This window comes from Serinus canaria, chromosome 2 (assembly GCF_022539315.1).
Source record: "Serinus canaria isolate serCan28SL12 chromosome 2, serCan2020, whole genome shotgun sequence".
NCBI lineage: Eukaryota > Metazoa > Chordata > Aves > Passeriformes > Fringillidae > Serinus > Serinus canaria.
In genome coordinates, this window is record NC_066315.1 from 114,831,535 (window position 1) to 114,903,623 (window position 72,089).

At 39.4% G+C, this 72,089-nt stretch overlaps 1 protein-coding gene across 1 annotated transcript; it reads right to left on the bottom strand.

The window, feature by feature from the left end:
* Window positions 1–1,066: 1,066 nt before the first annotated feature.
* Window positions 1,067–51,894, bottom strand: CA8 (carbonic anhydrase 8). Its single transcript, XM_030238071.2, has 9 exons — window positions 51,771–51,894; window positions 51,273–51,464; window positions 47,432–47,556; window positions 28,384–28,479; window positions 25,899–25,961; window positions 24,509–24,557; window positions 21,802–21,914; window positions 14,679–14,848; window positions 1,067–3,499 (listed from the first exon to the last, which is right to left on the bottom strand). Exons 1-8 carry the CDS (start codon window positions 51,847–51,849, stop codon window positions 14,714–14,716), a joined length of 852 nt encoding a protein of 283 aa, XP_030093931.1. The 5' UTR covers window positions 51,850–51,894; the 3' UTR covers window positions 1,067–3,499; window positions 14,679–14,713.
* Window positions 51,895–72,089: the final 20,195 nt, after the last annotated feature.

A 72,089-nucleotide genomic window follows, 5' to 3' on the forward strand; every position in this document is an offset into this window, starting at 1 on the left:
CACACTTGCTAGTGTAATGTCTGGGATCAAGCGTATCCTTTAACCCACACCAATTTATTCCTGTTTACCTCCCAGGTATATTTGGGGATCAAGCCTAGAATTTACTGGTTTACCTACCTATGACTTAATTTTCACACAAAGAAAAGGTGGGAGGCAAGGCAAAAGGCAGCATTAGGGAGGAACAGTGCTTTCTAAAAAGCTCCTCCAATAAGTGGAAGCCCAGAAACACAGCCCAAAGTGCAAAGCACATCATACCGTGGTTAGAAGACAAACTAAGAGTTTAAAGACTCTAAATTTTTCTGAGAGCTCCAGAAAACTACAGAGGAAACTGAAATACACATCACCTGCAGATGGATGATCAGCGACAGCAAGCATCTGCCCCAATTCACCCTCCTTCTCTCAAGAGCTGGATTTCCTCCTATTCCCAATGCCTTCCTACAGTTTATCAGAAGCTTGTGGAGCCAGCTTTGGCCTGATGAAGCACAAAGTTGCTTTTAAGTATCATGTCATGGTTTTTGTGACCAGCAAGTGTGCAACTGCTCAACATCTCTTGGAAACTTACAATTAACATTTCTAATAAGTCTCTAGAATTATGTGAAGCATTATGTCCATTAACATTTACCTTTAAAAGTGCTTCCAGAGAGCAAACTAATTCAAAATTTTAGTAGCTGTAGGCTTGAAGAGGAAATTTCCTCAGAATGCCCTTATCATTTTTTATGATTTTTTAAAAATATTAATACAAAGGTAGGCATGTGGAATTCAAACTGGAGAGCAGCAGATCCTTTCCACACTCAATAGAACCTCTGATGGGTGCAGTGTAACTGAAATAATACACCAAGATCGCTTCCTGAACATTCCTTCATGTGGATTCCTACCAAAACTAAAAAGACTGATTTAACTTTTCTCAACCCACAACAAACGTGGGTTCACCAATCTGTAATGGGTGTGCTTTGTGAATGAATTTGTTGTTATAATTAAATCCAGTTCTTAAGACACAAAACTGCTAAAAGTAATTTTACCAGTGGATTTTATTTTTCTTTCAAAGCCAAGTCTAGGAAAAAATGTCTGACAAGTGTTGAGACAAATTTACTAACTTCAATTCCTCAGTAGCAGTATTTATAAGACTAGAATTTCACTGCACAAGGCAATGATTGAAAGAACAGCAAACACAGGAAGGGAGCACAGGAAAGGGAAATAATGAACTTTTTGGTGGAGACATTACATCATTTGCTTTGCAATGTATCTGTATTTCAGAGCCACAAGAATATCAGCCAGCTCCAAGATAAGGAACATGTTTATTTAGAGAATAAATCTAGTTCAGATTTCATCATAATGTCAGTATTTGCCATTTTACTACTACAGTTCCTGTCAGTTAACACTCAGTAGTTAATAGTGTGTTGTATGCAAAGGGAGAAGATGTGAATGAGTTGTGCATATAACCTGACAACTGTCAGGTTAGCAGCATGGATCACTCCACTCTTGGAGCGTTCATTTCTTGCTGGGTGCCAGGAGACAAGAACAGACCTTCACCTGGCAGAAAACAGCTGACTTCCACCTCACAGGTTTTTGTTTTATTTTCCCAAGACTTTAGTACTAAACCTGACAACAAAGACAAATTATCAGGCTCCTGTCAAAAACTACAGACAGTCCAGCTAAGCCATTGCAGCAGAGACTTCTCCTGCCCTGTGGTATGATGCAGATCAGTGGGAAGCCAGGGTCTGGTAATCAGGTGTTGGGGTTGGTCTCTGTCTGCAGCTGCTTGGGAGTAACTGCTGAAGGAAGGGGGCAGCAGCCAGTGAAGCTGCTACACACACATGTTGCAGACACTGCAGGTGGAAAGTGTGGTTTTGGTCAGCAGTGAAGTCTTGAACCCATTGTATAGATAATGGGGTTATGCTTCATTAAATGTGGGCAGGAGATGGAGATAACCCTAAGAAATACAACTTTCTCTAAGCCCAAAGAACCAAATGCTGATTCTTACTCTGCTAAGCCCAAATGAACAAATGACTCCATGGTGGGCTGGTTGCTTTGCATTTTCTGTGTATTTATTGCAATGCACAAAGACTTACCTCCAAAGGAAGCACGTGTTTCTGCAGAACACCCAGTTACAAACACTTCAAGGGGTCAGCAGTATCTGGTCCCCCTAACCCAGCTCACATGCACTGTGTTGGTTTGCCCTGTTGGTTCTGCTGCCCCTAATTTACACATAAATTACTCAGAGAGCTTGTAACTCATCCTTCAGCAGTAGCTCTCCCCATAACCCTTGACAAGGTGCATTAAGGATGCCTTCTGACTCTGCATTTACCATTGCCTGGGAATGACTTTGTGAGTGGTGATTGATCTGCTCCAAGGGAGTGGCCTCACCTTTGCGAGCCCTCAGTTTGCCTCCTCACGGTGCCCCAGACTGGAAGTTGCCATCTGTGCCTCTGTGGTTCTTCCACTGACACAGATCTCTGCAATGCCTCTCCTGCTAAGACAGGGGACCTCTCTAATTGCTACAGTGATCAAAGGTATTGCCTCCCACATTAGTGACTCTGTCCTTCAGACCTTGGTGTTTTCTTGGTGTTTCAGGAATTAGAAGCTATGAGGTTGACTAGCTGGTTCAGACTACCCTTGCCTTATCTTCTCTGCCAGAGAAGTCATGTGTGGCCCAGCGTGGCAATGCCCCTGCTGAGCAGTGAGCTCAGGACATGCAGAGTAACTCCCCAGACCATCATCCTCAGCAATGTACAAAACAAATAGAATTGTCATAATTCACAGGAGAACAAAGACTGAAAATTTTCTGCCTGAACTGAACACTATATCGCAAAGTTCCATGGCTCACCAAGTAGAAAATAATCCAGACAATTCTGTTTATTGTTATATTGGTTAATTTTACTCATTTCCAAACTGTCTTTCTTCTCAGTAAGGTTCCTAGTAATGCAAATATCATTCAGCTTTATTCAGATAAATAATGTCAAGTGCATATGTCTAGCAGAGAAGTGCTCCTTTCTGCCAAAAAATTAATTCTGAATTTGTATAATACTCTTTGTGGACAAACAGTGTTTTCATTACCTTTGTAGAATTCATCTCCCCTCTACAGAAAATATGGCTACTGACAGCACAAGAGATGATATGGAATAAAAGCAAATCTAACATTCAAAACAATAATGGGTATTTCTACATATTTGCATTCATACCATGCTTAAAATCAGTACTATTTGGATCACAGATGACTATTGAATGCTATGCCAAAGTAGCTATAAAAGCAACGATAATGACAATTTAAAAATAGTTAACAGTGTGAATTGGAAGATTTAATATGTTTTCTTCTTTTAATGTACAGCTCATTCCCAGAATTTCCCTGGACCATGTGGACAGACCAACTGTCACAGCTGTCTATCAAGGCTGAATTAGATGAAGACAAACAATACAGGCTTTGTGGTTCAACTGAAGCAGCAGTCTCAAAAGTTTCCATTTCTCATCTGCGGGCACTGTGGGAGCATTGTCTTCCCCCTCTCTGAAAAGAGAATGGAACAATTATGTTACTGAAATTCCTCTGCAGTGGCTCTGAAAGACTGTTTATATCCAGCCAGGAAGACAGGGAAAACTAAAAGCTGGGATTTCATGACAGCAGGTGGGAGCAGTTTCAGGGTATATACTTCAGTGACATAATGGTACTAATTCTTCTCTTTTAGGGTAAAGCCAGTGCTGCAAGATTTACTAGCAATGGAGGAAATGGCAGTAAAAATGCAAAGTTAAATGCAGTGGTAAAATTATTCATTTGAAACAAAGTTTTAAAACTGGCTTTCTGAATCAGTCTGGTAATTGATTACAACCTGGTGCCCGTGGTAGTAAACTAGAAAGAAAAATATACTGGACACAGAGAACTTTTTACCATTTACTATTTTAGGGGTCTTACTAAGTGAAGTGCTGAGTGCCAGCTCTCATGGGAGTCAGGTGGGCTCAAAGGATAGAAAGAAATCACTCAGTTTCTCCTAACAGCAGTAATATTCATTGGCAGCATTAATCAATACTTGATTTAATGCAAACACATATTCATGTGCTTTGGCATAACCTTAAGAATCCAGGTGCTCAGGTTGCCCCAGTGCTCTCAGTTCAGAAGCAGTGGGTATGAGAGTGTCTGACTGCTTCATTCTGTTGTAATAATAATTTCCTTTTTTTCCCCTGAGGTTATTATAGTGCTAACAATAGCTCAGTGTGTACACACAAACAATCTGAAAGTGCTCATGTGCAAATGGTCACCTGGGGCTACAACTGCTTGCAGGAAGAGTCAACTCATTCCAGAGAATTCCCACTCTGGTCCTGACAGGGACAGGGGTTGTAGAGGTTGTCAGTGACCAGCAGTGCTGCCAAGAAGTCAGTGCCTACCCACAAGACAATCTGTGTTGTGATTCCCACATACTCCCCTGGTTATCACTCAATACCCCCCAAAGCCACGTCGTCTGGCAGCAGCACCATTTGATGGTCCCCTTGAAGAGCTTTCTACCAGCTGCCTCCTAAGGCAGGCTGGAGGCAGTGAAAGGGTTTTACACTCCACATAACAGCACAGAGGATTCCCAGCTCTTCCTGGGGCTTGGTATAGAGGTGTAGTATAAAAAAACCCAAAACAACAACCAAGTAATAGGTATTCTCCATCTCTGGAAAAAGTCTTGGCATGTTTTTCAGTTGGCTACTGATACAAGGGTGCAGAGACCAACCAACCCCCTCCCTAAATTGAACAGAAAGTTTCCATTTTTGTGGCCAGAAGTACTGGATCAGTGAATAAAACTGAACAATCCGAGTGAGAAAATTCAAAAGAAGCCAAAACCTTTGTGGTCTTAAGGTTCCACTTAGGTAAACTAAGGATGTGACACAGTGACACTCCCTCAATCTCAATTAGTGCTTAAACTAATTAAGAAAATTGTTTTACACACTGCTGTGAGTAGAACCTCTCTTCTTTCTTGGATAATCCCTAGTGTGATGTAAGGGTGATTGAGTATCTAAGTACTCTTTAATTGAATGCACATTTTGTACATTTTTAGCTAGTTCAAACTTAATGCTTTTAGTCCAAAAGTCAGTGAAATTAAGTTGAACTGGGATTTGGCACCTATTGTATTAACAAATTACTTTTTGAAGGGAGCCTAATTATGAGCCAGTCTGAAGATTTCAACTGTGCTTGTTACAGAAATACTTAATGTATTGTCTGACAAAAGACTGATTGTACATATTGGTAATGTTATTATCCATGTTTGCCCTTGTTTATTCTTGTTTAACAATACCTTTCCTACTTTCTGGTGAAGTCCTCTACAGATCAAATAATATTCCCAAAGAAAACCTTCCAAGATCATTGCCATAAAGAGTAAATACCTGCAAAATCTGAGAGTTCTACACAATACCCATAGTTAGAAAAAAAAGTATTAACAAGTTTAATCAAAGCTTAGAATTCAACATCAGAATATTAAAAAATAATTATTTTTCAAAGAAGATTTATATCTAATTCTTTCATATACAAAATTTTATGCACCTATATTCTTCACAGAGAAAGTTTTCTTGTACAAAACTGGGACAAATGGAATGCTATACATTTTATCTCAGAAACAAGGAGCAGAAGAAGGAGCCAAGATAAGGAGCAAAGCTAGTATATTTTCAAGAACCAAAGGTCCCAATGTTCCTATGCAATAGAGAGAAAATATTTAAAAGAGAAGATATGAGAAAACTTCAGTGAAAAGGATTATTTTTCAAAGTCTTCCAAAAGTGTTGAGAAAGTGCAAATAAAGAGAGTATGGAGAAATGAGATAGGATGTCCACAACAATCTGTCTTTCCATCTGATAAGGAGGAAGTAAGATGTCCCACTGCAGCAGCTTTAGGTCAAGATCAATAGACAAGATCAAAACCTTTATTCTGCTGCTTGAAAGTAGCCAATCTCTTTCCTGGAGAGCTTTTCCACTTCTTTTGTCTTACCCTTCTCCTTACCCCCATTGTTTCACACAATGCCCTATCTTTTTCTTTATAGAAGGATCTTACCTTCTCCCCCTTAACACTAGGATAAATCAAAAAGTTTAAGAGTTTAAAAAAAAGCAAAAGACATAGGTGGCAAAACTAGAATAATACTGACAAAACATTACCTTTATCCTACACCTTCCTAAAAACAGCACCTGAAAGTACAGCCAGGTGTGGATTCAGAGTGTCTCAGAAGAGAGAACTGAGTACCTTATCAAACCTTATCATTCTTGAAACAAACACTGCATTCCTTCCATGAAAAGGTTACAATTTATTGAATCAACATCAAATCCTCAGAGCATTTAGCTGCCTCTAGCTAACTAAAATACACCTTGTTTGTCTTGAGCTATGGGGATGCATCAATGTTTTTAAAGAAACTCTTGTTGTGTAGCACTGCTCAGTCATAAACTCTGGTCTTATCCATAAAACATTGCTAACAACAGTGAGTGCTGACATTCTGTTTCTTAAGTGGCAAGTATCAGTTGCAAAAGCATTTTCAGTAATCCAAATAACTTGAAAGTTTTCATTTGCTATTTATTTACAAAACATGTTGTTTGCTTAGCAAGAGTTTACATATATTTCATGGCATTGCCTTTATCCATACAAAATAATCAGAATTAAAAATTTCCAATAGGAGTAAGGATCTGGACTGACCTGGATCTTCAGTTTCAATGGAGTAATAATGTTCTGCTTAAATCTGAGTGATTTCATCCAGGTAAAACAGAGTACACTTCCATAGCATTGGGGAAGGAGGAAAACACACTGCAGGCTTTCTTCTCTGTATTGTAGAGACATATCTACCTGAGTGTCCTTCTAGTATCTTTGATAATTGAGAGTCTATTACATTATGTTTTATATGCATCACTCTTTTTTCTTTAAGTGGGTATAGCTTTATCAGTGATGATTTAAGCTTCCCACTATTTTGTCTCCCCACCAATTTGCAGCATTTTCCCCATCAGTGAAAACACCATGGCAAAGTTTCAGTGCATGCTCAGACTCTAACTTGGGTGTTGTGATTGTTAACACTTTGTGAGGGTGTTTTGTAGGACAGGCACTCTGGGCTCCTGGCTACATTATCAGTTCCCAAGCAGCAGTATACAACCCACACCTGGTTTATGGTAAGCTTCTGGGAATTGTACTCTCAAAACTGTTTTTATGAAAAGCTGATGATAACAGTGAATTATGACTCTGAAAGACTGTATGGTGCTGGCAGAAACTCACAGGTCACAAAATTTAGGAGCACTTGTCAGCATGCAGTACCTTATTTGAAGCATAAGTAGGGATCTGATTCCTAGACTACCTTGTAATGTTTTTAGCTTTGAAAAGGAAGCACAGTAATCTTTTCTCCTTGCTTCTGCACATGCTAGGGGATTTTGAACATTTTCCATTCCTCCACAACTCATCTGTTTCTAACAAGAGCTCAGTAAAGAATTGAACAAGCACAATTCCAATATGATACTAACTCTGAAAACTCAAAATGGTTTTCTTTCTCATTTAGGGCTTGATCACCTGCTATATTGATGCTCTAGCCTGAACACATAAATACCACAACAAGGACATGAATACCTACCACAACGAACTCTTGGTTGCCTCTGCTACCAAGTCCCCACGTTCTGGCCCCCATGTCAGAGCTATGTCACATAAGTAACAAAAGAGTTTTTCTAGTCACTTGTCTGAATCATCAACAGGAAAAAAAAAATAATCCTGATATTATAGGGTTCACTTGCAATCTCAGTGCACAGCCTACCCCCTGCTATTACAACGAAATAGTGGAAAACAGCCTCAAAAGGCATCCTTTTTCAGCCATTCCTGGAGGTTTTGGTTGCCTGAAGGCTCCAAAAGTTTTGTTTCCGGGAGGCCTCTGATTATGGTGTGTGGCTCACAAGCCAAATGTGTCTGGCCCTCTGTCCTACAGTCATGCACTCAATTGTAAGCACATTCTCAAGAACCCTGAAGTGGCAGCAGAGGGCTGGGCACTGGACATTAGACATTAAATACAGAATAACAAGAGTCAGTTTTGGTGCAACGTGAAGTTCAGTTTCTTTAAAAGACTGAAACTTAACAATTAAACCAATCACCTTTTAAGCATAAATTCTAAATTCACAGAGACAAACAATGACCAATAAATAAATCACTCACTTAGAAGCATAAATACTTATATTTCAACAAATCTAGGAAATTGGTGTTTGCATTTCTTAAGAACTAGTGTTGATAATCTTTGTGTTAGGTTGATTCAGGTTTTTTCAAACAGGAAAATGATAAGAACAGTTGTAGTAGCCTAATGATGCATGGCTGCTGACAGCTTATTCCAGCTCTGGACCTACACAACAGGAAAGGATAAAATCCCCAAGTTAGAACTTCTGCAGAGCAGCTTCTTTGTGAACTTCACGAATTGCAAAAGCTGCTAGTAAACTGAGAGTAAAAGCATGTGGATTGCTAATGTAAATGTCCATTAAAATATAAATTTCACTGAGATCTGTTTAAACACAGAAATACAGTCCATAGCATTGCATCAGCCTCCCCATTTCTAAAAGGCAAGGTGCAGCTCCATGGCTCACTCTGGATTTGAATGTTCTTTCATATTCTACAATCTATCATCATATAATTCACAACTCCATAAAGAGGAGAGTGCACCACCACCTGTTCAGTACTAGCTCATTCCCACTGGCAACACCAGATCCCATATTTATTATCCTGGGGAAAGGCCAACATAGTTTTGTAGCCACAGGAGTTGCTCAGCAGCTTCAAAAGCAAGGAATTTGTGCTTTCCAGTCACAAAACACACCAGATAGTCACCACATCACCCTCTCTCACTGCTATGAAACTAATGCTGTGCCAGCTTCTCCTTGCCTGCTCAGACCTCTCAGTATCACGCAGAGAGTGTCTGCAGCATCAGAAATGCAGTCTCTGTTCCTCCCACCCTAAATTACACCTTCCTGTTCCTCAGGCCTAGCAAAACCTTGCTATTTTAATGATGTCACTTAATTGTTTTCTCTAATGTTGAATTTACAACTAGGAAAATAGTAATTATATTGAGCATATTTTTAATCTGAATTAATTTCTGCTATCATAATTTATAGAACATTGGATAAACTTGCAGTCTGAGCCTACCACAGATGTATGTGTATGTATGAGTTTGTATATGCACTTGTGCATATAAAAATTGATCCTTTCTCAGGAATTTCTGCATCAGTCACAAATGAAAAAATATTTAGGAGAACTTGAGTAATATATGTATGTAGATGGAGTAGGTATAAGACATCATCACACTTGGAGGATAATTGTTTATGAATACAAAATAAATTGTGTCTGAGATGGGGAGTTTTGAGACAACACGCTGGAGATCAAACTCCATTTTATTAATTATTCTCAGAGGAAATTAAGTTTATCACTCTAAAAAGAAAATATTATTTTAGAAAATTGTTTTTTAGAACAAGCTCTTACAGTCTTCTATTAAAAGAGTCTTGTGGATTTCAATGACCTCTATAACAGGCACCTATTTGACCTCCTCTTAGTAAACAGGAGCAATGCCATTTACCTACTCTATGCATGGAATCATGTGCATACACCCTGGTGTATAAAGGGATGAAAAACATACTGAGTTCACTATCATTACAAATTCAAGTTGATACTCAAGTGTTTGAAATCAGAAGTCTTGCCCATTGACAGATAAAGCTGTTCCACTGATGTAAAAGAGAGGACAGGCATGTCTATCAAATCAGCTACCCATAAAGCAACACGAATTAAAGAGGGGGTGATAAATCCATTGGAAACCAAAAATAATGCTGTCTTCAATGAAGAACACAGTACTGGAAAAGTACTTAGCCATTAGAAAAGGTGGCAAACCTTCTGGAATAGTCACAATTCACATCTTGAGAAATAGTGTGTCAAGCCCACAACTGTCAAATGGAAGATGACATGGAAGATGTAAGATTTTTGTTTTTTGATTTCTAAGAGCGGTAGCATTTGTTTTCCTCACTGTTAGGCTTTGCTGTATAACAATAGAAACTATAAATCTTATTTCAAGATCATCTGAAATTATCAAGATATAGCTTAATGCCCACAGCAAGGGTTCTGAGTTACCCAGAAAGTTCCTTACCCAGGAAGTAAAAATGAAACTAGCATTAACACTGAGGAAGCCACAATGTTATCACTTCTCTTTCCCTTCAGAAAAGGACTCCAGAATCCTGGTAAACATCAAGTTCAAGCTAAGTCAGTAATGCACCCAAGGCAACAATGAAGTTCTGCAGCTTCCTAGGCTGCACCAGGAAAAGCACTGCCAGCAGGTGGAGGGAAATGCTTCTACTCAACACTGGCAGAACATCTGGAGCACTGGGCCCAGTCCTGGGTTCCCCAGCTCAGAAGAAACACAGACACACTGGAGAGCAGCAACAGGCTACAAGCATGATAAAGGATTGGAGCACCTGCCATTAAAGGATGGCTGAGAGAGCTGAAACTGCCCAGCCTCTAGAAAAGATGTTTCAAGAGGGATTTTATCAATGTGTATAAACACTTTATCAGAACTAGTAGAGATCACACCAGACTGCATACACTGAAAGAAGAAGAGTCAATGGGTACCAACTGAAATACAGGAAATTTCATTTAAAATTAAGAAAAACCTTTTTCCCTGCAGGTGTGCACAGGTACAATTTGCTTAGAGAGGTTAAGGAGTCCTCATCCTTATGATATTCAAAACCCAGCTGGACATGGCTCTGAGCAACCCACTCTTTAAGTGTTAGGCTCAGTGTTAAGCAGTTAACACTGCTTTGAGCAGAGGATCAAACTAATAGATCTCCAGAGGCACCTTTCAATTACAACTACTCTGTTATTCTATTGTTCTTCACTCTCTAAATCTGAACTCAATTTTTTAACCTTCCATTTCTGAAAGCAAATCTGTACTGAGCTTTTACTCCAAACTCCTTAACACCTGACTGGTTCTTTCACTATTGGATTTAATTTAGAGGTTAGAAATTTTTAAGCTTTTTCAAAAGAAATGTATTTGAAAACTTCAGCAATGGCAGGAGAAGAAGGATGAAAAGGTCATTTAATGGGATGTAATTTGGATGCATGTCAAAAACCCTACTGAAACAGAATTAAAAAACTCATTAACCCCAAGCTATAGCTGAGAGAGATACGTTTTCAGCAGAAAAGAAGCAGAGCCAGGAGAGGCCAATTAGATAGCAGCAAACTTGTTCTAAAACCTACTGGGTTAAAGAGAGCAGAGAAGCTACAAAGTTCTATCTGTTTTGTCATCCTGAAGGCCCCCTTTAGAGCCTGGCCAAACTTTGTCTTAGAACTGGAGAGGAATATTTTGAGATCTGGGCTTTTCCATGATGCAGGAACATTTTTTAAAAAATTAGTTCTTTCCCTGGTATTACACACCATGATATTCCATGTTTGTGTCAACTCTGCTTCTTACTCAACAAATTAGAACAACTTACATCAAAGATCAACATATGCCAAAGTGTTCAGTTTCATCAAGGCTTAAACCAAGGCTGAGGAGCAGATGTTCTGAAGCTTTGGGAGCATGACGTTCATAGAGCCTGCATTCTGATTCAGTCAAAATTAATTAGACCTTTCAAACAACCTCTTTCTACTCCTATGGATACACTTACAGAAACATTTGTCTCCTTCTTTCTCCAGCAGAGTAACAAGGTCATGGCAAACTAACATTTCCCAAGGTTCTTCAAGTGGCTGTGCCACACTGGCTTGAAATAAAAAAAATATTGAAAACTTTACTGACAGGAGTTCCAGCAGTCTTGGCAGGGGGGCACAGTGTAAGAAAAGAAGTCAACTACTGTGTTTGTAATTGTAATGTTAAAGACATACCAGAGCTTTAAAATAAAAAGTAATCTGCTCTTTGAAAAGAAGAACTGCTCCTCTTGAATCGCTAGGAAGATGCTGCCCTGAAAACTATTACTTCCCCATCTACTACTGAGTCTTCATAGCAATATTCAGCTGATGCCAGCAGTCCCAGCTTAAGGGACTTCCTTCTTTCCTGTGAAGGAAGGAATCTTCCTTAGGATTTCTGAGGTCTGTGTGAAGAGCTACTGTTCCACAGCACCTTCCTCCTGGAGAGGTGTGAATAAATCACTACAAAGTAAAAAAGATTGTTTCCTTCCCTTTTTACCCCTTTGCATAGAGGAAATGTGAACAAAGCCATGTGATTTCTTTTTACACTTAATTTTTTTCAGCTCTCTTAACCCAATAGCAAAGATACATGATGAAACCTTGATTATTTCGGCGCTACTTGGACTGATACACACAAAACTGAAAAGACCTGACCAAATTAATTTCTGATAAATAATTCAATCAGGTGTAGAGAAACAAGTGTCATTTCTTCTGTGAGCTACATTGTGCCAGGAGTCACAGTTCTTCCTCAGTGCTTGAGTGTCCATAATTAGTATGGCCCTACAGTGAGGACTATTACTTTGCATTAAAAATTCCATCATTTGAGAATTAAAACTGAAGATTATTTTGTGAAGCAAAGCAGAGATAAATCTTATTACATAGAAAAATCTTTATAAGTATTGACAAATGTAATAAAATTTCAAACATGAAAGCAAAAGGGAAATTTTTACGTTTCAATTCCATCATTGTAAAGGAAACTCTTTCATGCTTAAAATTCAAACTCAGTGTGTCAAGTAATTTCACTGTTACAGACTTGAATTACCTGCACTGGCCTGAGGGCATTATTCACTCTCTGAGAAAAATTGTACTTTAATATTGCTACAATTTTCCCAAGTAATTTTTATGCAGAAGCTTGAATGAATTTGAAACATCCATTTCAAGATTAAAGTGACAACATTTGGTTACCGCAGAGAACCAAGTAATTGTGAATTCGTCTTAGGGACATGCCCAAAATTAAATATGGGAATGAAAAATATTAAAAAAAGGGATCGATGTTTTGGGTTTTTTGTTCAGCTTCTGGGATGCAGATATTAAATAGGGTTATAAAATACAAATAAACCCTTACTTCAACAGTGTTTAGATGCATACACTGTATCAAATGTTTATTCTATATGGAAAGACCATGAAATTTTTGGTCATTGTCCTAGCCAATTTAATAATTTCTATTATATGCAGGAGGGACGATAATCTTCTCACTTTGTTTTAATGGATCTTTTGGAAGTACTGAATTTTCAATCTTTTTTATGGGTTATCTGCTACCTGATCATTTGTTACTTCACATGAAAGTGGAGACTGGATCCAGAGCATGCTCTGAATGGGCTTAACTCCACTACAGAGCCTGACATGAACTAGAGAGGGAAAGAATTTAAAGTACAAATAAATAGCCTTACCCCAAACAGTTTATCAAAACCCTTTAAGCAGCATGGTTTCCAGATTAATCTGTTATTTCGTAGCTTTGAAGAAATGTGAAGATAGAAAATCAGAAGCTTTTATATAATGTATTTCAACAGTAAATCGGAAGCTTTTATATTATGTATTTCAACAGAAAATAGGTTCCTGCAGTAAAGCAGGATCACTTCATTTCAAAATAAGTCATAAAGCTGGTGTCTTGACTCATTACTCTCAAGGCAAAAATTTGCCTTAGTATATTAGAATTGTTTAAATTAGAAAAAACCTTTAAGATCATCATGTCCAACAATTACCCCTCATTGCCAGGTGCACCACAAAACCATATCCCTAAAATCACACCTAACATCTCAAATGCCTTCAGAATTGGTAACTCAGCCACTTCCCTGGACTTTAACTTTCTTTGAATCTCTTTGCCAGGTTTTTCATTATAGCAAAACATCCATTAACTAAGTATAACAAGGATTAGGAGTCACTGTTGAACATTGACAGGATTTATTTTATATAAAAAATAGATAGAGGCTGGGGAAACATAACATGAGAAGTTTTAATAACTGAAGCAGGATTAATGTAGGTTCACATGTGTATTTCTCTTGTGTCATCCTCAAATTCTTGCTCTGGGAGTCAATGAAAGTGGAAAAGAAGCAGCAACTACTTTGATGAATGAAATGTGAAAAAATAGTCATGAAAGAATTTAATTTGCTGCCTTTTGTACCTTCACTGGAATTGCTCAAAGATCATTCTTGGGAAAGAACAGCACCGTAAAAAAAAATAAATAAATAAGATAACCCTCATTTTAGACTTAAAGGCCTCCCTCCAGACTACTACCCTGCTTTTTTAATAGTGTGAAAAGATCCACCAATGGCTGGTCTTCCAGAAACATGGAAAGAAATCAACCCGTAAAACTCAGTAACTGGGGAAATATACCACATAACCAAGGCATACTGTGCTCTTTCACTGCAGCAAGAGAAATTTGAAGCTACAAGAAGTAATTGTGATGAAAGTGGACATCGTGATTCACTGCCTGGAGGATGGTGAATGACTTTCTTGTTTTCCATTGCTTTGCTTGCATGCATGGCTTTTGCTTCACCTATTAAACTGTCTTTGCCACAAACCCACAAATTCTCTCACTTTTACCCTTCTGATTCTCTCCCCCATCCCACCACATGAAAGTGACTGAGCAGCTTGTGGGGCTTGGTTGCCAGCTGGAGGTAAATCATGACATAACCAAATTATTACACACAGGATAAAATAGAAATTACAGTGTCAGAATTTAAAATTGTGACAATGTATCATAACAGTAGCTAAAATTAGGTGCATTTTCTACTTTAACCAAATTATTTCAAAATTTTGATATTTCCGCTATGTTTTTGCTTACCTGACTGAAGATTCATCATTGTTCTTCCTCCTCTGCTACTGAAATGCAGCCCTGATGACTCTATCACTAAGTGGCTGAGTTGGTCTGAAGTTATCTCCTAGGATTCCATCAGAGCCCTCTAAAAGTTCAGCACCTTTAACATGAGTCCTCAGTCTTCGAAATTCCTCTATCTGGAAGACAGAAAAACAGAAATTAAGAAGCTGAGACACATTGTTCACCACAAAACTAATGATCAAAACCAGCCCTGTCCAGCCAATTCTGCAGCTTTGAAAATTGGAGTGTTCAGGTGCCATATAGTAAGGTCAATATACATTAATAATGTCTTAAAATAGTTATCAGCACTGTCAAAATATTTGAGATATAGAGAAAAACAAGAACTCTTAAGCACATGGTTTGGCAAACTTCTCCTTTGCCTTTTCACAACTTCTTTTAAGATCTATAACCATCTTGGCCATTGCAGATTACATCCTATGAATCAGCCTTACTGTCGTGTGTTTAGAGTAGCAATTCTGGTCTTCTTCAAAGAAGTGCATTTCAGGAATATAAATTTTGCTTGACTATAAATTGTTTTGAAATTCTCCTAGTGATTTATTTACTTCCTGAAACTCTTGTTATCTTCTAAACCAGAAGAATTGTTGTTATCTTCTGAACCAGAACAGATTCTTAGCTTTAGAGGATGTCTGTTGACATTTTATACGAAAAAATAGTTTTTGTGATCAAAACAAAATACTGCTTCAAAAGATCTGTAGGTGTAGATAGTCAGAAAGTCAAATACAGTAAAAACTAAATACGAAATATTTCAATTGAGCCAAAACAAATATGTTTCTTGCTTATAGACTCTTTTTACATTTTTCTGAATATCATCTGGTGTACAGAAGAATATGACCAGCTTCCCTCTCCATCCCTGGTACTAGCATCAGTGCTAGATGATAAAACACTTTATCTTACTACTCACCTGTGCTGTTTTTAAGAGTCTGATATTTTAAATAGTTACAATTACTAGAATTTTTTTTTTCTTTGCATAGTCACAAGCTGGCTTAGCTGGATTCAGCAAACGTGCTTGATTGGCTGACTCCCCTTTGTATTAAAAAAGCCTCAGCCTTTGTTCTTGTACTGACCCTGTGACACTTCACTATGCAGCTTATCTCTAACTTGAAACTGAAGATACACAGAAAGTAAAACGGAGTATACAATCATTTTAACATCTAAGACATTACAGAGTTAATTTCTCCATGAAAAACACCGTAGGAAATATTACAGGGAGAATGTAAGCATGATTCCAGAATTAAATTAAATGAGGTACTAAACAGCAGGTAATGGCATTTTTATTCTTATCCTGCCTACAGAGAATACTTTCTTACTGCAACCTGGAACACAACTGCCCTCATTGTTGTTTTCCACTCTACAGCAGTACTGATACAGACTTATTTACTTGATTTAGAGGCTAGCTCTTCTCTGCTTAATTTTCCTCAACACACAGTGTGCTTGGAAATCAACACTCAGCTTGTGGCAGCTGAGATATAAAGCAACAGCTTAGACTGCAAAAATGAAAAAAGCTCCTTGAAGGTGCTTTTAGAGGCAGAATCCTGTTATGGAAGATTTTTGTTGTTGTTTACTAAAGGAAACTGAAAACAAACCCACTACCAGCTTGGAACTGAAAAAGTCTTCAGAACTCAAGGGCTGGTAAATGACTGAAGGAGCTTTGTAAAAGCATACTTTTTCACCATCTGAATCAACTCTGGAAAGTCTGAGATAATTGCAGTTTAGGAAGGAACACTTTACAAAAATGTGGCTTTTGTTTGATCTTGTGAGAATGAGATATTTCAAACAAAGACAGATGAAGGAGAGGGAAGAGCAGGCTCTCTGCAAAGCTGGCATTTGTGAGCTGTCTCCTACTGAAACTACAAATGCTCCGTCCCAGTTCCCACAGTCAAACCTTTCTCCAGGAGGTAACTCCTCACAAAGCAGCTTCCAGTTTCTTCAGTCAGGAGAGTAGAACTGACCTGATCTCTGTGCCTGCTCTTTAGTCTTTAAGGAAGTCAAGAATTGTAGCTCTGCTCCAAGGGAGAATTTTTTCTGTGATCAACACCCTCCTTGTTTAGTTGTTCCTTCCATGGTTCAGAGTGCTGTGACAGAAACCCTCTACACACATGGTGGTTTGCTTTACTCCTGAGAAGCACTTGTGTCAGAAAAGGACATTAGCTGTGCCAACACTACTTTCCCTATTGAATTTCCATGTGACAAGGTAATATGTTGTCTCAGGTTGAAAGGTAGCTGGATGTGTATTCTATTCCCATCTGCTAGAGATGGGGCAGTTATCTTCTGTTAATTGGGCAGTTTTTCTTTATCTCTTCCACAACCAATCCTCCCTCTGGGAAATATCTTCTGTTATTAGGCCATTAAGTGCCACTGCATGGCTGATAAAAATACATAACCCCATTGCGAGGGAGGAGCCAAGCATTCCTAACTGGATATAATCTGAGATTTGGAACATCACAGTCAGTCTTTCCCCACTGGATTCCCAGAGAAGCAGCTTTCGTCTCCACTGGATTTGCAGAGGAAGACCACTGGACTTTCAGAGGAAAACTACACCCTTCTACAGGATCCCTGTTCCAACAGAACCACACCTGTCACTCCAGGAGGACTGCAGCTACCATTCAATCAGACTGCTACCAACACCCTGACCAATAGGGTGTCAGGTTGTGTTCTGACTCTATCAGTAGTTTATTTTCTTGTTTTTGTACTATTGCATTCATATTTTTTTAAATTTTCCTAGGAAAGAACTGTTTTTCCTATTTCCATATCTTTGTCTAAGAGCCCCTTAATTTCAAAAAATTGCAATAGTTTGGAGGGAGAGGATTTACATTTTCGATTTCAGGCCAGGCTCCTGCCTTCCTTAGTACACACCTGTCCTTTCAAACCAAGACAGATGTGAGCATTTCACTGCTCACCATCTCCTCCCAGCCCCTCTTAAGTCAGTGCTGTGGAGTACACCCTGCAGGACTGTCAATGAAACAGAAGTTTTAGAGACTAAGCACACTTGGATAGTCACATACTTTTACCAGGAATAGCTACTTTAAAAAGTTCTTCTCCTGCCCAGAAGACATTAAGGATGACCTAAGCCTGTTCACACTGAAATTTTGGATAAGTTCTAACCAGTATAAAGGCAAATCCACAATGTGAACAGTTCTACTGAGTAAAACCATTCATGTTCACATTGTGTAGGATTTTTTTTACCTCACTCATTGTATTCAGATCCTGAGCATTCTTCTGTTCCACTTACACATTTGCTGAAGAATAAAGCACACAATACTAAGAATTTGCATGTTTTCCATAAACATTTCTTTGATATGAGCTATAGAAGCATTATTCTTCTGTTTGAAAATTTTACATGTCTCCATGACACCTTCCAAGAACCATGGATCTACTTCCTAGCACCCAGAATACCATGAAGCTCTGAGTGCTTTATTTTAGTTTACATATATTTTGCACAATTCCCACTAGAGCTCCATATGCTAGTTACTCTTTCTGTCCTTTGGTAGTTCTTCATTCTGAATTAGGTAGACAAAAGGACTAGAGACCACACCATTCAATAAAAGACAGTTAACTCTGACAATGAATACAGCAGAACAAGAGCTCCTTCTGCACCATTGTTTAAAATCCCTACTCTGAGTGGCTTAGACAATGCACTTGTTCTGAGCTTCAGTGAACCACAAAGCACATTATTCACAAATGTCCCATTTTTTTTTTAAATATAGTGGAGAGAAGCATGACTAAGTATTTTTTAATTATTTCCTGTTTTTACTGGCCTAATAGGAGTTTTCTCCCACTGCATTTCAGCAGGTACAAGCATGTGTGAAGTGTCTCACAAAAAGAATCAACACAGCTTGTTTTGGGCCGTGCATTTCAACATGAGTCAAGTGAGGATGAAAAAGATCACAATAAGAGGACAGGAATATGCACAAAATGACCCATGAAGGACTTTTTGACAGAAGGAAAGTCTCATGACAAAGAAAATTACTTCCAATGAGGAAACAGCATTCTTCATGATTCCAGGAAGGCACATCCTGATAGTCCTGGATAGCTCTTTTGCTATTTGTATAATCAGCACACTCAGATCTCCTTTCACTTAACTTTGACTTAGATCAATAGCATATCAACTCATCAGCTGAACTTTACTATCTGAAAATGTCTTCATGTTTTAAAAAAGGTTCTCTTCTTTGTAATGGTCAGCCTATTGTGGCTATGTCAAAATGGTTATTTCATTGCTTCAAAATAACAAAATGTGAAAATATTTTATGAGTGTGACCATGAAACAGAGTGGCAGTTTTATTCATTTTTTGCCCTTATGGCCTGCAATTTATTAAGGTGATCAATATTGCTGCGTTAATTGCAGAAAATTAGCGTATTGTCTCCAATATATGAACTAGTTTGATCAGAGGAAAAATATAAAACTTATTCCATATTATATTATGTAATTCTTTATTTACTTGTTATTGACACTCACAACTTGATTATTTCATGGCCTGAAAAATGAAAATAGCCTTGAATTTGTCTCTCACTGGCTATAACCACAAATGCTACTAGTATTTATATAAAGCACTTGGCATTTCATTAGTATCCCAAAGAAGAAATTTCTACAAGATAATGACAAATGTAAAAATAATGTACTTAAACCTATTAGAAATGCATTTGCACTGAAATCTATGATTTAATACTACAAGCTGGCTTAATAAAATTAAATACCTCTACCAGCCTTCCATGGAAGATTCAAACTGGTATATCCTATACTACACCCTCTTATTCTCCACAGACAAAAGCCCTTGCATTTCTAATCTCTCCTGGGCAACTTGCTCTAGATGAACCTGCTTTAGCAGGGCATTTGGAATAGATGCTCTCCAGAGGTCCCTTCCAACCCCAATCATTCTGTGGTTCTGTGATTAAATGAAATCTCTCATAGGCACTCATGCCCACATGCACAAAAGAGGCCAGATAGTTCATTGCAGAAAAAATGCTAATTACAATTTAAAATCTCAGAATATTAGTATAGCAAAATATTCTACAACCAACAAAATCTTAATTTGGGCATCATGGGGACCTCACAATACCTTTCAATTTACGAATCCCAGAATTGTCTCCTCTCATTTACCCCAAATTTATTTTTCATTGACGTATTTCTTTTATTGACATATTTATTTTTCATTGACATCTGAAAGCAATATCAGATGAAATATATTATTTTAATCCCACCTTGGCAAAAGTCTTTCAAGTTCTTCATAATTATCTTCCCTGTACAACCTTAACTTAAATGCTGCAATCATAAATACCACAGAGGAATGTTTTTCTAATCAATGATCAGAAAAACATTCCTCTGTGATATTTATGATTATCTGTGATTATCTATGACAAGAATAGTGGATCATCCTGGCATGAGTCTGCTTCTATCCATCTCTGGACTCCTGTGCCACCTCTCACCCATGTACAGTGCCAGTGGGAGGGAAAAGTTCCTCCATGACTTGATGCCCTTCATCACTGGAATGTTTTTGGATGGGGTTGGAACCTATCACAGTGATGCAGGAGCACAAACCAGCTACCCCTCACCTAACAGAGGCCATGGTTGTGAATCTCAGTCTCTGCCCCAGGCACTACAGGTCACTCTTTCCCCCAGGCACAATATTCTTTTCAGGAGTCTTATTCCCTTCACACAACATTCCAACACCCTGCTTTCTTGTGGTAAATTACATAGTAATACTAACAAAAGTTGTATTTCTCTTCTTAATTCCTCTTTTGTTCACCCTCTTGGTGTCTCCCACTACATGGGGATGGTTTAAACTCAGCTCTCCTCTGTGCACTGACTGAAGAAGGAATAGAGACCACAAAATCTGCAACTAGAATAATCATACTATGTCTCAGTGTAATAGCTGTAATATCTTACTATGTCTCAACTGTAATAGCTGGACTTTGTACATCTGATTAAGTCCCTTATTTATCAGTATCTCATGTGGACAATTAGATGACAAGTTACAAAATGCACTCTTGTCTTTAAAAGTTATTCTGAATCTAATAATGCTAACAGAATGCTGCTTACTCAGTAGTAAGTAATGCATTTACTCAGTAGAAAGCAGCCACGAGTCTTAGCTTTTTGTGAACAAATAACAGATTGATGATGGGATGCATTTAAGTTGCAGCTAGCAGACAACTTATTGGGAGCTATTGCTTTTATCCTATGATTAGACCTAGAATTCAGTTTCCATAAGACAAGAAATGGTGCCAATTTTAAATTGTTAAAGATGTTAAAATATTGTGCTGGCATCACTAGCAAAATTTTAAATTATTAAAGCTGAAATAATTGAAACCTGAATTTATCACCTTTTATACTTTTTTCACATGCTTCAGAGCAGGCAATGAAATTAAATGCATTCTGCTTCAGGGATTCTAGGTGGGTTCACTTAAATTAAATGCACATTCCTCCAGCTGGAATTCACAGACTGTGGGAGAATATTCATCAGGAGTTTTCATTGTTTTTACTGGGATTATTTGTAGACAGATTTGAAAAATTGTACATAGAAAGGCTCAGAACTGTTAGATTTAATTTAAGAAAAAACCCAAACACTTAAAAATACATACGTGTGATATCAAATTTAAATAGGTAGGTTCCATTTGACATTTATTATAAAACTGAATTTTAAAAGAGCCAGATAAATTAAATACAGTTCAATGCAATCTAGCCAATCTGTACTACATTAACATTTTTCATTCTCCAGGATGTAGTGCCTCCCTGTGCTTTTTTTTTCCCTTTAACATTAAAAAGCAGTGATATTTGAAAGCTTACAATTATAAAGAATTGAATTTCTTTTTCCCATTGAGTTCCTTTTTTCTTTTTTATTGACTTAAATATAAGAATTATTTTAAATGCAGATGATAAATGATCACAAGGTTTTTCATCTCTGACCTTTGCGTTGCTTTCAGTGACTCAAAAGGTTTAACCTTTACTTGAAAAGCCATGTACTGATCTAATGGGATCCTTAAGGAGAACAGACATAACATTCTGATATATACATTTGCACGCTATAACCTTTAGCTCATAACCATATTCCAAGGTCAATTTAAGCACAGCTGTTACCTGCACTTGGGACACTGTCAAAGGATAGCGAAATAATATCCAGGTGACACCCTCACTGCAGGGTGGAATGGTTAGAGAGCCCTCATACACCCAGTAGTCACGCAGAAGAGGATCTGAAAGCAAAAGAAATGTGGCATTTTAATGACTATTAGGAAGTTAATGGTGTTTTTTAGTGACAGCTTATGACAGCTGTGGGCTCACTCACATGACAAAGTCAGTAAGCAGAAGCTAAGGTGTGAATTTATAACCTGCCAAGAACTGCCCACTACTTCCTCATATGAATGTGTATGAGCTTGTGGTCATTATATGACAGTAAGGTACCCTGCAGATGTGAATTTTAGATGTGAAAATGCCACTTGGTAGATGTGAAAAATAACAAGTGCGCAGCTCTTTAAATTAACACAGCAAATAAGCAATGTTATGGGATTAAAGGAATTCCTGTTAATGTCAAAAGCTAAAAAGAGACCTATATTGAATGCAGAGGGTCTGTGGTGATTGAATTTTAACTGACTTCTACATTTAAGATATGTCTCAAGAACTAATTTTATTTCATTTTTTAGAAAAAAAATCAATGAAAATTCAGCTGAAGAAAAACTTTTCACTGTGCAGTTCTGGTGACATAGTTTTTGAGATGCAATGGTGCTTCCTACTGTTACAAAAGTGAGTTGAATTTCAGAGGGGGAAAACCATCAAGGTTTACCTTATAATTACATAATTTTTTACATTTATATGTTTATTAATAGGTTTATAAATAACTGTTAGGATAAACAGTTGTCACTGAAGAAAATGTACAATATTTTGGGCATGCAGAGTTTTAACTCTACGTAAAAGACATTTGATTTTCATTATTTTAATTTTAATTTCTCATAGATTCCGATCACACTACACTTCCTAAGTGAGACAACACAGGGCTTTCCTTTGCTGCTGTAGGCCACACAGCCTAAAAAGTACTAAAAAAGGGAGAGAAAACTGCCTGACTGTAAAAGAAGGTTTCTCAAGAAACAAACCTAGAGAGAAACCGGAGACAAAGGGTGGTTTATCATAGCATGGAGAGCCAGGGGGAAGGCTGAGACTAGCTTGACAGGGACAGAATGGGATACTGGAAACAAATAAACCTGCTTGGTGGAACTGACCTGTTACTGTCATTTCACTACTAGCTCAGAGGAAAATCAGTAGAATCAAATCTTGCTAATGAAGCCTGTGATTGTCAGTAAATGGATTTTGTTTTGTTGGTGTAATTTTCTTTCTGAGCTAGGAGATGATGCAGCAAATCCACTGAGAGCAAGTTGCATTATCAAACACTCATAAGTTAAGAACTGCAAGAATTAATTCAGCCCATCCTGAATGCATCATGATACAGTGCTGTCACATGATCATGTGTGTCTTTTCTGGAGAATCTTTCATCATTTACTTGCAAAGACAGATGATTTTGTTTTGAAAAGTACATAATATTATTTAGAATTCTTGGTACAATATGAGGCATTTGAAATTCTTTTTCTTATGCTATTGAAATCCTGCTCATTTTTCATATTTCAAATGCACTTATTTCACCAGTGCCTGAGAGCTTAAATGAATTGATTTATCCTCCCATACCCCTGAGTGTGAGGAAGGATAGATTATCCCCTCAATTTACAGCTGGGGAACTGAGGCAGAGAAGATGAGGTCAAATGCATCTATTCATTTGGGGTGTTCAATATGACATGCTTGGAACCTGATTTCTCAGAGTATTTAACTTTCTATAGCACATAATACAGTCAGAGCACTGCTCCCATTGACTTCTCTTGGAGGTGTAAGCACTCAGCACTTCTGCAAATCAGACCCCATGATCTCAAGTCGGGCACCTGGAAAATGAGGAACACATAGTTAGAGATGACCTGTGAGCATTTTTGTTTATGTGATTTGATCATCAAACAGGAACTGTGAGGCAGGGGTCCTGTAAAAAATAGCTTATGGTCATGCAATCAGGTGATGTTTCATCATGGATATGCATGAGAGGCACAGGCTGCCTTAATTCCTGCAATTCCTAATTGCTGAGACTTGACTTTGCAACTTGGACAATATTCTTTTGATATAACTAATATAGTTTAATGTAGACCTGGGCTACTTTGAAAAATTAAAGATCTTGCCACTATGACAGAGCTTAGCTCAAATGGATTCCTTGGAGAAATATTTCTTTTCAGAAATGTTTGTTGAAAAAGTCACATTTCTTACCGTTACTCTCTAACTTTTAGCTATGTAAGTTTAAATTTGCCTCCCTTTATCACTTCTCCTTTTTGCTATACAACTGTCATTGCATAATGGCACTGTCTTTTGATTCTGCCAAAAAGCATTACCTTGTTAAGTGGGTAGCCTTACACTTCCTACTTTATGCCCAGGTAGAGAAAGGAATACACACATCTGTCTCTCTGGATGGGTGGGTAAATCCTCAACAAAGCTAGCCACGGTCTTGTCAGCAGTGCACAGACTACAGTATCACATCCCACTCACATGGCAAAGGTAACATGGCAGATTTACAGTAAATTCCAGTGGGAATTCACCACCATCCCTGTTAGGATGTGCATTACCAAAATGCATTACCACCTTATGGGACACACTCAGGTTTGCAGTTCAGGCTAGGCTTTAGATTAAGATTGTCTCAGCCCCTGCAATCAGCTGCTAATCCACACATAAAAAGTAAAAAAGTGCAAAAGTAAGTGAAGATACCTACCTGGCAATAAAGAGTTGGGATTAAAACAGGGTATTGTTTTGGACTTTCCCTGAAAAATGAATACAAGTCAATCTCATCTCTAGCTTCTAATTACAATGCTGATGAATGCTGAGGTAAAACACATTCTGTGTTCTTTTACCATTAAACCTTGCCTTCCTGTGGAAAGCAACCTCACTAAGAGCACCCATTTAATCATCATTGCATTTCTCCATGCAGCTACACAAACACGTATTTTTATCCTACTTTTTATTTCATTTTTAAGCTTATCCCAGCAATTTGTTGACTTTCTGCCTTTAGCACCTGGAATTCTTTGATGTCCCAGCCTTGAAATTCTCTATATAAAAATCAGGAGTTTCATATAAAAAGAGTTAAAAAAACAAAGTGAGCTTTACTTAACTGATGTGGATAACACTTAATGAAATAATGCTGGTCCCTCATATTTAATACAAAAAAGTGTTAAGTATGCCAAAGTGTGTTTGATGCTGATCCTTTGAGAGGCACCATTATAACACAGTCACACAGTGGTGAGGCCTCTCATGACCTTCCTCTGCTTGGCTGTTGTCTCAGTAATGAAATTAGAGTTCCATACACTATTGTTTTCTCTGACACTTTCATAAATAAAGAACTTATAATATTAAACATCATGACTGAATTTTACCACATATTATCTGACTAAAAGATTTCAATTCCTTTCTTATTTTCCTGCACTTCAGCATCTGCTGAAGTGAATGGTAATCACCTCAGACCAATAAAAATATGTGTCATCAATACATCTCAAAATCTTTTTAAAATCAAAGAAATTAATGATATTTCTATGTAACAGACCATGAAGGAAAGAGTTGAAATTAACTTGCCCAAGGTAATTTAGGATAATGTCAACATTTTGGAGAGCACTCAAATCTCCTCAGTCCTGCTAGGATTATTACCTGTCCTTCAGGATCCCCAGACATAATCCACTTGACAAGTCAGCATTGTGTTTTTGCTGATTTCCCTACAAGTTAATATGGGTGCCCACTTCATCTGCTCTTTTCCTCTACAAATTAAAACCAGGTAAGTTTGGAGACATGGCTGCTGGTGTTCACTAAGCATGTTGCAGTGCTTGCACTCACACTGACTCCATGAAAATCACTGAAAAGGTAGGACTTGCAAACAGTTACTGGTACAGATCAAACTTTCTGGCCACCAGAAAAAGAGAGTATAAAAATACATATTAGCTGAATAATATTATCTGAATAAAACACTGAGCTTTTCATGCTGACCATCAAATGATGGCTTTTCTATGTGGTTTTACCCCAGACACATCTGAAATCTTTCTCTTGGCTCCCTACAGACCCTTTGCTTACTGTCTCTCTGGCCATTAAAGAAAGGGTTGCTTCAGACAATGTCTTACCTTGTACTGGATGTCCTGAAGAATTTCAGTTACAGCCTTCAGGCCCACGTGCTCTTTTCCTATCTGAAATACAGCAAGCAAAGGTGAATTCCAGTATCTTGGTATTTCAGAAACTGTGAGGCAAAACACAGGTCAACCAGACCAGTAACTACCATAGCTGTTTTTAGTTCAGCTACACAACCTTGTGTTAATCAAATACACTGATACATGACAACTCCAAAAAATTAAATCATTATAAAACCACCAGCCAAAAGTAAACAGGGCTTAATAACTTTAAAGCAGAGACAAACTCGCAGAACAAGAGAAAGAGTCATAATTAAGTCTGGTAGGTTTTAATTAACCCTGTTTTGCAGCACCTGCTCTATGTGGAGTCAAGATCATGCAGTATTGTGGCATACAGATGCCAAGGATACAGTTTGTCCTTACCAGTTTTTGTCAGAAAAATACACAGAAAGGAACAGAGTGAACTAGCATAACAGAACATTTTTGAATTTGTTCCCATAGCATTGCAAATCTGGCCCAAGGTATCTCTGAAGCTCAGGGGAGTTTTTTCCTGCCTGCAGAGCACAGAGCAGCAGATTCCCTCTCCCACAGCATCTCTGGGACCGTGCCAGTGAGAGCCAGGCTGCAGCACTGCCTCTACTGAACGCCGGTGAGGCACAGAAGATGGGGCTCTAAAGAAACACACTGAGATAAGAGATTCTAATTTTATATGGATGTTGCTCACTCTGCACACTAAACTCAGCTGCTTCTGACTCAATCACCCATTCCAGGATCCTAGTTTTACCTTCAGGACAATATCAGAAGAGGCAGAATGGCCTTCCACTCGATTTCTTTGCCAACATGTAGGAAAACAAGGTGAGGAAATAAACCAGCATGAGTGAGAATGGGAGAGTTAGACCCTGAAAAATTTGGTTTTTGTTTCTCTTGGAATAGAATGACACAGTAGCCACTGGAAGGAAACAACTGAATGTCAACAAAAGGTACTTTGTTACTTCTATGAATTTAAGAGTATTTTATTTTGTTTCAGAATGGAATTTCAATTTCAAACTTTTCAAAGTGCGTAAAAGATATTGAAGTCACTTCAAAGATGCTGATTCTAAATTAATAATTCCCAAGGGCTGTCACTTAAACCAGTAAAAATATTTTCATTGACCTTTTTTTTGCACCATGGTTCTTTTGAGAACCATGGTGCAAAATTATTTTTCCATGCCTTTACCAAGAAAAAAAATGGTCACCAAAGTTCCTCTCCCTGTTCCTTTAATAAACAGATCAAATATTATTTTTCCTTGGTCAGTTGTAATTATGCCTTTCTTGGCTAATATAAAAGCCTTTTTGGAATGCATATGAACACTAATGTGGGTGACAGACCAGAAGTGGAAAATGTATCACTGAAGTTTCAAATTTATTTAAGAACTTATATATACAACTTTCTAACTGACTCGGAGGTTACCTCTGCTGGAATGAGAAGGTGACTTACATAAGCAATTATCACACAGCCCTCTAGGACACAAAGCTGAAGACTTTCTAACTTCCATTTTTAGCAGCTCTATCTGAGTGTTGAGGCGGTAACCAATGCACCTTTAAATTCAGAGGTAAAGCTCAAAGGCACTCATAAACTCGTTATGAAATACGACAAATTAATAATATCACTGTGCAAGAAAATCCATTTGATCTAAGGATGAACTTTAAACCTCTTCCTCCAAACCCATTTAAATAAAACAGTTTGCCATTTCTCATGAGGAAGATGAGAATCTGGTGTTTGAGGACTAAAACTGAAAATCTTTATAGGGTGCAGACCTTGAAAAACCTTCAACAGCAATTAGATTATAGTGTTAACTTCCCAGATTTCATTACACCTTGTCCCCAGGAAGCTTTAAGCCTCCTCATTGCAGGCTTTTCTGAGGGTCTCTGGAAAGTCTTGTTAACCTTCTCAGTCTCTGAAGAGGTGAAACGGCTCCACCCCGCATTTGTCCTGTGTGAAGAAACACACTCACCCCTGTGTTCAGGAAAGCACAATTCTACTCCCAGTTTTCAGCAGTGCCAATGGCTTTGTAGGCCTTTTCTTTAATCTTTCCTCCTCTCCTCTGTCTATTTCCTCAACCCCTGAACAACAGACCCAGCCAGGAATTAAGAGAAATACATCACAGAGATGTTGAAGCACTTGTCCCTCCTGACAGCCCTCATCCTGCTCTCAGAGGAATGAAGACTGGATATCTACTTATAGCCAGAGTCCCAGAAAGGTGCCTAACTGAGCATCATCCCTTCTATGGTGAACATACTTCCAACATCCTGCTCAAACAAGAACTGATTGCTTAGCACACATATAGGAGACATGACTGAAAAATACCTTGCAAATACAATACCAGCAGTCGTACATTGTTTTCTTTCATGAAATCATTAAAAATCAAATAACATGGAAAGGACCTCATTATCCTCAGACAAATGACAATGCATCATAATAAGTGCAACACAGGAAACTTACCTGCACAAACAAAGCAATAATAGCTATGCCGTGCTTCTTCCCTACTGCCTCATCAATGCTGCTGTACAGGGTGGAGTTCCAGTGCATTAGATGAAGCTGAAACAAAGCAGTGCAAACAGAGCAATGTTTTGTAATTAAAACCACCAGCAATTAACATCAATTAACAAAGCCTCAGCATGTTGTGTGTGTGCATGCATGACTACATGTATGTGCATGCTCCTGGCTGTGCATGCGGGGATAAGTGGATTTACTTTTATAGTACATATTGTAAATATCAGGAACACCAAGAAAGAAACTCAATAAAGTTGTGGATAAAGCGATGTACAGCCAGTTACTAAATTCTACATCAAAGGTGTGAATGACTATAGCAATGATGATTCAACAACTCTCTGAACACTGAAATAATGTCAGCTAATGAAATCCACCAACACTGCCGCTCAGCCAGCCAGCTCTCTCCCAAGGTAGGAGAATTATTATGGACACAGGCTGTCCAAACACCTCAGACTGACTGACTGTACGATCAATTGTCTCACACACCACCTCCCGAGACAAATCATTCAAATGTCAGTAGTAAGAGCAGAAGTGATTTCAGAAAAGGTTAAACACAGGGAAAGTCAAGCAGAGAAAAGTGGCTTGAGGATCAACTTAGGGGTAAGGGTGAAAGAAAGAGATGGTAAAGAGCAGAGGAGCTAATGCAGGAATACATGGGAGGCAGGAGTCACTGGATAGTAAACACAAAGTCTGTTGTGGTGAAGTGTCACAGCACAACCTGGGAAGTAGTGTTTGAGAAAAGTGCTGGAAGACACTAGCAGGAAGTTGGAAAGGGAAGAAGGGAGGGGAAGGAGATGAGGGGGAAGAGAAAAGTGCTGGGAAACAGTGACATTTGGAAAGGAAGGAGAGAAAAAGGAGAGAGGAAAGGCAGAGGGAAGGGAGAGCAGGAAGGGAGGGAAGGAGAGAAGGAGGGAGAGGGTAGAGACAGGAGGCGAGGAGGAAGGGAGAAAAGGACTCAACGCGGAAGAGAGGGAAGGGAGCAGAGGGAAAGGAAAGGGGGAGGAAGGAGGGAGCGGCGGAGGAAGGAGGGAGGGAAGGGAGGGGAGGAAGGATATAGGAAGGGAGAAGGAAGGAAGGAAATGGAAGGAAGGAAGGAGCCTTTTGTTAGAGAAACTGGACAGGAAGGAAAGGTGGAAGGAAAGCAGGAATGGAAGGAAGGAGGACCCGGACATGGAAGGAAAGGAAGGAAGTGAAGGAAGGAAAGGGACTCGAGGCAGGAAGAGGAAGGACAGGAAGGAAGGAGGAAAAGGAAGGAAGAAAGGAAGGAAGGAAGGCAGGAAGGAAAGGAAGGATGGAAGGAAGATAGGAAGGAAGGAAGGAACGGAAGGAAGGAAGGAAGGAGGAGGAAGGACAGGAAGGAAGGAAGGAAGACGGATAGGAGGGAAGGTACAGGAAGGAAGGAAAAGGAGGACAGGAAATGGAAGGACGGAAGGAAGCGGACGAGGAAAGGAAGGAAACGGAAGAGGAAGGCAGGCAGGCCGGGGGCCGGCCGGAAGGACGAAGGCCGGCCGGCCGGCAGGAAGGAAGGACGGACGGAAGGAAGGCACGGACGGAAGAGGAAGGGAAGGAAGGAAGGAAGGAAGGCAAGGAGGATAGGAAAGGGGCAAGTGACAGGAAGGAGGAAGCGAAGGAAGGAAGGAGGAAGGAAGGAGGAAGGAAAGGAAGGAGGAAGGAGGGAAGGAAGGGAAGGAGGAAGGAAGGAAAGGAAGGAAGGAAGGAAGAGGAAGGAGGAAGGACGACGGAAAGGAAAGGAAGGAAGGACGGAAGGAAGGGGAAAGCAGGAAGGAAGGACGGAGGACGTGGAAGGGGAAGGAAGAAGGAAGGGATTCTACTACCCGCGAATGAGCATTTGACACATGAGTTTTCCCAAAATAAATATAAATGTAATCTCTGTGCCTAGGTCTAACAACACAGTAGAGCTTCAATATCCTAGGCACAGCTGTTTTGAAGTTTACCTGCCAACTCTTAGACTTAATTTCCATTATAAAATCATGATTAATGTTTAGTTCAGTCATGTGTCTTTTCATATCTTAAAATGTCATTTTTATAGCTAACATTGTTGCCACCTTCAGCAAAATTAGTTTTTCCACAAGTGTATCTTCCTGTTTTGTTTTTTACTTCTGTGCAGAAACAGCCTCTGTGAAATGCTTATTGCCCCTTACACAGCAGGAGCTCATTCAGGCATCTCAGCATTTCAGAATACCAGTTCTTCAAGCAATCACTCTCCACTTACTTATTCCCCATATGAATTTTAGGCACTCCTCTTGATGACTGTTATTCCAAAAGTAAATACAAACTTTAAAATGAACATATTGTAAATTGAATTAAATTCCAGATTATCACACAAATAATTTTATTCACTTATGATCAAAGGCATCTGTGGTTGCAAAAAAATTAAACGTTTTTCTTAGTAAATACAATAAATCATTTTTACATGAGAACACTAATATAAATAATCTATTTGCAAACAGCTACAAAACTTCTGGACATACAAATGCCCCCTTTAGAACTAAGCTCATGGATTAACTTGGTTGTGTGTATTTTATTACTAATAAAAATCTTTGCTACACATTTGATTTGCCCTTGGATTTTAAAGCCAGAGGATCAAATAATGTGATTTTGGTCTCCGAGGTCTTCTCTCCAGAAGAGCCTGGCGTTCACACCAGCTCCCCACTAGAGGGGGATCACGGAGTCCCACAGTCCACACCAAAATCCTGACGGTAAGAGGGAAATGTGAAAGACAAATTGTTGTGGTGACTACAGTGGGGATGGCAATGTTACATTCCCTTGGAGGTGAAGTCTAATCTGACATCTGTCTGCATTCTGACAACAGCATGTTTTCTCTAAACAGATCCGAAAGGAAAATGCTGAACCCCAGAAAGAAGAAAATGAACAAGCACTTCAAATTGTTCAAGCAATGACCCCAGTTTAACCAGAAACAGAATGTCCTATCCTAAGCAGCAGGTTCATCAGGGCACAGATTTCTCTATGAAAAGGCCACATAACCTGGAAAAATGACACCAAAACCTCAGTGTAGTGCTATAAAATGTTAAGAGCTCTAGGATTAGTCTGTGCAGCAGGACGTATATACGTAAAGGTAATGCTGACACCCCCAAACTAGGTTCAGGTTTAGTCATCAACATCACTAAAGGTACTGAAAAACAGCCCATCAGCACTTCCTGGTCTAAAGGTTTCTGTAACTTTGAGGTTCTTCTCAAGGATGTTTAAATTCCACAGTAGGGTCCTTGGAACAAGATCCATCATTTTGTACTGGGTTGCTAACACCCAAAGTAGAATGAATTTCTGATCTGTGCTTAAAGATGGCCATAATAGTGTTAAAGATGGCCATAATTACAGTGGATTAGTGATATATTTTTACACAGCAGGTTGCAAACTTGCTGTCATAAACACCAAAGAAAACAGGTAGAGAGCACTCCTAAACACATGACAGATGATGACTGGGGAGTGCAACAAAAAGTGGTCAGGCTCATATGCTCTTTCTACACAGCACCCCTTATTTGTAGTGCTAACCATAGCACACTGGATGCACTGCAGTGTATTTGTTAGCTCCCCATGTCCTGACTCAAGGTGATATTCAGAATTAGCTCTTCACAGAAAATGTCTATCATTAGTGATTTATAAACTGAAATTAGAAAGTCAACCCAATGGAAAATAATAATTAATACCATTATATTTCCAAACAGCAGGCCAACGTGTCATTTAACTCTATAAATCGATGCATGCACACTCAAATTATTAAACACATTTGGTTATGCATTTAAATAAATGGAAGTCAAATTATTTCTTCTACAAAGCAAGAAAAATGGAGGTCAAAGCAGGGCTGGGTAAGTACATGAAAAAATCATTCAGAAAGTGAGGCAGCAAGGAAGTAGTAAATGTTTGTCCTAAAGCACATGGGTTTTTTAAATCATGTTTTATCCTGAGTATTTGTTGCTCTCTGGAGCTGTTCTGACTTTTGTGTGTTCTTTTTTATTTGTAATGTAACATCAGATATAAACATCAGACAACAGTTTTCAAAAAAAGATGGCAACAAGTCTACAAACATTACAAAATCTGAAATCTTGAGAGTACAGACCAGAAAAAACATGGCTTATAACTGTTGTTAATATTAATGGGAATCAGATGTGCACAGAGGAAAGACCACAGTGCTTTCACAAATCTTGAAACTGTCACTATGATATAATGCCCATGCACATGGATGACATCATATCCATGCCTCTGTATTTCACAACTAGGAACAATCACAGAGGCTAATAATGTTCTGTATTTTAGTAACCTTCCTTTTTACATTTATTTGAGACAGCTGTTTGAAAAGTGCTCAGTCACAAGGGGTGCCAGGCCCTGATATGAACATAACCATGCAGGGCTTTTTAAACAACCAGTTACAGTGCACTGGCAGCTTCCCATTGTGTGGTTTTCATTCAGAGTTAAAAGCAGCCACACATGTCAGTGTGGCAGGAAAGGCTCTGCTCACCTTGTCAGGTAATGTTTTGTTACTTTGCAGTTATGATGGCTCTGCAGAGCCAAAATGAGTCAGCTATGCTGTTACTGATTATCAGTGACTGGCTTGACATGCCAGAGAGTATATTTTTACAAAATAATCAGAAAGCCATCAGAAAATCCTTAGCACTCAAAAAAATCCACTTTTCTCTTGAAAGAACCATAATTTTGGGCCTTTTAATATTACAGCTGTAAATCAAAGAATTGTAGTAGCGGCTTCTTTAAAATCAGATAAACTGAAAACTCATGAAGGCAAATAATAATAAAGTGCTGATAAAGTTGATTTGCTCTGAAGTGAATAGCTGGAGAGACTCTCCTACGCAGTGAAGATTAAGAACTCATTCCAGGTAGCAGAGCAAACCCCCTGGAAGGATTATTCTGTATGGAACAAATTCTGAGAAACTTCTCAATTTTCATCCAGACCCACTCAACCAAAAGGCTACTGAACCCAATGCTTAGTAAGCAAAAGTTGACAGACATTAGCAGGGGGCCTGTCTCAAAACAAGACTGAGTAAGGACCTAAAGGACCTTACTCCAAACTGAGTAAGGACCTGAGATTCTGGCTTTAAAATCAATAAACAATCATTAAATTAAAACCCTACCGCTTAAATCCATTCCTTTCTCTACCACAGAAATACCTTCTATGTCAATATGAAAAGGATGGATGGTAGATTTTTACACAAAATTGGAGTCCTGGGATGACAGATTCTGGCAGGAATCAGAGTCAATGTACATGACCTATCACATTCATCAGTTCTGGAAACCAGTGTCTCAATACAAAACACAGTTACAAAAATGTACATTTTTCCCCTGTCTGGAGCACTGACTGCTCTGTAGAATTCTAAAGCTCACTGAGAGCAAAAGTGATCTTTTAAGCTCTGTTGATGACCTTACTTCATTCCCAGCTCACAGGTAAAATATATAATGACAGGATAATTTATGTTGGAAGTCACCTCTGAAGTTCAACTCTTTCACAGCAGTGCCAACTTCAAAGTTAGCCACTAATTCAAAGTCAGATCAGGTTTTCCAGGTCCTTGTCCAACTAAGGTTTGCATATCTCCAACGATAGAAGTCTCACAACCTCTCTAGATAACCTGTTCTGTGCTTGACCTCCCCATAATTTATTTCTCCTTCTACCTAATCAGAATGTCTCCTGTTGCAACCCGTGTCCCTTGCCTCTTGTTCTTTTGCACTCCTCAGGATTCTCTGATCCCAGGCATGAATTGCCTGTGACCACCAAATCGGCATCTCATGATTGACTCTTGAATGATGCCTCTTTCTCAAACCTCCCCAGTCATCCACTTGTTTGAATGACCATGTTTCACCTAAGCTTAATTTCAACTAAGCTTGCCCAACCCTTAAAATGTCAGGGAAGTTGCTACTAGCTCTGTCCCTTACTGTGACCTACAGGTGTGCACGTGTCACCCAAGTGTCAGACCAAAAATAACGCAGGCTAACTCCTTACAGGAAAATAAATCCTGAAATGAATCACAGCTCATCATCTCTTATGAGGTACCTGATTAAGGGTATGGGAAGAAGAAGAGCTCTGCACCAGCATTTCTGCACTCTTGTACGATCCTAATGTTGCAAGCTTGCTATGAACCTGCACAGTCTGGAATATCCTGCTGTCTTAAAAAGTAGTTCATATGCTACAACTCCTTTATTTATGAATATGTACTGCTAAAAGACCAAAACTCTTAATTTGCTGTTCAGTGTGCTGTGTTTCCACTGGCTAAGTCAGGCAGTTTGGAATAGAGCACCAAGCTCACACCCCATAGTAGTCAAAAGGAAATGTGCCAACAGCAAAAATCCTCCCAACTCCCCTGGCACCAGAAGCAGGCTCTACAGGGGCCTGATAAAACCATTGGCAGCTCAGGCAGCAAGAGGCAACAAGAAGCACCTGCCCAGGATGGATGTAGGTCCTGCCTCAACTCAATTGGCATCTATAACCCAAATTGCAAGAGCTTGTGACATGGGAGATTATTCTGTTGAACAGGCTCCTGTTTGTTCTCTAGGCACAGTAGAGGACAAAAATTTTTAAATAATTCCTCTTTAGATCAATTGGAATATCTGACTGGGACACAATCATCAGTGGGCCTGCTTGAAACTGCAGCTGGCACAATCAACCACTGCATTTTTTCCACTCTCTACACTCTTGATTGAGAAGCTAATTATTACAAAAGCTTCTTTCTTCAGTGCATGCTGCATCATGTGTAAATTAATCTTCTAGTAACCTTTGTTCCTTGCTCAGAACTAGGATATACTAGGATAGCTATTCCTTGTTGGCTGTGCCACCAGCTGTCAAAAGCTCCAGAAACATCAGCTTAGCCTAATAATATTACAGGATAGAAGGCACCCCTCAACAGATCTCTCAAGGATGGGAGATTCATCATTGCTCTCATATCTTCCCAACCCTTATTTCAATGCATACAGGCTGTACATCAAAATAATAGTAGGGGAGTACTGCATCACAATGTCTTAATCAGAGGGGCACCTAAAACATGTCAGTCTGGAAATTCTGAGCAGGCTGGGTTTTCTGATATTTCTGTCACTGCTGAGAATGAGTGTACCTGAAAAACTCTTTTGATTCCATAAACACTCAGAGATAAATCTAAAGTAAATTAAAGCAGCTTTAGTATTCCTCTGGTAAAGATTGTAGAGATATCAAGGGTTTTCCTGGACTCACCCAAGTTTGCCAGGGATCAGTACATTCCAGTTTCATCCACAACATGCCATAAAAATGGAGTAGGGAACAGTAAAAATGGCAAACCCTAGCTACCTAACTACGGCCAGCAGGAAGTCTTTTTCCTGGATTGAGAGGGATGAAATGTAGTTCAGGATTTCAGCTAGTAATAGTGGAAGACAACACAGTCTAGCTGTACAATAATGATGTGTAATTTCAACAGCACAAATATTGCGTAAGCAACATCTCAGGAGGACAAAATGTGGAAAAATTGTGTCTTGCTATTTTACATGTGCACAAGAATTTATGAGTTGATACTTGACTTGGCACTGAATTGTTTCAGGAAGCAATTGACTAAGCTGTTGGCAGTGACCATAACACACAGTAATTAAGTTCCAAATCCTCACAAGGGGACCAAACCAAGGATATGACCAGGGCACGCAGCTTCCCGAAAAGTGATTAAAAAACCAGAAAGTTAGTTATTAACAGCCTGAAGGAGAGGTTTAGGAAAATAAAGTTAATGGAACTGATACAGAGACTGCTTGAAAATATCTTAGGAGAAGCAGAAGTACATGTACATACTTCATGTCACAAAACAAAGAAACCCATAAAGTCTTCATGGTTAAACATTATAGTTCAGTCAACGTAAACATGCTTCCTTTGAAAATGCAAATGAAAATAGAGGCAAATTAGTAAATCATGAACTCTGGGCAAATTGAAGAAGAGGATGAGAATGTCCTAAGGTTATAAATTAGTGCACTTGGTTTATGCTTCCATACTTGAATTTTTCAAGGTTTCTATAGTGGATAGGTGCCAAAATGCTACTAGACTTCAGTATCATTTAAATGCTCTTTAAAATTCCATACACTGTATGAAAAAATGGATCACTGTAATGAAAAAATTACATAAAGGGAACTCTTTGCCTATCTTTGAAAACAACACCAAGTTCACCACTAAGAGACATACCTGAAAGCAGTTCCAATGAACACAGATGACAACACTGTTAGCATTAAAAATCTCCTGATTAATATAAAGTAGGGATAAGAGAAAGCACAGTTTCTGCTCAACTTCTGCTTGTTATAATTTATTGAAAGTGTTAAAGAACAAGCAGGTCTAGTCTGCACATTAATCGTCAGTCTCTAAGTATGTTCAGAACAAGATGACATTCCCTGAACAAAGAAGTCTGTAATCTAAGATCAGAGAAATTAGGTGCACATAAATCAAGATGGAGCAGAGCACAAGGTATCCTGGAGATACTGTTCAAACAACTTCACAATCACAGAGTGAGATACTACATGTTTCAGGTCAAAAGCTAAATTCACAGCTAAAACATACTGAACATAAGCTTGATTGGGACACCACAGTAGTCCAGAACCTTTGCTGACTGGTGCTCTCCTCTCCATGAACATATCTGAAAGAAGAACAGCTGTAAAAAGAAAGTTATTTTTGTTGAATCATAAAAGCAAGGACCGCAAAGACACCTTTCAAAATCTATTCTCCTTCCAAACAAGCCAGCCTAGTGAAAGCAGAAGTAGTCTAAGCAATTGAGTGGCATACCTTCAGATGTGCCACAAAAGAGGTAACGAATCCTGGTACTGTTGGATTAATTGCAGCATCTCAGGAAACACTATAGCAGGTTCTTTTGGCAAACTCACTAAAGAAGTATCTACATAACAGAATAATAAAAACATTGCAACATCTAATATTAAACAGGAATCTCTGTTCCCTTTGAAAAGTCTAATCACATGCAGCATCCTCATTTCATTTTACACAAAGAACTATTGGTTCATTTAAAAAATGAAATTAACAGCAGGAAGTACTGATGTACATGGAAAAACTCAAAACATGACAGCTACAAAGAGTAAGCTAAAAAGAAAAGCAATGGGAACCGTAAAAATCCAACCAGCACTCTTCTTTCTGTTCTGGCAAAAGAAGCCAGATGATCTAAAAATGTGGGAAAAAAAAAAAAAAAGGAACCTTCATGGTTAATGCAACTGCAACATAGATGTTTTTACCTTTGTTTGCCCGCAGAAGCCACTGACACGTAACATTAGCCTGCCTGTTTCTTAGGAAAATCACTGGCAAAAAGATCATAGGGTGTAGGGGAAACTGAGGGTACAAAATTTGTCATCTGTATGTATTTTTTTTCTTCACATTTGAAATCACAAGCACAGCTTATGTGTACTGGCACTCACAACAGATTAAAAGAAAACAGGAATTAATCAAAATTAACTTTTTTTTAACTGTAATATAAGTACACAGGCTAAAAAAAGGACTGAAAAAGACATGAAAGGACTGAAAATGTCCCTGTCTCTATGCTGCCAACTTTCAATATCAACCTAATGGTAAGAAACTAAACAGCTACAGAGTTATTACTGTCAGATTCATAGTTCAGACTCTTCACTGTGCCAAGTTTCTGCTCAGTGTGTGAAGCAAAGAGCACCACAGAGCAGCTTATTGTTCCCTACTATGTTTGGCCCCAGCAAACATGCAGGCTGAAGTGCCCTGGGTCTGCCTTTACCTGTGCTAACAGAAACAAATATACTTTCAAGCCTTTCTTCTTCCTTCCTTTGAAATATGAAAGCCATGAAGGAAAAAGAGAGGATTTTACTGCAAAATTCTCCAGCCTACCTTCACTCTGGGTTCTTCCCAGTCTGAGAGAGTGCATGTGCATGTCTGCATGTGCTTTTATAGCTCCACACCTAGATAGGGCAAAGCTTGGAAAAAAGACTGAACCTTGATGGACAGTTGATTACATTCCAGACTAGCAATATCATCAAGACAGAAAACACAAAGAGCTATAAGTTAAGCATTTAATTCTGGAAGTGTTATTTATATGACTAAGCATTTAAGAAAAGCATGTTCAGTTCCAAAGTGTTGCCTGCAATCTATTGTCTTGGATTTAAAACCGGACTGTTTGTATGCAGAAGGTTTTAAATCACCAATTTAATTTTCAGTGGGACTCTCTCTCATGAAGACAGAAGAGAGAACACTCCTTCCCTGTTAATTTGCCATGTTTTGTTAATAGCTGATCTGTATCCTACTGTTCTCTGTGTTTCAAAGGTAATGGTCTGTCTTAAGATATGATAATCTGCAGCTGCATATTATCTTCTTAAGTCATAATCTTGACTGTTATCCAGGGAGCAGTTCTTCCATAATACACTCCTCTAGGAAACTCAGGCAGGTTTTTGTTTTCCTGTAATATTGGCTAAGCTTCCTTTAAAATAATAAACTTTATTATGCTTCTCCAACAGTTTTCTTTTGAATTTCAAGTTTGCAGATTGTGTAATAGCATGCTATACTTCTCCACATTTCCATGAACTCCACAAATTTTGCTAAACTTTAGCTGTTTGCCCATTCAGTTCATTACGTGGCTTAATGCTGGGACAATAAAAAGTCAGGAATGACCAGTATCTCATTAACAACAGTGTGGCCTATGGACTAGGGCATCAGATAGCCCTGTGGCTAAATCACTGAAACAGTATTCACAATCCAGGTTGGGTATTCCAACACTACAGCATCTGAAACCCTCACAAGAATTCAAGAATCTAGGAACCATGAGTCAGTTCTCCCCAGTTCTACAAAAGACATCATGTGTGATCATGGCCAAACAATTTAATCCCTTTGAACTTGATTCCTACCAGTTCCTTGGCAATAGCAATAGAACTCATCTCCCTTGCACTGATGTTTTAAGGATTATATTATTTGTGCTCGTGATGCACTCAGGCACTACAGCAAATACTTCTGGAAGCCTCCTACGGTTTTCAGATCTTAGGTGATCTACACGTTTCATCATTTACCACTTGGGGGCCATGAGTGCACCATTAGCACAAATAACATGAAATTTGGGGCTAGCATCAAAAAGCTATTACTTCTGGTTTTTAGATGTTTACTTATGCATTGGGGCCAGTGTTGGAACTGGTCCTGACTCAAGCATGCAGCATGGCAAACAACAAAATAAGGAATCTCCTTTCCCCTTCTTCAACAAGTGACAAGTTTTAGATAGTAAAACAGTTAAGCCTAGTGGTTACGGCAAAGTGCCAAGGAAAACCAAACAGGAAAACCAAGGCAGCAGGAAACTGAAGTAAAATACATGCAGAGTGCCAGCAAGGATCATGGCAGAAATTAGAAAATTATGTACAACTGAAGCAAATCACAGCAAGGGCACACAGCCAAGAAAAATGGCAAAGACCTGAGCAGCAATCTTGTTGAGCTCCAAACTAAGTTTAAATCCTCTTTAGAAGTCCCATCTGCTAAGAGACTACAGAATGTCTTTTCCCACAGCAGCTCCATAAGTAGCCATTCTGTTAGAGCTGGGGAACAGAGTTTTCTGTAAGGGTTGTCTGACAGCAACCTCTACATCCATGAATCCGAGCACTGTCAGCAAGACACTTGGGTAAGAAAGTCGAGTTAAGGAGAAGGCAAAGCTGTAAATCTGCTCAAGGAAGGAAAATAATTCCATAGAGTGTCAGAGGCTGTAGTGTTGCTACCACAGAGGGGTATGCTAAGAGCTATTCTGTCCAAGGTTACACGCCTGCCTCCACAAGGATGCAGTGCCACCAAACAGGCTGCAACTGAGCATCTCACCATAGCACAGCAGGGCTGCAAAAAAATTTGATGCAGGTAAAATGCAAAGACTGCCTGTGGCTTCTGGCAGAACTAAACTGAGACTAACAGACTAATAGACTGAGATTGGGTGGAACAGGGAGCCCAGAGAAGAGCTCCTCTTTTCAGTTGCTCCTCATTTTCTTCTCATTCTCTTCTCCTTCACCCATCTTTTCTCCCCTTACATTTTTTTTTTCTTGTTAGTTTGTCCTATTCTGCTCAGTCTTTTTTAGTTTGTACTATTTATTTCTTCAATGAATACTGAAATTCTCCATCCTGGTAGAAGTTACTAATCACAGATGATTTCAACTGCCACCTTCAAAGTGGTTTAGGTGCATATGGGCCACAGAACTTCTCCACACAAAACTGAAATGACTATTAAAAAACAGACAAAAATATAAAAAGGCTTCAGTAAACACTATTAACACCACTCCTCTCTGACCTGGTGTCTGGCAGCTAATACATCTTCCACAATCCAATAAATACATTGTAGATTTTGCACAGAAGGATAGCATATTTGCTGCCTCTAAAGGTGTGTGCCTTTTTCCACAGGCCTTAACTTAAATTTTTTTTCAGGTGTTAGACATGATAAAAGCACGTTTGTGCAAATACATCAGCCCATTTTTGTACCTGCTTTCAGGAATTCACACTAGAAATCACATAGGTCCATTCCTGTAAAATTAAAACTGTATGTGAGTGAGCAAAACAAGGGCCTATTGAAGCCCATATTGGCAAATTACCCAAAACCAAAGCACACTCCAGAGACTGCATGTGCCTACTTATGTCAAATTAACCCTCAACAACAATAAAAACATAACTGAAAGAACTTAAAGCACTAGCAATCTCAGGAGTCATAAGCTGATCATGTGTGCTTTTACGATGATGGTAATTTTTTCTTTATCTTGTTGCTGGTTTCATGTTTCCCTGTACATTGGGAGGAAACAAAGACCTCACAGCTTTGACCCACCATGAAAACCCCAAAGAGAAGTCACATCAATTAGGGGATTGCATACATGGACTGTATGATACATAGAAAAATGCAGAAAAATACTTAAACACCTGCACATTTGGGACTAGGATCCCACATAATACAATTCACTGACAGTCCTGGAATAGGTGCTAACACCAATTTTGCCCATGGAGTGCTGTGTAAATCTAAGTATTACTGTTGCATTCCTAAATGGCTAACACATAAAAATTGCTTTTGTAGAAATCACTGAGATTTAGAAAACAACCCTGAAAACATCTGTTTAAATATTGGCACAATCTTCATGGAGTTTTTTTCCACAATTCTGTCCTCAAAAATTAAATACTGTCCAATGAGAATATCTACTTTAAACAATTACTAGTGTTATTCATAACCTGACAAGGATATTAACTATTAGACAAATGTCATCATTTCCTTATAAGGCACACTGTGTTTAATCACAGCTAAGAGTGTTCACCTGCAATGATTCCAAAATTTAGAAGATCGTCCAAGACTATAAGCAACAAGTTAATATTCCACCAGAAAACTTGGACAGAGTCTGAGCAGAGTTCCAGACCTCAGCATGAAGCTACATAAACTCTTCTGGAATCTGTTCTTTTTGCCTCCAATTAAATTCATAGATATCCTTCATTCAAAGGTCTTGTGCTGTCAATGTGAGTGGAATTAATTTTTTTTTTCTCAGGCAGGCAATCAATGCAACCAACTAAGGCAACGGGATTTACTCCTTGGTTTATCTTTTAGAGTTTATCACTTGGGTCACAGTCCTAATAAAGAAACTACTGTCATCATGGTTTGAATTCTGCTTGCCATTCACACCTACCCAGTCCTTCTGCAGCTTGTCAGTCTCTGAATAAAGAGGGAGAGATGCACTGACAAGCACAATGATTCCCAGGCCTTCTATTACAATTAAAAATACTCTGGTTTATTGTTTTAATCCAGATAAGGTAATAGGAAAATGATTAAATAGACCGCAAGGTCAAATAGCCTTGGCAAAGAATATTACAAGTTGGCAAAAATTAAATTTCTGTGTTGAAAGCATGATACTTTCTCTCCAGAAATGCCAGAAAGGGTATGCACTGTGTGCAGATATCTGATTTCAGAACTAGGCACAGAGAAAACACCACACTGAAGACTGTAAAGGCTTTAGTAGGTAAGTGTAATGTTAACAGCCTCACCTGAAGCCCTAAAGCTTTAACAGTGTTAGATGAGTACTTCAGGCACCATTTCTTGTTAACAAAGGAAAACATCATGGTTTCAATCAAATAGAGGATAGGATATGTGTTTTGCACTGTTACCTTCATTGCAGCAGGTATTTCAGTTACTCTGAAAGAGTCTGCAGAATTAATTAATTTGCATTTTGTTACCCAACAGAAAGAAATAGTTTTTATTCCTTTCCAGAACTGATTTTGGTCCTTGAAGCAACTGTATTTTCTTCTGTTCTACTCAAAAAATGTAGGACAGACAATAATAGTTTTTTAATCTTCCTGCACATCTTGGAAACATTTTTTAAATTTTTTTCTGCCAACCCACTTCTACTGAGAGCTTTCACATGGTTCACAGCTAATGTAATCCTGCATTTTAAAGAGGATGGATTACAGGGAATTATCCTCCTAGTTATACTGCAAGTGGTGAAAGGAACCTTTTTATTTTCCCTGATACACTTTTATTTCAGAGCAGGAGCCTGGAAACAACTGTGCCTTTATGGTCAGTTTGTGCCTTTGGTCACACCACCATTTGACTAACTAAGAGGAAAAGACAACTTTCAGGCCCCCTTATATTTTTCTGTGTTTCCCTTCATTTCAGAAGTAGTGAAAACATTTTTTTCCCCCATAAACCTGCATTGATGTTCTCACGTGATTTACTTTCTCCTACTGGATTTCATTTTTAGACTGTAAGTTCATTCAGCCTGGCACTATAATATGCTGTGTTTATACAGAGATCAGATACAATGGGAACTCATTTTTAGCTGCTCCCATTTCACTTTGTTAACAAAAATAATTAGCAGCAATTTGCAATCCCCATCCTCTTCTATCTCCCTGTCATACATCAGAAGTAAGGGAAAGAGTCAGTTTTTTTAGTTCTTCATTTGCTTTTGTTCCTTCTCCAACCCATACTCTTGGCATCAAGGAGAGGAATAAAGATGCCATATAGTTCCTCTCCTTCCTACACCTCTATCAGCTTCAGGTAAATCACATGTGTAAATGTGGATTTCACTGCTTTGTGGAAATTTGTACTGTAAGGCACAGGAATTTGGTACCCTGTTCCATTTGCTGGCATGAAACAGTCTCTCAGTGTTAAGACCTTTACTAAACATTTAGGACATGTCATGGCCAACACACCTTTGGCCAAAAGACAAAGTAGCACTCTTTAACGTGAAGTAGAAGTAGTTGGTGAGAAGGATTTCTAGAGAAAGTTGCACAAATGCTTCCTTCCCATTCCTGCCCAAAGGGCAAGAGCAGTCTTCATGCTCTTGTTTTCATGAAGAAAAGGGAGGAGTATTGGCACACGCAGCCCTCTGCTTCTCCTCAGTTTAAGAGGTGCTACCATATTTACTTTTGACAAATATTTTTGTTTTGTCCTGCTTTCCCAACTTACTGCAAACACAGATTTTTTTAGTGAAAATGAAAACACTGGCATATCACCGTCTACATTCTGGTTTCTTCAGTCAAGGAAGGTGGAAAACACATCTTTGCTGAACCTCATGTAAGAATTAAAAAACTAAGAACTCAGCCCCCAAGCCACATGAACAACATTTTGGACAATATGTATTAGCTCAAGAAGCTGTTCCAGAGGTTACACAAGCTTTGTAATCTACCCAACTTCACCATGAAACTATATATCCTAACCACATGCAAAGGCCCTGGCTGCGTAGTAAGAAGTAATGGATTTTTGCACTGAGAAACATGGGATATTACCCAACAAATACAGGATATTGCCTAACTTCTTTTATAGAAATTATGGTACCAAAGATGAAGAGACTAAGGAAGTAATTGAAGATTGGCCTTCCAAACTTTGAAAAATTACACTCCTTTTCAAAATCTTTTACAAAGGTCATTACATGGTAATATGAAGCTGTTTCACAACTATTTTGTCCAGTGTCTTCAGCCCTAAAAAACCAGACTGCTGCTCCAGCCAATAGTTAGTCTCAGATAGTCATCTCAGATCTCATCAAAGTAAAAGCTGATTTTTGTAGACCTGCTCAGTTCAGGTTTTAAAATAGAGTAGCAGAGTGTGTAATCTAGGCCAGCCTGTTGTGTTGTTAACGTACCCACTTAAACCAAGCATTTCCATTTTCATATTACCTCTTATCTCCTTGTTTTCCTCTCACAAAGAGAAGAGAATCCCTATCATTTGCCATGGAAATAATTTTTAGTGTCTTAGGAACACTAAAAATTATTTCCATGGCAAATGATAGGGATGCTCTTGATTCTCTTGATGACCTACTAGATTTGTTACACTTGAAAAAGACCCAAACTTATGCACTTGATCTGCAACATATTCAAATTTATGCACTTGATCTGCACTGATGCACAAGCAACTGCCAGCTTATTTTGTATGAAAGCATAAACTACAGCAGACTGCTTGGATGTAGCCAAAACAGGCATCAATTGCTGTTTGAGCTCAGTAACCAGCAAACTCAGTTCAGCTGATTAGAGCATGGTAGTTAAAACACCAAGATTGTGGGATCAATCCCCATTTGGGCCATTTACTTAAGAGCTGGGCTGGATGATCCATGTGGGCCCCTACCAAGACAGGATATTCTGTCAGTCTGTGAAACCCAGGAGAAATCAAGGCAAAAATACATTCAGAATTTGATGATTTCCAACAACTGTATAAACCAATGCCAATGTCAAAAGCCAAGAAAATAAGATTTCCTGGTCCATTGATCAAAACCATTGTTAAAAAAAAAAAAAAAAAGACAAGGCTATGCCTGGAATGCAAACAGCAAATCTTCCATTCTGGAGCCCCAGGTGCGCTACCTAAACATCATAGTGGCCACAAGCACCCATTTTACTATTGCTCAAGTATAATATTTGACTTGGACAATTTGAGAGGGAATTAATATAACAGCTCTTTGTGCATATAGCAGAAGGAAATGCAGTTCATCCATCAAAAAAACCAAAAAAACTGCTCTGCACTCTCTTGCAGCTTGGGGCAGAAGATGATGAACTGGCCATTTTCTGCCATAAGGATTTATCTCTTCACAAAATGACACACTCATACTGTACTTAAAGTGTATTATGGGTCAGGTTTTTTCTGCTAGAGAATTTTTGCATCAGTAATTATTTCTTGGAAGTTAGAGTTTAGTTGAAAGCTGCTTAGATGCAGGAAACAGAAAAACACTGGCTTGCTCACCTCCAGGTGATGTTCTTCAACTGTGCCAGAACTCTGTTTGTGCAGCTGCTGTACTGCTTTTAAAGTAGGTGAAGAATGAAATCCCTTCATGACTTATTAAGTTTGTTGTTTTGTATCTCTGGGTCAAGCATATTTTTGTCTGGACTGATCTGGAGTAAATAATTCTAGGTTTTCTGCAGATTCACAAGGAACTGTTCCCACATACCACCAAGATGGTTTGCAAGTGATTTTAATTAACAAAGAGACAGGAAACCCTGATAGATTCCCAAGTACAGTTCTCAGCATAGCTCATATGAGTGTTTCTCAATCACCACATACTGGACCAGCCTTGAAGAAAAGCATTAAGCAGAGCTATTTTATAATGAATTGGCTACTTGCCTCAGGGTAACACTGCAGTATCCTGAAGGTCTTACTGCCCATATAAATCATATTGTATATATTATGCCAGGTAATCAGGATGCAGAAGTCACTGCTTTGTTTTCCCTTTGGTTAATGAGTCTTATCCATTCAAGCAATTCTGAGTTTCCAAGACCTGCCTGGAATCAGCCTGCAGAGAGGGACCTGCACATAGGTGTGGTACTTAAGGACATGATTTAAGGGAGGACTTTGGCAGTATTAGGTTTATGATTGGACTTGTTGATCACAAAGGCCTTCTCCAACATAAATATTCTATGATCTGACTCAATTCAACCTGAAAACTCCAAATGATTATGTTTATATATGGGAGGTTGTGATAGACCAGTGCAAAATAGCAAAGAGCAGAGACTAAAATCTGACCTACAACTTTTAAAGAAAGTATTTGAACCCTAAGAACTAGATGGATGATGTAAATCCACAAGATTTTTTCACTTATTTCTGCAGTAGTTGCTTTAATATTCTTTAATATTTTTATATTATTTTCCATAAGACAGTTCTATTCCAGTAGTCAGGCAGTCATGAACACTACAATAATAAATTTCCTAGCACTGAGAACAGTGAATAAAAGAAACAGCTTCAGACTCATGAGGGATTATGATAGATAAATAAGGCAAAAATAATTTAAAGAACTCCAAAAAACTTGACTTTTTTTAAAAAAATAGTGCACAACAAATGAAATAAAAGATAAAATATACAAAGCTGAAGTCGCCAAACATTAGGGTTGGTATATTTTAGAAGTAGTCTTGCAGCCCAGGGGCTAAGGAATACTCCAAGCAATTCCTTGATAGTTGTAAGCAACGAGACAGTGGGAAGTGAACACAAACTGCTGCTGGAGGGCAGGAGAAACAGGACCAAGCATTTTGTGTTGCCTATGACACGAACCCCATGAGGAGCTGATTTTTTTAAGACTGCATTATCACTTTGTTTTTATTTCAAAATCATGTACTTTTTCAGATCTTGGAGAACATACAGACAACTGTCACATAATCTTCAATTTTTAAGTAGGTAAAGCTGTTTCATGAACAAATTGCTCTACACTTACTCCAAACTGACCTAAATTGTTATTACTCACCATGGAAATATTTCCAGTGGCTAGTTCTCCCCATCTATAGCTATTAGTCAAGGTGACATGGGAAGTATTGAAATGGCAGATCTTGTTAGAACACTAATAAGAAAGAAGTTAATAATTCTGCAAGTTAACTTTACGACCAATTAATCATACAGTGTGATGAGTGCTGGAGGCATTCTATTCCAGGTGCATATCCTAATTTACCTGCACTAAAGCACACCTCAGGAAGACAGCTTTGTGGTTGAAATATAAAGCATGCAGAGCTAAAAGGAAGTCGCTTTAGGGCTACCAAGAATTCAGGCAATGAAATAAAATCTTTTGCATTTCACGGGTGTTATACAATGCAGAGCACTCTTACCTCCATGGGAAAGGCCTTAAAATTAACTGTGTGTTCAGAACCACGCTGGTTTTCTCTCCCCCAGTGAAATCGAACATCGTGCAGTTCAAACTCATGTCCCCGAGGTAATGGCCCCCCTATTAACACTGGGAAAGAAGATAAGTGGTAAAGAACTTGCCTTTCAAAGCAGACAAGCCACTGAATATATTCTTCAAATACAACAAGGAGTCTGTGGCAATCTTCTATATTCTTAGGGGTACCAGAAAGAAGAGTTAAGTTAATAGAATTGTCACCTTTACTTCTGAAGAACCTTGCAGGTACAGAACATGAATTGAGGCAGTTATGAAAAACAGTGAAACTGCTGTCATACTGAACTCTTGGTTTTATGATGCAGAACACCAAATAAAAGCCTTGTACCTTTACCAGTCAGAAGAGGGAATGTTTATTTGTCTTATCAAGACATTAACTGTGTGCTCTAAACAGATGGCAGGGGTTCTGAATTAATCTGGGAAGTAACCTCCAAGTTGTCCAAATGTTTAATTTCCACCACCTATATTTACTATGGGTCACAGAAATGGATAGAAAACTTTTGATAGCAATTATTTTTCTGGGTAAAGGAGTTCAGTCATATACCACCTGTCAGGCTTCTGAGATACTGAATGCCTCCACACCAAAATATAATCAAACCTACACACTGGAGCAAAACCAGCATTTCTAATTTACTTAAATACAGTTTCTAGGCAGCCATGGGATTTCCTTACTCCAGTTTTTTAAACATCTGGAATTTCTTAAAAGCATCTGTCCGCAATCACAACATGTGCACAAAAAATAATGTATATAGCTGCTCAGTACTTTTGCATTAATAGAGACTTCCACCAGAAGTAGTAAAAGCAAGCAATTGTGAGGCCCAACCTGCTCTGGAATTAATCAATGGAAACATTTTGCCCAGGGATTTCTGAATCTGCTTTAGATCAAATATTACATCACAAGCTGGAGGTAACTTCCCACTAAAATCATTGAATATTGGCTTCCAGGCAGGGCTGAGTTTTATTTAAGGGCATTCACAGTCCTCCCCAGAACCCATTAAATTCTAGCTTACGTTTCATAGACTTGGAATTAATCTTTTACAATCTCTGATAATTGATAAGGATTATTTAACTGTAGGAAATATAGCCTTAGGGAATTAGTTCCAAAATATATAGCTATTTTGACACACAAACTGTACCACCTGAGCTTGGAGCAGAAGAGGTGGTGTAATACTAAAACATAAGTTAGCAAGTGAATCATATTACAATTGTACAAACACAAAACCAAAGGTATGAAACTGTAAAAAAAATGAAATAAAACAGATCAATTATGTTTTTCCTAAGCTGGAGGGAAAAAAGTCAAATATTCCAGTTAATCCTCCTTTAATAATTCATCACAACTTATCTAACAGCCATTAATTAGACTTTCTAAAATGAAATGTCCTAAATATAGTTATAGATTCAGATTTTCTCCTTAACCTTGCTTTATCTATATTCTGTCTATAGCTATATCCCCTAGAGGGAAAATCTACAAATCCAGTGAACACGTGAGGAAAGAACCAATTGAAATATTTAAGAAATCTGGACAAACAAAAAGAATAATGATACTCAATTAGTGCTTAATTAGGACAGTATAATAATAATAATCATCATCATCATCATCATCTTCTCAGTTAGGAAAATTGAGTGTTTTCTCTGTTTTAAAACATTGCTCTGAGAAAAACTGTAACTAGAACAAATGTTCTCTATATGATTTAGTTCTGGATCTCCAGGAGCTTCAAAGAGTTTATTTCCAAGGCTTCAGATAGGAGACTGATCCCATGATAAAACTATTTCATAGCTGGTCATGGTTCTTCCACCAAATGCACAACACATATTCCACTATCAAAATGAAAGCAGCTGTGAAAATGTTTGCAATTAAATAATGAGAAGGATTTGGAAACTCCATATGGACTGTGTGTCTTGAATTAAAAGATAAAAACATTCACCAGTCATGACAAATTTATTTTTAATATGCATCTTAATCATACTTTGCTTTTTTCCATAAAGAACTTTGACTGCTAACATTACAGTAGATGAGGATCTCTTGCACATTAATTGGACAGAATTTCAAAAGCATCCAGTGCTCAATAGTTCCCAACAAAATAATCCAGCTAAATGGATTTGTCATCAGAGATCTCCTGTGAGGAAAAGAAACTGCAGGAGTTTCTGCAATCTCTGAAAAATGGCCAGAATACTAGGCCAGGTTCAGTCACAGCTTATTAACTCTCTTCTCCGCTTGGTAGGTTTAATAAATCTTGTCCTCTCCCTCCCAAATTATTCCCAGTTTACAAAGGGAAAATGGCAAATTACATAACATTAAATTTAACAAAAATCTGAAGCTAAACCAAGAGTTCCTAAATCATAATTCCATACTTCAGTCATAAACTTTTTCTCTATTTTACATTTTCTTATAATTCAAGACTCATCTGTCTGGCATCACATTGCATTCGAGTATAAAAGAACTCTTTCCTTTTTTTCTAATTCTCTTAATGGTTTTGCAAAGGCATTTAGGTGCATTGATCTCATCTTATTAATCACTACTAAGTTAGAAACTGCCTTTGGAAAAGGTAGCATGGAAGGAGTTGTATTTTGGCATATGAATGATGAGGTCACTTGTGGTCACTCTCACTTCCTCCACAGGAGAATTCAAGAATTCCTGATCCTGCAGGGAGAACCTTATCCCTTGGGAAAAGAGCTCTGCTTCTGATGAAGGCAGTAAAACTGACTGGAAGTATAACATTTCTCTTTTATTGCAAATCTGCAAAATTCCATGGAAATAATTGTTCTGTGTTGCAAAACTACATTGAAATTATCATAGAAATGAAATTATAAACCAAAGCATCATTATTAAGATAACAAACCCTTCATTTTTAAAAAACTGTGTAAAACTGAACTGAGTCCCTCACTTAGTACAGCTGCAGTTCCCAATACTACTGATTTCTCAGAAGGAAACAGAAGTTGGAATGTCTCATGGTTTGACAATGTCCAGCTGTTTAAATGCCCCCAAAGGGCTGTTACTAGCTAAGACTGGTTAGAATAACATGGAGGCTCTTCCAAAAACATGGTAAGAACTACTGCAGTGCTGGAAAGCAAAGAGGACTTTTTTTCCTCCCTACTTTCTTGCCACCTTCCTACAGAACGGTTTACCCAGATGAAAGGTCTGGATGAGATATTGCAACTTCACTTATGTTGGAATTGTTTCCTTTATTATTTTCTTCTAAATCGAATTTGATGAGTGACACCAAAAATGTTGTCCTTTAAGAAATGAGGACTGCCTCCTACTTGGTCCTCATCGATATTGTGAGCATGTATAACTGGTGTATTTATCTTAAGCTGTCCAATCTGTAGGTAGTATTCAAAATGCACTCAAGTTAATTGGAAAAAACACTTTTAACTTACATGGTCTTTGAACCATGAACAAATCTTGCCAACTGTACAGAACAGTTTGGCACTACACTGCCTTAGCAATAGTCTGTACTGCTTCTGAGCGCAGACAGCTGTTAATGCCAGTGGATTGGATACCACCACCACAAGAGGAAATTCTGGACCTGCTTTGAAGCAATCTCACTGACCATCCAGCCTGGCATCAAAATCTGCAGCTCCCACTGCAACACTTGTTCCTCTTCCTACCAAAGTCAACAGCAACACTCTCACCGGGCATAGTCCATGCGGAATGGGCACAACTGCTCTCAGCTGGGAAAGGCTGCTTTTCCTACACTCCGGGACAAGAGTGCAGTGAGTCTTCAGGCAACACAAGCTTAAACCGGGAAAATCAAGGCCATGTTTCAGCATACCTGATTTTGACTTCAGGGCAATCTGAATGGAATGCCCGTCGTTGATCACTTCGCAGTCACGACACACCACGTAGTTCGGTGACAAACGCACTTCCAGGAGCGAGGGGTCATATTTAGCTTCTCTTGAGTTCAAGTTAATGGGCGACTGGTACTCCCCGTTAGCATCGGGGAAAATCAGCCCCCACTCCACTCCTGAGGCACAAGGGAAAAGCGGTCAGGGGGGACCCGGCACCCCGCGCCGCGGGTCAGACGGACTCTGTCCCCGGGCAGGGAAGGGGCAGCTCGGCCGGACCCTGCGGCTCCGCGGCCGCCGCCCCGCGCTGCCCTCCCGCCAGCGGGGATGGACCTGCTGCGGGAGGGCGCTTGTCCGCTCCCGGCTCCTCAGGACGGCCGGGGAGCGAACCCCGCTGTGCCCCGCCACTGAAATTCCCACACCGCCTCCTCTTCCCCCGGCAGCGGACAACTTTCTCCCCGGCGGAGTCGCCGCCCGCTCCTCACCTTCCTCGTAGCCCCACTCCGGAGGCTCCTCCCGGTGCTGCAGGGGCTCGGCGCCCTCGATCAGGCTCCTGTCAGCCATGGGCGGGCTGTGCGGAGTGCGAGCGTGTGCGGGGCGAGCCGGGCTGGCGGCGCTCGGCTCCGAGCCCGGACCTCCCCCCGCCCTCCGCCCCCGCCCGCGGGTGGCGGCGAGCGCCGGGGCAGGGGCCGGGCCGGGGCGGCCGCCGGGCAGAGCCGGGAGCCGGTCGCTGTCCCAGTGGCGCGACGCCGCGCAGCGAGCCAGAGGTGAGGTGGCAGCGGGCGTTCCCGGCGGGACGCTGCTCCTGAGCCTCCCTGCGTCTTCCTCGCCGTCCTCCGGCTGCTGCTTCCCTAGCCCGGGTGGGTGCGTGTCTCCACAGCTGCCACTGCCCCTCCAGCTGGGCACTGGCGCTGTGCGCACCCGGGGACACCCAGGGAGAGCGGCTTTGACAAGGCGAAGGGCAAAGCCGGGACAAGTGGGGGACTACCTGACTGGATTGCAGTTTGGCATTGGGTGGATGGGTCCCACCCACTGTGGGTCCTGGTGGGCATCAGGTCAGACATGAGTGAGCAGTGTGCCCTTGATGCCAAGAAGGTGAACGATACCTTGGGCTGCGTTAGGCAAAGCAATTCCAACAAGACAAGGGAGGTGATCCTGTCCCTCTGATCAGCACAGATGAGGACGCACCTGGGGTGCTGGGTTCAGATATGGGCTGCTCCAGTACAGAGACATGAACATATTGGAGAGAGTCCAACAAATGGTCATGACCATGGTTAAGGTGCTGGGCCATCTCTCCTGTGAGGACAGGCTGAGAGAGCTGGGTCTGTTCAGCTTAGAGAAGGGCAGGCTCAATGGGATCTCACAGATGTGTACATATACCCAAAGGGAAAATACAAAGAAGCCAGGCTCTTTTCAGTGGGGCCCAGTAACAAGACCAGTGGTGATGGGCACAAATTGAAACATGGAAGGTTTTTTTGAACATCAGGAAACAATTTTGACTGTGACAATGACTAAGCCCTGGCACAGGTTGCCCCAGGAGGTTGAGGAGTCTCCATCCATGAAAGTATTAATTACACAGTCCTTGTTGTGGGCAGCCCTCCTTGAGCAGGTAATTCGGACAAGATAATGTCCAGAAGTTCCTTCCAACATCAGCTGCTCTGTGACTCAGTGTTTACTCCTCACTACTTGAGCTCTGTGTCCCTTCTGTGGAGGAACGCAAATTCTCAGGGAGGATAAGGAAGCCACTGAATAAGGAAGGGAGCCCTCTTCTGCCCTTTCTGTCCCAAAGGAAGAAGTGTGGCATCAATTCCTACTGCAAATTATTCAAAACTGGAAGGTTTGTGGAAATTCTCTCCCCAGGATGAAGATGCCTCAGTTCAAGGTTATGAAAGGACTCTTCATTCTCCTTTGAAAACAGCCATGTATGGAACTAGAGAATATTCATTCTGTCATGGGAAAAAAGGACAGAAGGGACTTCTGTTATAGAGATCTCTTCTAGGCAGTGGCCCAAAAACTTGCTTCAGTGACAGGAAGGGAAACGGGAATGTCGTACTGACAGTCTGCGATCCCTGACAGCAATCAGAAAACGCATCAGAGGCAGTCAAATAGCATTGCTAAAATTGTAAGGAGTGCCCTTTGCTTACCATCTTAGTCCACTTAAAGACGGTGACCAGACCTCCCTGAATTTTGGTATCCCAAGATGAGAACATCTTGATCCTGTCCTGTTTATCCGCAAGGTTTGGTGTGGAGCTCATTGTGCTTCAGTGATCCCCAACTCAGCAGCAGTATCTGTGATTCCTGTGCAGCACTGACAGGGGAGCAGAAATTATCATCAGTGTGAGTGTGAGATGAAAAAAGGACTGAGATGAAACTTCATTAATGAAGCAAGAGAGTACTGGTTCATGAGCTGCATGCAAGGTGAAAAGAAAACAGGGCAAAAGTAGTAGAGTTTACTGGTTGGTTTTTTCAAAAGCAGAGAAGAAACACAGATTTCCTTCTGCAGTATCATACTACCCAAATTACAACAAGATGTGCAGTTTATTGAGGAAAAAACCCAAACAGACATTTTTCATATATTGAACACCTGACATCAGTCCAAAGAGAAAACTCAGAAATTTTTAACAAGCATTTTAGTCACATGAGGTGTCATGTTGTATATGCATACCCATCTCCCATAGCCAACTGGCTTTATTAAGTTTTATAATCTACTCACTTCTAAAATACACACCAGCTGCTTCCATTAATGTAGATTCCTTTCAATCATTGTTCAACCACGTGGGGAAAAAACAAACATTACCCTAAATCATCATCTGTTCTAGTCCATCTGACTGGAAATTCATTTTCTTCTAAACAAGGAGTTTTATATTTTGGAAATGAACTAAACAGTCCTAGGAGGCTGGGTTCATTCCCTTAGTCCTTGAAATACAGTATTTCATTCATTCATGCTCTCTATTAAGTCCTTTCCTGCACTAACCTTCCTGTGGGATGTCTGTTCTAGAATTTCATGCTTATGAGAGGCAACTTTATCAGACCTGTGAGTTCCTGTCTTGCAATAAATACTTTTCATGGTTTTGCCATATATTTGTTGCCCTTCCTTTTAACCTTTCAATTATTTCCATATCCCTCTGCAAAATTAGGCATAGCAGGTAAATCTTTACGGAATAATTGACATTTCTTTATTCCCATATGTCTGTTGAGTAGTTTTTGTGCAAATATCCTGTTTCTTCCTTAGTGTCTGTCAGGCATAGATTAGAGAATCAACAGATTAGATTCCACTGAAGATTCTGGGACTTCTTTAATGGTGAGGTATGTAAGTAATCTTGTAGAATTCATTTGTCCACAAGGAAATGGAGTATGGGACTGAGCCCTCACATTAAACTCCAATGACAAATGTGGATATTGACCTTACAAAAATGGATAAAGATGGATGTGGATATTGTCCTCTGCACAAACCAACTCATTCGTTTATGGACCTAGCTTCAAGTAAAAGGGCTGAAACAATCAGATGGAGATAGTGGCATAAGCTAAGATTTGTTCAAGGTCAGTGGGATTTCATCTCCTTTAATGATGTAAGCAAACCTAAAATTGTCTAAGTTTGTGTAGAAACTACCAATAGTTGAATTTACAATGAAAAGACGTTAAATATATAACTATAATACATATAAGTGCACTCTTATTCTGTAACAATGTGTTGCCCGTGATGTTTGCTACATTGGCTAAACACACTGAAAAATCTGTTGACAGGCATAGTTATGGCCCCCAACCTAATATTAAATTGTTGAGCAAAAAGTAGGAGAAGCTCAGCCAACACGAGCTTCATTAGTGACATAACACCTCATCAACAGAAGCAGGAGCAGGACATCTCTCTCCTGAATCCTGGCTCACCCTTTGATTCTGTGGAACATGCTGACTTCTTGTTTAACTGGGATTAATGATCACACCCTTTGACAGTACCAGGAATAAAAAGCTCAGGCACAGATCCAGGGCTTAATAGTTCCTCTTTGAACTCACACAACAGTAGTTCAGAAGCAGTGTAGTCTCTGACATTCCTTTTGTCAAACAAGAAATGGCATTTTGAAACATGGTTAGTATAATACTTAATCCTGGTGAGACCCCAAGCAACTACTCTTCTGTTTTCTATATCTAGATATTTTTTTTTGTTCTGCATGATTTTTAGTTTTTTCAGAAAATTTATCTTCCCCAAACACCTTAAAAAGTATATACTGGAAAAACTGGGCCTGAACCAATATTCTCCATCTGAATGCTGAAAAATTTGTGACAATTCTCATTAATGACTAGCAACATTTTTTTAAGAGGTTACATGTCCACAGCTTTACTTACTGTTTTCAACACTCTGAAAAGGGAGAGTCCAGTGCAGAGAACTGTACAGGTTGCTAAGAAATCTATAGGAAAAAAGAAAAGCAGAATTACATACAAGTTATTTTAGACTATACATTCCTACCTGCATGATTCTTTGCAGCCACAGAACTGACAGTTATTTCCTTGGTGCACAGGATGAGAAATTCAGACTCTGAGATGACCATATTTCCTGTATTATCCACTTTTTTCTTTATGACATTGCTGCCAACATAAAGTAGGTGAGGGCATGAAGGATTTAATATTTTGATGAGGAGGGAATTGTTCTATGGCATATTAGAGCATTCAATTTGGGGTAATTTAGAGTCTATTTATGCTTCTGCAAGCCAGATCTCCGTTCTTGCCAAGGTTTCCTGAAAGAAAAGGCAATGTCTACAGAGCTGAAGGTGCCTGGAGCATCTAGTTTTTCCAGTGAATAGGGCTTCCTATTTTTCTTCCTGTGTTGACTATGAGGTTGACCAGCAAATATCTCCCACGTGGTCTTGTTTCTATCTTTATTTCATGCCAGACTGAGTTCTCAAAGAAGTTTGATTCTTTTCCAAGTTTAGAAGTGTAAGCACAGAGTTTCTGCATTTGAACTTTAAAGCCCAACCTTATATGTACCAATATTGAAAAAATCTCTCTGCACATTTTAAAAGGAACTAGTTCATTAGAAGGAATAATATTCCAGTATTCCTGGAATTATAATATTTGCCTATTTTTATTTTCTTCGTCTGTGGCAATGCATTACAGAATGGAAAATTTGGTTGGGTAGTTCAAATAGTCCAAGATTAAAAGGTAAAGGGAGCCCATTTCCAATAAAGGGGCCATTTATAGCAAAAATAAACTATTCACAGTGAAAGACACTGTATATTTGCAAGTCAGGTTTACATTGGCAAATGCCATCCTGCAAACATTGCAAAAATATGTCAGCTGAATCCCAATTTCCCCTTACATCTACACCAAGGGGTGATTTCTATGGCCTTGTGTGTTTTTATGGTCTTTAAGGGTAAATTTGTGCTTCCTGGTTTTGCCAGCTAATAGGAGAGCAGACTGGCCTTAAACACACTTCACACGTTTCACTTTACAATATGCATGGTTTGGGTGGGGAATTTAAAGATCAACATACTGATCTGCAAGTGTGAACAGACATATTTCTACAGTATAGTTATAAACCATTTACATGCACAAGTGATGGGAAAATGGGAATAAGCTACAGACCTATGGGTATAATTGGTGTGTATTCTCCAATGTGTAAAACAGGACTATTATGGCTCTCCATGAGAATTTAGGCATATAGTTGAGGACATTAAAACTACAGGGGGACAGTGACAAGCTTTTTAAAGAAAACACAAGTAATTGGAAGTCATTTTTAAGGACTGAAGGAACTACCATCAAAAGGGAATAGAAGAAATAATAATAAAGTATAGTGTACTTAAAAAATTAAAAAATTTAGAGAGTAATCTATATAGTCTGCTGGAGCATTTCCTTTCCCTAAAAGGATCAAGCCCTGGGAAAAAAATGTGTAAAGAATTACAAAAAATGGAAGATACAATAGGAATTGCAGATGAAGTAAAATAAGCACAAAACTAAAATGAATTCCTGAAGACAACAGAAGACTAGAAGGGAAGTGAGATTTTTTCCTGCTACCGGGCTAAAAGGAAAAGCCAGTTAAAGGATGAAATGCCTCTGAAACACAGAATGCAAATTATAGTCAAGGGCCCTGACATGGTAAAACTCCTATTTCTTTATTTCTTTAGGAAGGAAACAAAACTAATGATACACCCAGATGCAAATTAAAGGAAGAAGATGGCAAGCTCAGGGGAGAAATCTGCAATAAGGAGATGATAAATATGTATTTACCTAAATACATATATGTAATTATTTCAGATCTTTAACATTATATGAGATTCTTGAAGGATTATGAATTTCATCTAATAGCTATTGAAAAGGAGTGGCTCTTTGTCAGTGGAACTCATAGATGTTAAATCCACCACTTACAAATTACACGTTTCAAAGGGAACCACTGAATCAGGGAAAGATATAATACCTTCTATAGTTTAAAATAAAAGGAGAGGATGAGCTAAATAATGGGCCTGATCACTTTTTCACTAGAAGAGCACAAGCAGGTGTTGGCTTACAGGTGTTGGCTTTTCAGCTGGGAAGCTTGTGAAAAAGAGGAAGCACTGATCAGCATGAAGTGGCAAGGAGATAACAGCATATTTGAGTTTGTAAAATGATGGTGAAAGGAGTGTCAGTTCATCATTCATTCTACTAAGTTTCACTTATCAATGTGCCAACATCTATAGCTGGCAAGTGCTCCTGTGCCCTGTTCTGGAAAAGCTATGAAATCATACATTCAGAGCATGATCTTCTTTCTATATCACAAGTTATTACATTTCATGCAATTGCTCATGTATTAAGTTAATTATTTGGCTATCAATAAATAATAACTTGTGTTTAGCCACAGCACATTTTTCAGAAATGCCTGACCTGAAGGCATCAAGAAATGAAGAACTCATTACTTTGAAGCTCATTCCAATGGTTAATCTCTTTCAGTGTTAACTAATGGGTATTCAATTCTAATTTGAGTTTTTCCGGCTTTAACTCTCAGCCACTGGCTCATGTTATGTTTGTTTGTCTTGACAGGAAAGCCTTTGCTTTGTGTTTTCTCTCTAATGTACTCACCTGTGTTAGTCTGGTCATCCCCTGAGAGGTTTAAACAAAAGGAGCTCATTAACACTTACTTCAGGGTTAAAACCAAGGTATCTCGGGTTTCGCTTTTTTCTGTACATTTTCCCATTTTCCGCATTAAAAATACAGGCACTGGAATTCTCCCGAGTAGCTCTTGTTTCACCTCTATGTACTCATTTATTTCTTTTTTATCTGCACATATAGGATTCACATTAGACTTTTTTTGCTCTTGAATCAAATATTGGCTCTTTTGTTTGTTGCAATTTAGTATAAACATTGAATCCTCTTTTTGTGTCAGGGTATCCAGGAGCCAGACTACAGAATATGGGCACAGACTGCATTATCATTTTATGTTTTGTTGACCTAAAATGCCATCCATTTGAATGAGCCCTAGTCTTCCTTTTTAATCAGTATCTTGTACATTACTAAATCATATGTCTCAACAAATCTATAATCTCATTATGGGTTTCTTTGACAAGACACGCTTCTGGTAAAAGTATTGTCACTAGCATTAGTCCTCTATCAAGTTTTATAACTGTAGTCCCAAATCTTTTGTAGTTTTCCTGCTACTTTTGTCAAACTAGAGAATAGGTACCTAAAATTTCTCATTTCTCTCTTTTTTTTTCTTTAATATTTAAGTAATGTTAACATTATTTATGTCTTACAACCTTTTCCTGTATCTGTTAAAAATGTACACAACAGACTGAGTATCTGCTCAGCCAGTTGTTATAAAACTCCAGGGTTCTGTGAGAACCTGGTAAATACCTATCCAGGTACACATGTTTAAATCAGATTTTATGTTATTGTACAATACCAGTTATTAATAAAATGAAAAATTCTTTGACCACTCATGATGTAAGCAGATCAAACTCATCCCAAAAAATAAAACCCCTAAAATATTTATAAATCTTTTTTCTCTTTATCACCATCAAAAAATGCAGTCTCAGCCAGTAATGACTTGGACTTTCTTCTCTAATTAATGTAGTTAAAAAATTGTTACAAACCTGGTTATTGATTTTTCCTGAAGCATGCATCAATGTTTTTATAGCCTGAAATTTCTACTTCATAACAATATTTGTTTAGTCTTTTTATACTTACTTCTACTCATTTTTTTTCCTATTCACCACTGAATCAGAACCATTGCTCTATTTTTGGTTACAAAGATGTGTCACATTTTATAGTCAGTAAAGAGCTCCCTATTTTCGTTGACATTTTTCTACCTTTTTCATTTTAAGTCATGCTGCTTGTAATCTTAGTGACAGATAACAAACCGTGTGATTTCAGTGTATATACAACAGGAAACAAAAGATATGGAAAGCAGTTTGCAGTTTCAAAGTCCAGTGGCCAACTGCAGATAATAATTATGAAGGAGCAAGTACTTAAAAGGAGAGCAGGCAGTAAATGACAGACAGTGTGTCACTGTAATGCTGCTAGAGAGGCTCTTAGCTCACATCCTCAGTCAGGCAATTCAAAACTGATCAATTGGAACCTTGGAAGAGGAGATATTTCCATTCAGATTTATTTTTTACCAATCATTAATCATGTGTCATGTAGGTAACTAGGAAAAAGCAGCTGATTTTGTTTGAATTTTAATGTTTTGTATAGAAACATTGAACACTGATTTCCTGCCTTAGTATTCTTCCAGGGTGATAATATCATCGAAAATAATGCAGTACTTGGCTCAGATTAGATGTGTGGTAAAAAGAACCACAGCCTCAAAAAACTGAGTCCTTGCACAGACACAGAAATGTTTGTATTCAGAAATGAAAAGGAACTGGTAACTCTCCAAGCCACTGAACAACTTCAAACAGCTATCATTAAAAATAAAAATACTTTCCCCCACTGAAAATATGAAATATTTTTCAAAAATGCTCCAGATTTCTGTGCAGTAATTTAAAGCCATGCAGTGGCTCTAATATTTTATCAGTGTCCTACAATGTATTTGTGTACTTCAGTTTTGAATAAAAAGGGCAGGGGAAAAGCATCAGAGAAGACTTCTTCACTAAAAAGAAGAGTTTGATATCAGACTTTTATTCTAGTGAGTAGATTTTGTATTGCAGTCTGCACCCTCCTGTTTAAGAATCTGAAACAGGAATTTTCTGGTTTATATTGAAACACGGGAGTCTTGAATATCTCTTCAGCTGCTTCCTAATGTTTGTTCCACAGGAAGGGAGTTAGTTGGTAGCATAATGTGCTTTGTTGTATCTGCATCAGCAAAGCAGATAAGCTCAGCCTCTCTTCATCTGAAAAAGGAACAGAGGAGTAGCACCAGGAGACAGTGCAATACCTCAGGATATTGTGAATATTTCAGGCAACAAGACAACTTTCAGGTAAGCAGAAAAGGTCCTCTGCTACTTACATTCCTGTACTGCTTCCCAAACTGCTAATTTTGGCACTGAAAAACTCTGTCTTGGGTGTGCTAACATAGATTTTAGTGCTGGGTATTCCCTTCATACAGAAGATGGCTCTTCACCAGCTGTTCACTGTGACACATGTGGACCAGCATTATATGGAAGGGGCCAGCAGGGCTTTTTTCTGAAAACCTGATGCTGAGATTTGGCTACTTATGTACTTTGATTACACCACAGTTCTTTCCATAGAGACCTTATCACTTGAAAGGGCAGGCTCCTCGTGAGTCCCGGCACGTTTCTTGCTTTGGCAGATCCCTCCTTAGAATTCAGGGAGGCAGAAGATACTTTTCAGGTCACAAGCATCATTTATTGCTTCTTGGGAGTTTTCTTGGACTCTCTACACTAGCACTTAGTAGAAGGCCTGCTGCAGTAGGACTGATGGCACTAAATCAAAGCACTGACACAGCTTCTGAAGTGCAATTCTTCTGTGTGCTTCCTGTGAGCACTTTCTCTCCTACCCTCTTTTACCAGCTCTGTTCAGGGCTGAACTTTTGGCGCAGTCATTGACACACAGCTTTGTCAAGTTGCAATTTGCTTAGTAAAAGTGTGGAAATACAGGATTAAAAGCTTGTTTATCACAGAACTTGTTTGCTAGCATATGGCATCAAAGCAAGTTGTTCCGTGGCAGTGCTTTTTCAGTGTCACGGGGAAAGTGAAATCCATGCCAGACAATGCAGTGCATCAAGCCCAGGAAGCTGCAGGCCTTTTTCTTGTAAAATTCTCCTTTCATAGTCCAAATCCCAGACACTGCAAAATCCCTGCAGTGTGGTGTTTCAAATGAGGTACAGCAAGAGTGGCAAAAAAAGTGGGTATGTTCCGCTAATGAGGGCAAATTGTGCCAGCTCTTTACAAAGAGTAGTGTGTTTCCACCCACATCAAACCAGAGAGATGTGGAAAGAGAGGAGAGAGAGGCTATAGTGCTCTTTGCTCTTTTCAGCTCACCTCAGTCTGGTGTCTTGTAGAGACCATGGATCATATTGTGTCTGATCTTGCCCCCATTAAAAAAGGACACAATTTTATGTGGAAGTTGGATTACCTAAGGGGGGAAATGGCAGTAGTCAGATTCCCACCACACATCCAAACATGCTCTCAGATATTGCTGCTGGCTTTAACAGCAGTAGGACAATTGGCAGCAATCAGTTTGTGGTCTTCATTAGGTTTAGGAGCCTGGCTGTTGTAAATTATAATATTCTACAGCTACTATTCAGGGTATTTATGGGTGTTTTCAGGCAGTGCTGCAGTGTAAGGAGAATATCCATTTTGGGCTTTCCAGTTCATAACAAATTTTGTAGTTTATATAGCATTCAACTATGCCAGACATTTTTTCTAGTATTAGACATTTTTTTCTTAAGTACTTTCTGTGGTAACTTAATAAATCATTCCTCATATCATCATGTTTAAATTATATTCCCATACACACTGCAGCTATCAGAGTTGATGAGAGTGCAACAGTGCATGCTCTAACTTCCAAAGAGCTGACATCTCTCACCCTCATTAGTAGGAACATATCTAGAAGCTATAAATGTGTTCTAAAGATCCAAACAGAACAGCTCCCTGTGACTTATTCACTTCCTGCTTTCCTTCAAAAGCAGCTGAAAGAGGCACTCTGCACCTGCCTTCTCCTTGTGCTGACATCTGTTTTTAAATGAGAAAGGAGGCAATGAATGTTAAGCTGAAGGGACTTTATGATTGCAAAGACTCTCAGCTTGAAGAATGAGTTCAATTCCAGTGCCTTTCACCTTCCTTGCTACACAGAGAGACAAAGAGAGCATTCACAGACATAACACATGTGACATGGGGCAGTCTAATGGCATTAGAACAGTTCAGTGAAACATTAATGAATTTACAGTGATGACAGCACTCTGTGCTAAGTGGTTTTCATAAGTAACCTCAAACACAACAATACAGTGAGGACTAAAACCTTTCCTTTTCTGACAAAATATAATCAACTTTTTTTTTCTTTTTAAACCAGTGGCCATTCCCTTGGTGTTTCTCCAGTTTCAGGTTCTTCTCACCAAGCTCAGATAAGATTGCAGTTTTTCCAAGCATCGGATGGTTCAAATTTATTTTTGCCCCTAATCTCCTGTGCTTGATGCTGCTTGCCTCAACAGCTGCTTGGACTGAGATATAGAAAAAAACTTGCACAGAAAAAAAAAGGTATGATCTTGTCAGTAGCACTACACCTTTAATCCAACCTTATATTAACATCCTTTTCTTCACCATTATACCTTCTTGCTGTCACATATCTGTGCTTACTTAAGTATTTGAGTGAGGTGGATATGTAAGGCGTTAAGTCAGATGTCAGCAAGGTTCTTGAAATGAGAAAAGATGGGAGCACTGGCTGTTTACACAAGCTTTTATCCTGCCTCACTGATATGAAAAAGGTTATTGCCATTGACTTAAATTAGCATGGTGACAGAGTCAGAAACCTCTGCTAGAATGTCCATTTCCAGAATCCTGAAGAGGAAGGTGTTGGGCATGAGGAGATAAATGTGTGTGAGAGCTTCTCTTCACAGTCTACCCAGAACAGAGGTCATACTTTAACATCCATAAAATTATTCACAAGATTAGTGATTTCATTGTAGATATCCCCCTAGAAGGAGAACTATGAGTCTGTACTTCAAGCAAAGCAAAGTATTCCCAGATTTCTGAAATTTCTGTGGGTTTAAATATATCCCATGACATTTCTTTGAAGAAATAGGTGTTCTTCCAAATACTATAAAGATACATATTATAAATGACATTGTCCTTTCCAAGGAAAATGGGTAATTAAACAGACAAGGAAGAGGACAAAGAGGGAAATAAGTGTCTGTATGTTTTCAGGATCTATTAAGTCTAACTGAAGCTGATTTCAGGGAGACTGGGGTGGGGAAACATGCACTGCAGTCTGCAGTATTCATACAGAATGAGTAAATACAGTGAAGCTTGCCTTCCTTTGGTGTAATACCAGTAGAACCAGCAATGTGGGGCGCAGTGTAGACCAGCTAATTGCATAGACAGGCTGGTGTAGCACAGCAAAGGACTTTGTGCTCTGTACCCAAGACAGCAAGAGCAAAGGCAACTTTCATAGCAGGCAGAGTTCATTAGTAGAGCAGTAAGGTGTGAGACTGCACCCCAGATGCTCCTCAGGAGCAGTTTTCTTACAGAAAATGTGACTCTAAGGACATTGCCATGAGAGAGGAACTACAGAAGCAGGGCAGAGCAGAAGTGCATCCACAGAGGCTTATTTACTCCCCTGTCTGATTGTCAATTGATTTCAGTAGGAGTTCTCATGTCAGCAGGGATTCCTGGGAGAAGAAAAATCTATCCTCTTTCTATCAGAAATGCTTTGAGAATCAGATTTACAAAAATGTGTTATATAGGATTGATTGCCCTCATTAGCCTCATTTCAGTAATATTATTAGATATAAATCACAAGACAGTTTCTTATGGAATTACATTCTTATTAATATCACAACATCTTCATACCCCACCAGTTATCATATTAATCTTTCATATGTTGGAAATCCCAATAAAATTAGCTAACTGGACACTAATAGCATGGCTGTATCTTTCACTCTCCCATATGTTCTGTTATCTTGTTTTTATCTTACTTTCTTTTTTATTGGGTTGTTTTTTTTTGGTTTTTCTTTTCAGTTGTCAAATTGTATTGCAGAGCACAGAATGCTTTTCTGGTCCTTAAAATGTCTCATACATTAAAAATGCATTAGAGAAGATATCACCTACCTCAATTTGCTTTAAAATGTCTTTTTTTCATCGCTACTGAAAATAAGACTCATGAATGCATTAATTCTAAATAGAGAAGTGGCCTAGGCCAAAATTTACTAGTAAAAGGATGATGTGAAAAAAAAGAGTATAGCTTTCTTCTTATTCTTGGTGTTCAAAACAATTAATTGTTGATAATAGTCATAACAATAAGAGGAACTTGGAGAGAAAATAAAATTACTTTCTAATTCAAACCTGGGGAGAAAATTATTCTTTCCTAAACAATGAAAAAGCTGATTTCCAGAGTGGTTTTATCTCCATGGAACTGCTACCAAAACTCACGCTGTTACATACTCCTTTTCTTCAGTATATAGAAGGCTGGGGGAGATATTTTTTCACACATATTCCCAGGCCTGCTCTATTCCCTTTGTGCTTTGTGAGATCAGTACAAAAGGTCTAGAAAGTAGGCTGGAAAAATCAGCTTCAGCTTCTCCTTGAGAGAAGGGCTCCCCAGGTGCCTCAATGCCAGCAGAGCCAGCTGGTCCCCACCAGCAGCTTGCTCAAGCAGACTGACAGACCAAGGTTGTCATGCTGACCATGATCCCTACCTGGGGATGGGAAAGCCCAGCCTCTAGGGAATGCAGCTGGTGAGGAGCTGCAAAGCATCTCCCATCTACCCCAGAATCAGTTGCCAAAAGGTCCCTGCTGTCTCCCTGGATGACAGGATCCTATGTGCACTTACACCCTGCAGGTCTATGCATGAATTCTTTCTTACAGAATGTATTAGCAGCAGAAGAGCATGACTGCACCCAGACTGTGACATGGAGTTTCCTACAGAGCCAGCACTTTTTGGTCTATTATATAAGCAATAATTTCACAGAATGGCTGAGGTTGGAAAGCACCTCTAGAAACCAACTAGGCCAAACCCCCTGCTCAAAGCAAGGTCCACTTAAAGCAGATTTTCAAGGTGGCATCTCATTGGGTTTTGAATATATCCAAGGATGGAGAATCTACCACCTCTCTGGGAAAGCTGTGCCAGTGTTTAACCACTCTCACAGAAATTATTGTGTTTTTTATGTTTAAGTGGAATTTCCTGTGTTTCATTTGCTCCATTGACTCTTGTCCTGTCATTAGGCACCACTGAAAAGATCCTGACTCCATCCTTTTCAATCACCTCCTCCAGGTATTTATTCCCATTGATGAGATGCCCCTGAGCTTCCTTATCTCATGGCTCAATCACCCCAATTATCTCACTATCTCAGCCTTTCCTGTTAGGGGTGGCATTCCAGTTCCTTAACCATTTTCTTGGCCCTGCACTGAACTCTCTCCAGTAGCTCAACATCTCTCTTGTCTTGGACAGTCCAGAGCAGGACCCAGAACTCCAGGTGTGGACTCAACAGCACTGAGTAGAGGGGCAAGATCACCTCCCTTGACCTGCAGGCAAATCTCTTCCTAATGAAGCCCAGAAGGTTCTTTGTACTAAAGCTGCTTTTCAGCTCAGACCCAGCTTTTGGGGGTACCTGCAGTTCTATGGATTCCTTTGACTAGGCATTTCCCTTTTTTGACCTTCAAGAGGTTTTTGTCAGCATATTTTTCCAGTGACAAATATTTGGTATAGCAGCCACTCATTCCAGTTTTCTATCATGTGTAAACTTGCTGAGGAAGCACTCTGTCCCACTGTCCAGCATCCTATGAAGATATTAAACAATTTTGGCCCCAGTAACAATCTCCAGTGTACACCTCCATGTGGCTGATCATAAGCCTTTCAGCCCAACAGTTCAGGCAATTTTCAGTCCAATTCAATCCTGTTATCTAGTCTGCACATCACTGATTTACCAGGAAGGATGTTACAGCCGCAGTGTCAAAAACCTTGCTAAACTCAAGATAACAACATACACTGCTCCAACTGATCTGTAGTTTCTTCTTGAAGAAAGAAGTGACATTGGTTTTCTCCCAGCCTTCAGGACCCTTCCCTGATGTCAATTCAAGAAAGGTCTTGCAATGACATTAACTCCCTCAGCACTTGTGGTTGCATCCCATCAGACTGACTTGTGTTCATTCTAGCTGGGTAAGGGTCCCCTAATCTGGTCCTTCTCCAGCAATGGCAATTCTTGCTTATTCCAGATGTTTCCATGTCTCTAAGGTAAACAGGGAGATCCCAGGGATCCCTGAAGGCTGGTTTTACCAGTAGAGGCCAATGAGAAAAGAACACTGCATACACTGGTCTTTTCTGTGTCCTCTGTCACCAGGTGACCTGCCTTGTTCACCAGTTGGCCAACACTTTTCCCAGTCTGCCTTTTGTGGCTGATGTACCTGTAGAAACCTCCCTTTTGTCCATCACGTCTCTAGCTAGATTCAACTCCAAGTAGGCTTTGACTTTTCTAACCTGATCCCTGCATGCTTAGTCAGTGTGTCTATATTCCTCCCATAACACCTAACTACTCCCACCTCTTGAAGGTTTCTTTTTTACCTTTGAGCTTACTGTTCATCCATGCAGGCCTCCTCCCACCTTTGTTTCACTTCCTGCAGGTGGGGATCAACAACTCTTGAGTCTGGAAGAGCTGATCCGTGAAAGTCAGTCAGCCCTCCTGAACTCCTCTTCTCTTCTGCAAGAGGGTGTCACACAGGATTCTTCCAGGCAGGTCCCAGTGTTTGTTTTCCTGATGTTCAGGGTTGTTAAATTGCTGTCTTCTCTCAGGATCCATCTGCTCCTGGCATTCACACTCAAGAGTCTGTGCTGAGACCAGTTCTGTTCAATATTTTTATTGATGACATGGATGAGGGGATTGAGTCCACCATCAGTAAATCTGCAGATGACACTAAGCTGGGAGCATTTGTCAGCTCCAATCTGTTGGAGGCTAGGAGGGCTCATCAAAGGGACCTGGGATGGTTGGATACATGAGCAGAGTCCAATAAGATGAAGTTTAACAAGTCCAAGTGCCGGGTCCTGCATTTTGGTCATCATAACCCCCTGCAATATTACAGGCTGGGGAGGTTGTAGCTGGACAGTGCCCAGGCAGAAAGGGACCTGGGGGTACTGATCAAGAGCCAACTGAACATGAGCCAGCAGTGTGCCCTGGTGGCCGAGGCCATCCTGGCCTGCATCAGGAACAGCGTGGCCAGCAGGAGCAGAGAGATCATTCCTCCCCTGTACTCGGCACTGGTGAGGCCACACCTTGAGTGCTGTGTCCAGTTCTGGACCCTCAGTTTGGGAAGGACATTGAGAGGCTTGAGCACATCCAGAGGAGGCAACAAGGCTGGTGAGGGGCTGGGAACACAAGCCCTGTGAGGAACGACTGAGGGAGCTGGAGGTGTTTAGCCCTGGAGAAAAGGAGACTCAGGGGTGACCTTCTCACTCTCAACAACATCCTCGTGGGGGTTGGTCTCTTTCTCCAGGCAGCAACTGACAGAACCAGAGGACACAGTCTTAAGCTGGGCCAAGGGAAATACAGGTTGGATACCAGGAAAAAGTTTTTTACAGAAAGGGTGAGAAAGTATTGGAATGGTCTGCCCGGGGAGGTGGTGGAGTCACCATCCCTGGATGTGTGTAAAAAAAGACTGGATGTGGCAGTCAGTGCCATGGTTTATTTGAATTGTTAGGGCATGGGTTGGACTCAATCATCTTGAAGGTCTCTTCCAACCTAATGATTCTGTGTGATTCTGTGTGATTCTGTGATTCTGTGATTCTCAACCAGTTCATCTCTGTTTGTGAAAATCAGATCCTACAGAGCATCTCCTCTCCTAACTTTCTCAGTCACCTGTATCAGAAATTTTATTATTATTATTAGGAACTTTGTAATCCTATTTTTGCATTATTGTCCATCAATGCACTCTAAAGGCCTCTTGGATTGCTCTTGTCTAGCTGTATCCAGCCATTCCAGCACTCCAGCTGTGTGAGAGTAATTTGCCTCTTAATCAGAGACTTCAAAAATCAGGCTCCATCTGCCAAAGAATTCAAAAGTGAGAATTTTCCCTTTTCTTATTTCTTTTCCAAACAATTGGCCAACCAACAGAAAGTCCATTTCTCAGTACCATTGCAAAGCACATGTCTTATGGTCAAATATATCATATGCTACTGTTGATTTTGTAACAAAGAATTGTTTCTATCAAAAGGTGCTTATCAAAATTAAATAGAATCAATAAATAGCTTGCTAATATTTTTCTGTGAGCCAGTTTTTAAATGGGTCACATTGTTCTTTTCTTTGCTGGCAACCTAAAATAGAAGTTATTATATCAACAGTGGTTTGCACATAATAAAACGCTATCTGAAATTTAGTTTGGTAATGTTTTCACTTGAAAATTAAGGCTCAAGTAATATTGTTATTGTAAATTATCATAGTTTACTCTTTTTTTTTCAATATAGAAGCTCTATTCCTGATAGTAAAAATTGCAGTCAGAGTTCAGAAGAGAGAAAATTATTTTTTGGTACTGGAAATAAGGAAAATAAATATTCATGTTGAGAGTATATTATTGAGACTTCTTTTCCTTTCATGGGCCAAATTCTCTCCTGGAATATTTCATGCAATTCCACAGACTTCACTGGGACTTCACCAATTTTTGTTACAGAGATCACAGGACATTTTTTATTATTGTTGTAATTTCATAAAAATAAGGATAAATTTGAAATAGAAGCATCAACAGCATTTTCTTTTACAGATCTTGGATTTGAGAGGCTATTTATGAACATCAAACTGTGGTCCATTTCTCCCTGGAGTATCATGCAGATGTGCAGTTGCGCAGCTGCAGCTCTTCAACACCAAGGGAAGTATGAGCTATCCCCAGACACCAGTAAAAAGCCAGACGCATGCAGGCCACACAAGGTACACAGAGCCACCCAAGAGTCACCACCACCTCCAGGGGAGGGGGTTTTTATGCTCACTGTGGATCACTCTGAGAAAATGGAAATTCAGATGTGTGCAGGGTGCAAGTGGTTTGGCCCAGCTCAGATTTGTGGCTCACATCAGTGCTGGTGAGGATAGTGCTCAGGCAATGCCACGTGAGCTGCAGAGGATTCCTTCTCAGAGAATGGATTTCCTCACTGCTGTGTAAGCAGCTTCTGTTCCCACTCAGCCCTCAGTTTAGAATTAAAGGGCAACTCAGGGCTCCACTTCGGTGGCTGAAGTTAAAGTAAGACTAAAATGGTCAAAGCCATTTGCAACAATGAGAAGCATAATGAGGGAAAATAAAGAGGTCTTTCCACCACCTGCTGAGGAGAGGGGAACTGCAGGAGAAAACAGACTCAAGTACAAGGCCCTGACTATTTCTGGCACCATGTGTTAGACTCTTTAGGGATTCTTCAGAGAGGTGAACTTCACTTGCACTGAGATCAATGAAAACCTGTGCATTCAATCTGTTTCTCATAAAAACTAACTCTGAGTCTCTCCACTGTGCAAGTCAGAACTGTCTGAAAGTCACAGGGAAATGGAGGGCTGAAAGGCCAAGAGTTTTGTGCTTCTTTTTCTTTTTATACACTTTTTATTCCCACAGATCCTATGGGAAGCATAGGACTTCAGCACAGGGACAGCCAAAAAGATTCAGGGCTGTTAAAATAGTAGCTTGTTTAAATCCCAAGGTAAACTAGTTGTGCTAAATTAATCTGTGAACCCTCACATCAGATCTAGTGCCTCTGAGCAGTACAGATATTTTGAGATGATCTAATTGTGGCTGGAGAGAAGGGAGAGTGTGGGCACGAGTAACACTGTGCTGTGTGCCGCAGTGGGCTTGGCACACAGCACAGGGCAAAAGGATGACATGGGCAGCACAGCCAGAATACCAGGGAGCAAAGGGCATTTCTAAAAGTTAGTTGCTGGAATAATCATAGAATAGCAGATTTTAAATGCTTGCTAGGAAACTGAGGAAGATGTGTAAAGAAAAACTGTGAGTTTTTGGAAGTGATGGTAGGATTAGAAAGAGCAGGGAAGGGTACTGTTGCCAACTAATAGATTAATAGACAGGAATTGTCCCTTGTGGGATTTTTCCCAGCTCTTCAACAGGAATCAGAGACACCCTGGGTAGCTTTGTTTTCTAAACAGGCAGGACCAGTTAAAAGCAGTGCCTCTCACTAGAGTGAATTAGAGGATACAAGTACAGACATCTTTAACATGTTGGGAAGCAGGGGACAGGATTTGACAGGTGAAGGCTGTGCCAGGGAGCTGAAGGAGATGAGCATTTGGGGAACACCAAGGTCCTTCTGGACAAGGCTCTTTTGTGGATCTGTGGGGTGGGAGTACTACATCCATCCCCACTCACACCCAGCCTAACAAGGCACCACAAAACACCAGAAACCATCCAGGTATTGCCAATATAATCACCAATACCCAACAAGAAGGCAACAGAGAAGACATCTAATGTACTCCTGGGAAATGTGGAATATGTAGTATACTGCTATATCCACCCTCATTGGGTGGATGACATTTAAACACTGAAATGGATGTTTTTCAAAAATTCTGGACAAAGCTTTTGTTTTTACCCTTCTGCACAAATGGTGGAAAACATTTTTTAAAAAAACTACACTACAGACAGAAAAAAAAATGAATAATGATTTCACTGTTTCTAACTCCTTCAAGATGTGATTGATCATTACATTGTTGCAGGTCAAACTCTGCCACAGAAAACTACAGATAATCCTCAGCTGCATTTCCTAAACCATTAATAGGATAGACGAGGCTAAGATAACAATGCACAATTTATTTTCCAAAAGCAGCTGACAGGAGGAAATGGATACCAAATGAATTAACTCATTAGAACAGTACGGCACATTTGGAAATTCAAAACAGACTGCCTGGAATGATTTAAATCTGTCATGAGGTTAATGTCAGTCCCTTGCTTAGGCGTGTCAGTGTTGTAAACTAGTGATCCAGTTTTAGAAAGGTTGATGTGTGCACACCCTGGGACTTGTGCCTTAGGGTGGCCTGGACTTAATTAATTACATGACTTGAATGCAATTGGCCCCCACAGGTTGCATAGTATGTGCAAAAGTTACATTCACAGGCATAGGCACACAAAAAACCACAGACATACCAACACTTTCTTATATAAACAAAAAATATTTGTTAGCTTGTTGAGAATCAGTATTAAAAATAGTAGGTATCTTACAGCCTATAAATACATTCTGTCTTTAAGAAACTGCATCTGTATCCAGAGCAAAAACTTGGCAGGTGTCTCAAGGGAGCAAAGTTTCTCTCATGCTTGATTTATAACCAACTGAGAATTTCTCAGAAATTGGGTTTTAACATTTGTCAGCCACAAGTTGTCAAATAAGCCTATTTTCTCGTGGTAAGCTCCCACCTGTGTCTCTTTCATAGTCACAGCAGTATATTTTTAGAAAATTGTGGACTTTTATTCAGCATACCAGACTCCATTAGAGCACTGCTAAGGTAATATCTACATTTATAGCTGTCATTAATATTTAAGAGCTTTAGTTGCTTTTTTCTCCTTCATAGAGTAATAAGCCATAATTAAAGGAGTCAGGGGCTGTATTACAGAAACATTTGCCACCCCACGTGTAGCACAAATATTACTTTACAAAGAGACAACAGAGAGCTAAAGCAGTTCAGAGTATTTCTTCATATATTTATGGCAATAGCATAGTGGCACTTGTCATTAAACGAGCAACATTCTAACACAATAACTTGTTCA

Bases quoted from the DNA above. Each gene is read 5' to 3' on its own strand.
- CA8 (XM_030238071.2), bottom strand. From the start codon at position 51,849: ATGGCTGACAGGAGCCTGATCGAGGGCGCCGAGCCCCTGCAGCACCGG. The intron at 51,465-51,770 runs GTGAGGAGCGGG...CTTGTGCCTCAG, and splicing joins GGAGTGGGGCTACGAGGAAG to GAGTGGAGTGGGGGCTGATT. The intron at 24,558-25,898 runs GTAAGACATTGT...TTCATTTTTCAG, and splicing joins TTCAGGACATCCAGTACAAG to GGAAAGTCCAAAACAATACC.